Genomic DNA, 72,089 nt, shown 5'->3' with positions numbered 1-72,089 from the left:
CACCCAGCTTCATAAAACAGTCCATAATGCAATGTGGACTTCACATACCGCAGTATGCGCCTAGCCGCATCCAAATGTGGCTTCCTCGGTGCCTGCATAAACTGACTTACCAGCCCCACAGCATAGCTCAAATCTGGTCTGGTTATAGTCATGTAAATCAAGCTACCTACTATGTGCCTGTACATAGTAATATCTTCAAGAAGCTCACCTATCTCTGCATTGAGCTTCACATTCTGCTCCAATGGAACAGAGATAGGCTTACAGCCTGTCATCCCATATTTGGACAGCATGTCCAAACCGTATTGCCTTTGCAACAGCCATATCCCACTCGGGGATCTAATAACCTCAATGCCCAAGAAGTAACGCAGGTCTCCCAAATCCTTCATCTCAAATTTCTACTTCAACAGCAGCTTCACTTCATTAATGTCTGCATCACTATCACCTGTAATAATCAAGTCATCAACATAGATGACTACAAGCACAATCCCTCTGTTTGTCCTTTTCACATAAAGTGAAAAATCTGAATTGGAAATCTGAAATCCAATAGTGACAAGATATTGCCCTATCTTGTTTGACCATGCCCTCGGCGCCTGTTTTAAGCCATACAAGGCTTTGTGCAACCTGCATACAAAATCGGGGTGTGAATTATCCTCATAACGTTCTGGCTGCATCATATAAACCTCTTCCTGCAAATCACCATGCAAGAAGGCATTTTTCACATCCATCTGATGGAAAGACCATCCCTTTGCAGCAGCCATAGCAATTACTGCTCTCACGGTTGCCATCCTTGCAACTGGGCTGAAAGTTTCCTCATAGTCAATTCCATATGTTTGCGCAAAACCTTTGGCAACCAATCTTGCCTTGTACCTGCTAACAGACCCATCAGCATCGTGCTTTACTTTGTAAACCCACTTGCAGCCAATAGCCTTCTTATCATGAGGCAAAGGCATCAAATCCCAAGTGTGGTTTGCATCCAAGGCAGCCATCTCTTCATCCATAGCTGCTTCCCAATTTTTATGCCCTGCTGCATCCTCAAAACATGTGGGCTCTGGCTCCTCTAAAACCTTGACCATATAAGCATAGTGATGTGCTGTATACCCATCATATCTCAGCCTGTCAACTGGATACTTAATACGAGTGGACCTCCGTACAACTGGATCAGTTGCAGGAGTCTTTAAATCATGCCTGCTTTTCCTTGCACTAGGTGTAACAACAGAAGGAATCCCAAGTTCCTCATCAAGGCTCATTTTAGAGCCGCTTGACTCTCCATCAACATGAGAGCTACCAGCAGACACATCAAACACTGGAGCATGGTCTACTTTTTCTTTTCCCTTATGTGATACCTGCACAACACTATCAGGGCTGCCATGTGACGATTCACTAGATCTCAATCTTCCTGTCCATGCATTAGATCCACTAGTAGAGGGCTCTCTGGGTCCACTCAAGGCTTGAGATTGCTGCTCTGCATTTATTGCAGCATTCCCATTTCCTGCATCTGCATCTCCTACCATAACAGTTGGTCCATACCAGCTGCTCATTTCATCAAAAACAACATCTCTGCTCACTTGCATTTTGCAAGTGGAAGGGTTATAACAGCGATACCCTTTCTGGTGCAGAGCATATCCAATAAAGATGCATTTTTCTGCCTTTGGATCCAGCTTTGTTCTCTTCTCATCAGGAACGTGAACATAAGCTATGCAACCAAATACCTTCAAGTGAGAAATATCTGGTTTTTGGCCTGTATACATTTCTTCAGGCGTCATGCCATGGACAGCTGCAGTGGGGGTTCTGTTCATAATATAAACAGCAGTTGCTACTGCTTCAGCCCAAAAATAATCAGGCATGTTTTTCTCATTTAGGATCGCCCGTCCTACTTCTGCAATATGCCTGTTCTTCCTTTCTGCAACCCCATTCTGCTGAGGGGTAGACCTGCATGAGTACTTCCTTTGAATTCCCTGTTCTTTCAGATATTCACAAAATTCTTCTGAAAAGTACTCTCCCCCTCCATCAGATCTTAGCACTTTAATATGCACACCTTTCTCTTTTTCAACCATGGCCTTAAAAGCCTTGAAATGGCTGAACACTTTACTTTTGTGCTTCATAAAATAAATCCACACCTTCCTAGTGTAGTCATCAATAAACGTCACATAATAATGGCATCCACCAATAGAAGCAGCTTTGGTTGTCCAAACATCTGAATGGATCACTTCCAAAGGTCTTCTACTCACCTTAGCATTTTTGGGAAATGCATGTCTGGCCTGCTTACCCATTTGGCATGCTTCACATACCTTTTGCATTCCCTCAACTCTGAATTTAGGCAAACCTGCAACAATGTTTTTCGTTTGCATAGATTTCAGCCTTTGTATATTCACGTGCCCAATACGCTTGTGCCATATCTCAATATCTGCAATGACAGCTCTCCCATGCGCAAACATAGCAGCTTTCACCTCAGGCATATCAACATCCAAGGTGAACATTCTGCCATTTTTGTTGCCTTTCGCAACCAAGCGGCACTTATTTTTCAAGTCCTCAACAAAGCATCCATCAGGATTAAATCTAACCTGCAGACCTTGCTCAACCATCTGGCCTACTGAAACCAGGTTCTTAGTGATTTTTGGAACATGAAGTACATCTGCCAAGTACTTCGTTTTGCCATCCTGCATAGCCAATGGCACTTTACCAACCTGCGTAATTGGGTGCGCAGTATCATCACCTGTTTCAACATAACCTGGCTTATCCAAATTTCTAACATCATGAAACCACTCACCATGACTGGTCATGTGGTTAGAGGCACCTGAATCAACATACCAAACATCATTGCAAGCTGCAGCATCTCCTGACATGGAGTTAACCATATGCTGCATCACAAAAAGGTGCTCATTTCTGTCGTCACCATGCCCACTTGATGATGCATAGTTGCTTTGCTGCAACTTCCCACTTTTGATGTCATTCTGCTTTTTATAGCATGTATTCTCCTTGTGTCCAGGCTTTCCACAATAATAGCATTCTGTGCTGCTATTTACTTGCTGGTTCCTTTGCCATGAACCACGGCCTCTTTGGCTCCCCCTGCCTCTAGAACTACCACGTCCTCCTCCATAGGACTGGTTTTCCTGTTGTTGCTGTTGGTTCTGATTTCCTGCACGGCCACCAAAACGGCCTCTTCCTCTACCTCTGCCTCTACCTGTATTCAAGTAGAAAGCAGTCTCTTGAGAAGTTGAGGTGGATGAACCACCATTCCTTTGCTCTTCACTCAGCAAGAGAGCAATAAGTTCCTGAAAATCAGGAAATGTTTCACAGACTCCAATGGATGTCCGAAACTGTGCATAATCTTTCCCAAGACCATTCAAGGTCACGGACACTAAGTCCTCATCATCAACAGGTGCTCCAATGGAGGCAAGAGAATCTGCAAGGCCTTTCACCTTCAAGGAATACTCATTTATATTCAGATTTTTCCTTTGCACATTGTGCAACTCCTGCTTTAGCTGCATCTTTCGTGCTTTGGTATTTGTGCTATACAGCTTCACCAATGTATCCCATGCCTCCTTAGGCGTCTCTAGATCCTGTATATGCACAATCATAGAATCTGAAATGCTAATAGATAGCCAATACAGGCATTTTCTGGCTTTTTCATGCCATTCTTTAAAGGCCTTCAATTCAGCAGGAGTGGGAGCAACACCCAAAACTGGTTCTGTAGTTTCACCACTGATGTACTCCCAAACTCCCTTTCCCATAAGGAAGTTTGTCATCGTGAACTTCCATGCTTGGAAGTTGTTCTTGTCAAGCTTCTCACTGACAATGGTAGACAGATTCTCAGACATTTTACAAATCACGAATTGCAACAGCAACCTGTAAACACAGCAAATGCCTCACAAGGGCAAATAGCAAAACTTCTGCAAAAAGCCTCACAGGGACAGATCTGCAACACTGACGAAAGTGGTATTTCACCACACAGTCACTTCCTAGTGACGATTTTGCATCAACAGGCAACAGGCATGAATCTGCAACTCCCAATATCTCTGCACACAGGCATACGATGCAATTTCTGTGGCACCTTTCCACCGACTAGCCGCGCAGTGGTCGCACAGCGAAAAACAGGGCCTTTTTCTGAGTGCCTGCGAAGAACTTCCGCCTTCAAAACGGGCCCCGAAACGGCCTCAAATCAAAAAAATAAAGTCACCAAGGGCTTTGCCTTCTCCCGCAGCATATACTGCGCTCTCGCCACACCGCGAAGGGCCTCTCAATCTGAAACAGTGCACTCCTGCACTTCTGGCTGTGCTACCTGCAGAGGTTTGCTCCCAAACTCGAAATAGGAAAGCAACACTGGTCCTCTTACCAGGATACCACAAACTTGGCTTGCTTTCTTGAGCTCCTTACCACGAACAAGGCTCTGATACCATGTAAAGAATAAGGGAGAGAGATAGGAGACTCAAGTTCAGCTTTCTTCACAACACACAAAAGAGAGAGGACACAAGGTTGGAGGGTGAAGCCTTTCTTCACTTTTGCACACAACAACAATACAATAGAAGAGGGAAATACCCTATATGTCAAAACCTAGAATACGTGGTTCATATGTGAACCCAAACCAAAAACATACGTGGTAGTCTAACTACACCACGAGTACAACTAACATAGGCGGTGACATAAATGATAGTCATCCAGGAGATATATCGGGGGTAGAGCTTGATATCTCAACACCCCCCTCTCTCTCTCTCCCTCCCCTCTCTCTCGCTGTCGCGCCCCCCCCTCCTCTCTCTCCCCCCCCCTCCTCTCTCGCTGCCGCGGCAGCCCCCCCCCTCCTCTCTCTCCCCCCCCCTCCTCTCTCGCTACCGCGGCAGCCCCCCCCCTCCTCTCTCTCCCCCCCCCTCCTCTCTCGCTGCTGTGGCAGCGGCCCCCCCCTCTCTCTTCCCTCTCCCCCCCTCTCTCCGCTGTCGCGACAGTGGCCTCCCCCCCTCTCTCTCTCTCCCCCCCTCTCTCACGTTGCCGTGCCCCCCCTTCTCTCTCTCCCCCCCCTCTCCTCTCTCGCTGCCATGGCAGCGGCCCCCCCTTCTCTCTCTCTCCCCCCCTCCTCTCTCGCTGCCGCGGCAGCTGCCCTCCCCCTCTCTCTCTCTCTCTCCCCCTCTCTCTCGCTGCCGCGCCCCCTTCCCTTCTCTCTCCCCCCCTCCTCTCTCGCTACCGCGGCAGCGGCCCCCCCCTCTCTCTCTCCCCTCCCCTCCCCTCCCTCTCTCCCCCCTCTCTCCGCTGCCGCGGTAGCGGCCTCCCCCCCCTTTCTCTCGCTGCCCCCCCTTCTCTCTCCCCCCCTCCTCCTCTCTCGCTGCCACGGCAGCAGCCCCCCCCCCCTCTCTCTCTCCCTCCCCCTCTCTCTCGTTGCCGTGCCCCCCCTTCTCTCTCTCCCCCCCCTCCTCTCTCGCTGCCGCCTCTCTCTCTCCCCTCCCCTCCCCTCCCTCCCCCCCCCCCTCCCTCTCCCCCCCTCTCTCTCTCTCCCCCCCCTCGCGGCTTCCCCCCTCTCTCCCCTCTCTTCCCCCCCCTCCCCCTTCTCTCCCCCCTCCCTTTCTCTCCCCTCTCTTTCCCCCCCCTTCTCTCCTCTCTCTCCCTCTCTCTTTCTCTCTCTCTCTTTTGCTGCCGAGGCAGCAAGACTCTCTCTCTTATAATCTCTCTCTAAAAATCTTTCCTTCACTTTTCTCTCTCTAAGTTCTCTCTCTATAATAAAATTTCAAAGAATACAAATTTTTAAAAAAGTACTTGGAAAAAAGTTGAAATCTATGCTTGTGCTTGCTTGTGCTTGCTTTTGCTCTTCCTCCTCTTTTTGCTTCTCCTCTTGCTCTTCCTTGTTGAAATGAGAGAAACAATGAGAGAAGGAGAGTATATATAAGAAAAACTAGGGTTTTAAGTGCTTCTCTCTCATTGGTCCTTCTATAACATTATCTCCTCTCCCATTGGCCTCTCTATTAGATTATCTTCTCTCTCTCTCCCACCCACTCCCACTCCCACCCCCATCCTCCCACCCCATTCCCACTCCCACTCCCACCCCCATCCTCCCACCCCACCTCCCCCATTCTCACTCCCACGCCCACGCCCATTCTTTCACCTTCCCCATTCCCACTCCCTCTCCCACTCCCATTCTCCCACCCCACCCCTCCCACTCCCACCCTCACCCCACCCCCACCTCCCCCATTCCCACTCCCACTCCCACTCCCATTCTCCCACCCACTCCCATCCTCCCACCTCCACCTCTCACTCCCACTCCCACTCCCATCCTCCCACCCCCACCCCTCCCCCCCCATTCCCACTCCCATTCCCACTCCCACTCCCATTCTCCCACCCTTATCCTCCCACCTCACCCCTCCCACTCCCATCCTCCCACTCCCTCTCCCACTCCCACTCCCATTTTCCCACCCCCCCACCTCCCCCATTCCCACTCCCTCTCCCACTCCCACTCCCATTTTCCCACCCCCCCCACGTCCCCCATTCCCACTCCCTCCCCCATCCTCCCACCCCACCCCTCCCACTTCCACCCCCACCTTCCCTATTCCCACTCCCATCCTCCCACCTCACCCCTCCCACTTCCACCCCCACCTCCCTCATTCCCACTCCCTCTCCCACTCCCATCCTCCCACTCCCACTCCCCACCCCTCCCACTCCCACTCCCATCCTCCCACCCTCACCCCACCCCCACCTCCCCCATTCCCACTCCCTCTCCCACTCCCACTCCCATTCTCCCACCCCCACCCCCACCTCCCCCATTCCCACTCCCTCTCCCACTCCCACTCCCATCCTCCCACCCCCACCCCCACCCCCACCGCCCCCATTCCCACTCCCTCTCCCACTCTCCCTTTCTCCCACTACCACCCTCCCACACTCCCTTTCTCCACTTTCCCACTCTCCCTTTCTCCCACTACCACCCTCCCAACTATCAATTACACTATTACTTATGAATTCTAATTAAAACTATTACTTAAATAAATGATATTACTTGAAAACACTCATAGGATTTAAGGTTTAGGATTTCGTGGTTTGGGTTTAGGATTTGGGGTTTGGTGAGTTAGGGTTTAGGGTTTGTGAGTTAGGAATTAGGGTTTGTGAGTTAGGGTTAGGGTTTGTGAGTTAGGGTTTAGGGTTTGGTGGTTTGGATTTAGGGTTTGGGGGGTAGGGTTTAGGGTTTAGGGTTTAAGATTTGGGAGTTAGGGTTTAGGGTTCAAGGTTTGAGGGTTAGGGTTTAGAGTTTGGTGGTTTGGGTTTAGGGGGTAGGGTTTAGGGTTTAGGGTTTGGGGGTTAGGGTTTAGGATTTAGGGTTTAGGGTTTAGGGTTTGGGGGTTAGGGTTTAGGGTTTAGGGTTTAGGGTTTAGGGTTTAGGGTTTGGGAGTTAGGGTTTAGGGTTTAGGGTTTAGGGTTTGGGAGTTAGGGTTTAGGGTTTGGGGGTTAGGGTTTAAAGTTTAGGGTTTGGGGGTTAGGGTTAAGGGTTTAGGGTTTAGGGTTTAGGATTTAGGAGTTAGGGTTTAGAGTTTAGGGTTTGGGGGTTAGGGTTAAGGGTTTAGGGTTTAGGGTTTAGGGTTTAGGAGTTAGGGTTTAGGGTTTAGGGTTTAGGGTTTGGGTAGGGTTTGGGGGTTAGGGTTTAGGGTTTAGGGTTTGGGGGTTAGGGTTAAGGGTTTAGGGTTTAGGGTTTAGGGTTTAGGAGTTGGGGTTTAGGGTGTAGGGTTCAGGGTTTGGGAGTTAGGGTTTAGGGTTTGGGAGTTAGGGTTTAGGGTTTGGGGTTTAGGGTTTAGGGTTTAAGGTTTGGGAGTTAGGGTTGGGGGTTTGGGGGTTAGGGTTTAGGGTTTAGGGTTTGGGGGCTAGGGTTTAGGTTTTAGGTCTTAGGGTTTGGGAGTTAGGGATTAGGGTTTAGGGTTTAGGGTTGTTATTGGTTTACGGTTGTTATTGGTTAGTTTCTAATTAAATTTTCAATTAAGTTCTAGATTTTTAAATCATTAATAAAGTAGATTATTGAGAAGAGACTAATGTTCTTTATAATGGTTGTTACAGATTGTTTGCAACTTGTTTGCAAAGGAAACTCACAAAGGAGATGGCTACAAAATTTATTCCGGGGATGGAGGTTATTTTATGTTGCAAAAGAGAAGTAGTTGCATTTGCTACAATCCATGAAAGTGATCCAAATTCTATTTGTCACTTTAGAAGACTTGGCGAAGATAAGGTGGCGGTTATCGTATCAAGGATTCTTAGTGCACATGTTGAGCTAAAGCATAAGTGTGGGGATATGGAAATCCTTGGAGATGTTATGCCCTATAATACTTCCAACAAAGCATTTATTGCATGGGACAGAGATGAGACTTATCCAACACATGTCATCAGGAATACAAAGTGCATATCTTTGGATTTTAGAGTGGGAGATATTTTACAAATGTTATCATTTGCAAATAAGTATGTAGCAGAAGGTCAAGTCTTGGGATTTGAACAAGTTGAACACTGGACATTTGCGCAGATGAGAATTCAAAAAGTTACTGATGATGGTATGGATGATAACTCAATGTCATTGGATGGTCCCTACTATGAGGTAGGTAAGGATTTGAGATGGAGCATGCAATTTTTAAAGATTGGAAAGACTCGGCATGTGGTTTTTAATGATAAACATAATGTATACTACAACATCAAAGAATTGAAAGAATATGCCAATGTACCAAGCTCTATTCCTTCAGAGATGGATGATTCCAATGCACTCAACTATAGCACTGACGTCTTATCAGAAGTCGATGAGTTCATTGGTACCGAGAAAGAAAAATATTTCACAAGTGATGCCTTATCCGGGGTGGATGAGTTCATGCACATTGAGAACTTGGGCAAAGATGTCAAAAGTGTTATATTTTCAAGCATGGATGGCTTCATGGATACTGATAAAGTTCTTGGAGTCAAAGCAGGTAACTATGGAATTATGGAAATCATGCACGATAGTATAATGAGTGACGTTCTCTCTGGAGTAGAGGAGTTTCAAGACTATGGAGTTATGAAATCCATAGAAAGTGCATCAATGAGCGATGTTCTCTCAGGAATAGATGAGTTTGAAGATCATTCTAGACACTCTATCACCACTGACTATGGAGTTATGAAGTCCATAGAAAGTGCATCAATGAGTGATGTTCTCTCAGGAATAGATGAGTTTGAAGATCATTCGGGACACTCTAATGCCATTGTGACAAGTGGTTCTACGATTGTATCAAAAGTAGGGATGAGATCAACAAAGGACTATTCGGTGTTTGACTTTGATTGTGAACTTGTAAATGTTACAAATGGTTTGACGAATGTATCAAAAGCAAGAATGACATCAACAAAGGAATATTCAGTATTTGAGTGTCAGAGTGATAAGATCAAGGATGCAACGTCTCATGAAAACAACGTGACAAATAAATCTTACAAGGAGAACTACACAAATCCAAATAAGAATGTACAGAAGGTCCCAAAACGGACATACAGATGCATGAAAAGACAACGAGTGCAGGCAGATCCAGAAAAGCAACCAAAGAGAATAAGAGTAATGAATGAAGATGTTATGCTAAAAGCAATGTGATCTACATGCTGTAAGCATACATGTATGCGATCCATTAACTTACATGACATCAAGGGTTGTAGAGAACATGTATGGCAAAGGAAAGGAAGCAGAAGAAATGAATACCTACTCACGAGATTGTCTTGCTTTCTTGTAAATGATAAGAGAAGGCGAAGTTCAGGACATCAAATAAGGCCTCTTATAAATGGAAAAAGTATATGCAATAATGCATATCGCATTATTACAGGATTATCACATGGCACATATTGGAATTTGGCTAATAAAGCAAAGTATGGAGTTAAATTTAACATTCATGGAAACATAGGAAGGCCCAAAACAAGAGCCTCAACGGTTGCGGCAACAGCAATTTTGAAAGATTACATTTATGAAAATGCTTTACCGCAACCCCACCTATCAGAAATGCATCTTCCGATAGGTTTGACCAAAAAAGAAGTATTTAACTCTATTGGAGAAACACAAAGGCAAAGAGGGCATGCACCGGCATCTTTTCATACTTTGTATACTCTTTGGAAAAAAAGCTTTGGACATGTTAAAATCCCAAAGAGGCAAAAAATGTCAAAGTGCAACGACTGTGATGATCTAAAGTGAGCACTTGAGAGTGCAACATCTCCAGAACAAAAAGAAGCTTACAAAAGAAAGAGAGAATTTCATCATGGACTTGTTCGACATTCTAGAATAAAATATGCATTTTGGAAGGAGCAAGCTATTTCTCACCCAAATGAGTACATGTGCATTATTGTAGATGGTATGGATCAAAATACAACAACATTACCTCGATTCGTTAACACTCCACCTAAGCTACAAGGCAAATACTTTTTAAAGACACATCTATGTGGAGTGTTAGTGCACGGATTTAAGTTTTTTGCAGACATATGGATTGATTCCTTGCATCTACACGATAGCAATCAAGTTGTAACATCCGTTATGAAGGCAATTCACAATGTACATGCAGAAAAAGGTCGCCTACCAGCAACTTTGAGAGTACAAGCAGACAATTGCGGACGAGAGAATAAGAATGTACTCTTCTTTGCATTTTGCTCAATGCTAATCGCTCATAGAATCTTCAATGAGATTGAAGTTGGGTTTTTGTTGGTTGGGCACACACATGAGGATATCGATCAGGTATTTAGCACAGTTTCAAGAGAACTAAAACACAAGGACATGGAGACAATGGATGACTTGATAAGAAAATGTGGGAGGCAAGTTGGTGGCCGTAAGGAAGGAACAATATGCTCAATGGTTGAGAGGATGTATGATTGGAAGGGCTTTATTCTACCTTTCATACAAAAAGGTGGTGATGCCCTGATTGTGGTCATAGCGCTCCACACTATTTTCGATTTTTCTTAAAGGATGAAAAACTAGTGATGCAATGGCAACACTATTCTCTTGATACAAAATGGGAACCTGAAGAACCTTACTCTCTCTTAACTTCAATCCCGAGCAAAGAAATGCATCCAACATGGGCTCCTATAAAAGAATTCAACGAGAAATCCAAAGGTAAAATAGAAGGCTTAAAAGCTTTTATTGCATACAAAGAGGAAATGCTCCGGAGATTTCCTGATTGGAAGCCCTCTTGGAAGGAACACACTACTGTTGTAATTAGCAAGACCTACCAATTGATAAAGGACCTTGCAAAAATGCGAGAAGATGATATTAAGGCAGAACGGCCTTTATTTTGGCCAAATGTTGGTAATGACTTGCGTGCGTCCAGCATGTGGTCTCTTTGAAAATGAGTTTGAATCGTTCCTCCCACGTCCATATTGTGGACCCAAGAAGAGAGAGTTTATGCCACAAATAGACATAGATGTCCATTGTTTTGTTGCAGTTCGACCATCGGATGATGAACATGAGAACGTGAAGTTTTGGGTTGCGAAAGTAGTTGACATGAGCATGGATGACAGGGGGAGAGCTACAACATTTACAGCGGTATGGTATGAGCCAAGGGGCAGGAAGGAGAACCAAGATAACAGTACATTGTATAGTAGTTGTTTGAAAAAGGAATGGGTCCCAAACCATGAAGCAATTTCAAGACTTTCGACAGAGACAGTCATAGTATCCTGGAAATCAAGGTCAAAGAAAACAAAGAAGCACATGGGGTATGATGTAGAAGACAAAATAAAATTACCGCAACCAATTATTACGCACATTACAGAGTTCACAAAGATGCTCGCCCGAGAGGAAGTAGAAGGAGATAGCGCAAATGAAGAATGCCCATGATAACACCATTCAAATATCGAGAAAGAGTGAAGGTGGTGGTGGTTGTCAGATGAGAGTGAATGAAGATGGCACCCAAGCGACAAGTGACGACAGAAAGGACATTCTGAACAAGCAAATGTTTGGATCGCTCATTTCTGTGATCATGATAGAAAAGGACATTCAAACAAGCAAATGTTTGGATCGCCCATTTGTACTAAACTCATTGTAAAGGAAAAATTAAATTATTGAAAAGGCCACAGGAGATCCTTTGTACAAAGACTCATCCAGAGCAATATTTGTTGTAAAACTTATGACATGATAATGTAAAATTGCAACCATAGCTATTGCTATTTTTTGGAGTACAAAAGAGGCTTCCATCATGTCTCATGTCTATATAAACCTTTTAATTTCTTGAATATTCAAGAGTGTTATAGTTTTCTGCATTGAAAGTAAAAAGAGTCTTACAGGTCTCTTATGTATACATTTTTAAAATGTTGTGAATCCTCAATAGCATGGTTTTTCATAAATTTAAACTAATAACTCAGATTTTTTATTTTAAGAATATGATTATTATAAACAAGAAATACAAATTTAGGATTTAATAGTAGTTTTTGCATTATTTGTACAACATTGTAGAGAGATATTTTGAAATGTCTTATGTGAAAATGATAGTGCCAGAAAGTAAACTTTTGATTCTCGAATGACAGTTTTATAAAGTAAACTTTTCATTTGGGAAGGATTTTAAGGAATAGTCCAAAAGTAGACATATGAGTCCAAAATTAATGAAATAAGTGTTAGAAGTAGACTTACCACGGTTGCCTCGAATGCCAACCGTCCACCTGCACCAAAGTGCGAAGTACCTATGGAGTCCAGATATCTCCTCGTAGCCCTCCTCTAACCCTCAAATAGTTCGAGATGGTCCCTGTACTACTTCTTGAAAAACTTATAGTCAGCTTTGTCTGCCCAGCTGGGTTTAGCCTTCCCCTTTGTGATGGAAGTACGCAAGGTTGACCTACGATGCTTCAGGAGGACCCCCATGTGCTCTTTCATGTAATCCGAATTCAACTCCCAATTTGGGGGGTTAGGATATTGTCTTTTCAATTTATCGATGACAACGTGCTTCTTTTAGTCTTCTTGGTACCGCCAGTCAGTAGCTATGCCGCTCCTGAAGTGGTGGCTCATCAATTGGGTAAGGAGAACTCATGGTAGTGGTAGAGTTAGAGCAAGTGGTGTTACTTCGAGCACTTACGGAGCAAGGAGTAGTAGTGGGAGTAGGAGAGGGCAAGGGACCTGACTGGTACTGGGTCTCAGGACCAAGTGGAGACCTATAGGGATGTGAGTGTGTTGAATCGTCTACATCTCTCGAGTGAGCACAACATAAGCGACCCTTGCTACTCTTCCTTCCCTTACGATGGGCACGCCCAGGTGATGACCCCTCAGTCGCAGGGGCTAGAGGGGACAGCTAGACAGTAGGTCCAACCATCGGTGTAGGAGAGGGATTTGCTGAGGTCCTCTAGGATAGCAGAGAGAAGAATCTCGCTGTCCTCATTGGTCATCTGCGCAACAAACTGGTCAAGACTCTCGACAAAGCCATGCACTGGTAGCAAAGGAGTTCCCCAAGGGGTAGTCATAGTGCTACATCTGAGAGGAGTGGGGCTAGGGATAGTCGCAGGGGTATGCCCCTGAGGTGTCGCCTGAGTGGAAACAAAGTCATCTATAGAGTAGAGATCATGATGTCTCCTCCTACGAGGGTTTTTGAACTCGTCGGACGTGCAAGGTGATCCCATGTCTAACTTGGTGGGATTGGACAAATGTAGACACAAACACGAAGACAAAAAAAAATAATAATAATAAGAGCAGGTAAGAAGAGGATAGACAATTAATTACTTAAGACAATCATGAAATTCAAACTCAAGAAATTATGAAAAGGCAATTAATCACTTGTGAAAATTATGAAATGACATCAACGCATAAAGGATAAATATGAAAGGACAATTATTTACTTAAGACAATTATGAAAAGCGAGTTTTGAAATGACAAATATTTATGAAAGACAAGTGGAATCCAATAAGATTTATATATATATATATAAAATAGAGACCAAAAGTATGTCTCCAAAATTATGTATATAAAAAATATATGTCTCCAAAAGTATGCTTAAGCAAAATTTGTCTCCAAAAGAGACATTCTCCAAAAATACCAAAATGATGGAGGAGGTCTACTGCTCTGTGTTATTGTCTGAGGTACTTTCCTCCTCTGCACCGCTAGGTGGGTCACTGGGGACCTCATCCTCCACCTCTTCTAATATGCGGTCATGCTCTTCAGCGATTATGTACTCGCAATTCACGAGTGCCTCCACACAATCCATTATGTCCTTTACACAATCATATTTGAGGCTCCACCAGTCGTGGCGGTCTCTCCACAACCTACGGAGATCCCGTAGGTTGTGTCATGCGTTCCTCAGTCACCCTTGCTCCACTACCCTTTGGCTTGGACCCCATCGAGAAGCACGCAGCCCCACGTTGTACTTCACCCAATCACTCTCTTGCACAATCTTCTCTTTTACATGAGCTAGCAAAGAAGCTATGTCTATAATCCCTGTGATGTGGGGAACTGGGTTGTGGGGTTTAGGGAGGACACCCGTGGGTGAGGGCATGGTTGTTCCAGTTAGAATCTATTTGAAAAAAAAAGAATCAAATACGGCTAAGGAGCATGTGAAAAAAGAACCGAATATGACTAAGAAGAGGGGGAAAGAAGAGAAGGATAAGCATAAGAGAAGCATAAGAGAAAAGAGAAGCATGAGCATAAACATAAGCATAAGCATAAGAGAAGGAAAAACATATGCATAAGAGAAAAAGAGAGAAAGCATATGCTTATGCTTATGCATGAGCATATGAGCATGTGCTCATGCATAAGCATAAGCATAGGCATAGGCATATGCTTATGAAAAGAGCATAAGCATAAGAGAGGGAAGAGGGGAAAAGAGATTGAAGGAGGGGAAAAAGAAGCTGGAAAAAGAAAAGAAGGAAGAGGGGAAAAGAGATCAAAAGAGGGGAAAAACAAGAGAGGAAAAGAGCATAAGCATAAGAGAAGGAAGAGGGAAAAAGAGCATTAGCATAAGAGAAGCAACAGGGGAAAACAGATTGAAAGAGGGGAAAAAGAGATGGAAAAGAGGGGGAAAAGAAGAGGGGAAAAGAAGAGAAGGAAGAGGAAAAAAGAGATTGAAAGAGGGGAAAAAGAAGAGGGGAAAAGAGCATAAGAGAAAAAGAAAGAAAGCATATTCTTATGCTTATGCATGAGCATATGAGCATAAGAGGAAAAGAGAGAAAGCATATGCTTGTGCTTATGCATGAGCATATGAGCATATGCTCATGCATAAGCATAAGCATAGGCAAATACATATGCTTATGAAAAGAGAAGAAAAAGAGATTGAAGGAGAGGGGAAAAGAAGAGAAAAAAGGAGAATGAGACATATGCTTATGCTTATACATGAGCATATGAGCATATGCTCATGCATAAGCATAAGCATAGGCATAGGCATAGGCATATGCTTATGAAAAGAAGATAAGGAAGAGGGGAAAAGAGATTGAAAGAGGGGAAAAACAAGAGGGGAAAAGAGCACAAGCATAAGAGAAGGAAAAGCATATGCATAAGAGAAAAGAGAGAAAGCATATGCTTATGATTATGCATGAGCATATGAGGGAAAGACTAGGGGAAAGAGGGAGGAAATGAGGAAAAGAGGGCAAGAAGAGGGAATAAGAGAAGAGAGGGAAAGAGAGGGTTCCAATGCCCATCACTGCATCTAGCCCTTAAGGCGTCAGCTGCAGGCCAATACAAATAATGGAAATAACAAAAGGGAAAAAGAGGAAGCACTTTCTTACGTGGAAAAGTCCCGCTCGGTGTTTCGTGGATTGGCCCTACAAAAAAGAGGAAACATACCATTTTTTCAGATAACTAGTTAGAGGAAGGAGGAGTTTGGATTGCAACTTTTCAAAGGGATTAGATTGAGGAGACAAGCATAAAGCCTACAAACAAGGAGAAAGAGGAGGAAGAGAAATACCAAAAAGAGAAGAAGTGAGTTTTCTTTCTTTCACCAAATCTTGTGTTTTGTCCTTAACCTCTGAAAATCAAGCATGAAAATTAGCACATAGGCTTAGCAATACAAGGAGAAACATGCTTCACCACTCACAAAATGAAATCTCACAAAAAATGAACCTACATTGCTTAAAGAGACACACCTTCTTGAGAAACTTCCTTTCATACAAGCAGAGAGGGAGAAGGGTGGAGAGGGAGCACAAGTGTTGGGAGAGGGGCTAGGTAGGGGTGAGGAGTGTGGGGAATAGAGAGGAGGAAAGTGAGGATGCCAAATATAAGGTGGGAGGAGAGATTTTTGCTTTTCCCACAATAGAGATGTGAAAGACAGCATCATGCAGGGTTTTGGGTTTTAGCCCTCCAACGTCGCTATATAGCGACGCTGGTCAGTCGCTACATATAGCGATGGTTCAGGGCAGTTATTGTTAGAAGAGAGGAAAGGAGCTCATGGGTGGCTATTTTTTTGGATCTTAATAGATTTCCTTACAGCTCATGTTGTGATTTTGGAGGTGTGCAGATGGAAGGGACGAGTGGAAGCTCGTTAGATGATGCGTGCTTCCTCAACATTGAACATGATTCTAACATAATATTGCAAGTGTACATTAGTAATAGTGTTCTATATTCTATGAGATGAGCTTAAATAGAAATACTTTGGCTATCAACAACAGGTACTATATAGTTGAAGTGCATTACTTGAGAAAAACATAACCTCACTATATGTATGTACTAATCAGTAATAAAGTTTTATAGTATCACCATAATTTTAAAGATGATTATAACATAAGCTTGTAAGTCTACATTAGTGATAGTGTTATTTATTCTCATGAGATGAGCTTACATAATTCTTTGGCTACCAACAAGTAGTATATTGTTTAAGTGCATCATTCAATAAAAACTTCAACATCGAACATGATCATAACATGTTATTACGAGCGGCCTTGCTCTAAATCTAGTGCAAGAAATTGGCAAAATTTCTATTAGATGCACATTTGGATGCATGAAGTTTTAATAAGTGGTGCAAAAGGTCATGATAATCATCTAAATCATGCCTTGCCATTCGTTTTGATATGTAACATGACCCCATTTGGATTTGTAAATCAAAAGATACAGGACGTCGAAATTCTCCTCCTTTGGGCCAAAAGAGGGAGCACATTAACGCGCTGCCATATTGGCCCAAAAGAGGAGAATTTAAATGCCCTATTTTGGCCCAAAAGAGGGAGCGCGTTAATGCGTTGCCTGTTTTGGCCCCAAGAGAGGAGGATTTAGGATTTATGATTTGGCCCAAGAGAGGAGGATTTAGGATGCCCTATTTAGGATGCCCTAAATCCTATTTAGGGCATCCTAAATAGGGCATCCTAAATCCTCCTCTCTTGGGATGCCCTATTTAGGATGCCCTAAATCCTCCTCTCTTGGGCCAAATCGTAAATCCTAAATCCTCCTCTCTTGGGCCAAAACAAGCAGCGCATTAACGCGCTCCCTCTTTTGACCCAAAGAAGGAGAATTTGGATGTCCTCTCTCTTTTGATTTAAAAATCCAAATGGGGTCATGTTACATATCAAAACAAATGGCAAGACATGATTTAGCGTTGCCTGTTTTGGCCCCAAGAGAGGAGGATTTAGGATTTACGATTTGGCCCAAGAGAGGAGGATTTAGGATGCCCTAAATCCTATTTAGGGCATCCTAAATAGGGCATCCTAAATCCTCCTCTCTTGGGATGCCCTATTTAGGATGCCCTAAATCCTATTTAGGGCATCCTAAATAGGGCATCCTAAATCCTCCTCTCTTGGGCCAAATCGTAAATCGTAAATCCTCCTCTCTTGGGCCAAAACAAGCAGCGCATTAACGCGCTCCCTCTTTTGGCCCAAAGAAGGAGAATTTGGACGTCCTCTCTCTTTTGATTTAAAAATCCAAATGGGGTCATGTTACATATCAAAACGAATGGCAAGACATGATTTAGATGATTATCATGACCTTTTGCACCATTTAGTAAAACTTCATGCATCAAAATGTGAATTTGATAAACAATTAGTCGTTTTCTTGCATCGGATCTAGAGGAAAGTTTACCTAATAGGGACCATGTCAATATGTTATCTATTTTGGCTTCTACCATTGATTTCTATAAGCAAATATTTATTTGTTTTGAAATTGAATTTATTTTAAAAAAATGGATGTACTCTCTTTAGATTTTGTTGGATTGGTGGGATGTAAGAGTAATTCATTAGGGAGGGTCTTTTTGCAAACAGAAAAACATGTGTTTTGTTCCAAGAGTGAATAGAGTTTCAAAAACCAAGCATTTTCACATGCATGTAATGTGGACTATTCCATTCAAGAAGTCCTATGAAACTTTTGACTTGTGTGAAAGATTTCATTGGTGATCTCACTCATGTTGGTAGTGGGGAGAGAGAACTTGATTGTTGAGGATTACAAAAAGTGGAATGAGAAAAAGTGAGTGAAGATAGGGTGCATCTTTACTAATGATGCCTTGGAAATGACATAGCTCCAACTCTCTCATGGACTTTTGAAGAACTTAGACAGTTGCTAAAATAGCGAATTGCAGTCAATGTATTATTGTTTTTCTTGTCTCGCTCACTTTTTCTTGCTCGCTTTTTTTGGTTCGCTCACTTTTCCTCACTCGCTTTTTGGTAATCCTCTCATTGGTCCATTGATGACACATTGAGGATTCCTACAGATTGTGTAGCTTGGAAGCACATAGACAATCAATGGCCGGACTTTAGACGGAGCCACGCAACTTACATCTTGGGCTCGCCATGGATGGTGTGAATCCTTTTGGGTTATGCTTGACATCTTGGTCGACATGGCCTATAGTCTTGGTGAATTACAATATCCCACCATGGCTAACAATAAAGAAGGGACACCTCATGCTTGCTCTACTTGTGCCAGAGAAGTACAAGGCCAAAAATATGGAGGTGTACATGGCACCTTTGATAGAGGAGTTACAGATCTTATGGAGAGGAGTGCAGATCTTTGATATTTCCAAAGCTCCTAGACATACCAATGATATTTTAGGCGGGGGTATCTTGATGTGGACCATGCATGACTACCCAAGATATGGAGAGTGCGTAGGTACGTGGTTGTGTCTTTACATGTATAATATAGGATTATGCTTTTATGACTCTCTTTTGCACGCATGTCTTATACTAACACATTCATGCATGTGTGTAGGACTTGTTACAAATGGGTACTATGTTTGTCTTATGTGTGGACCAGGTGGACCGGGTTTGAAACCGCTTGCACGATACTCCAAACATATGAGGTAAAATGTTTATGAAGGTCATGCTCGATACCTTCCGTTGGACCATCTCGTGCGTGGAGGTCAGCTTGATCCACCACCACCATATTTGAAGGCGTGACTGGATTCAGTGTGGAGGGCGAATGGAGAGGAACCTACTCATGGTATGAAGAGGCTATCCATCTCTCATGAGCTTCCTTATTGGAGTCAGTTACAAATCAATCATCTCTTGGATCCCATGCATATCGTCAAGAATGTGGGGGCTACTATTTGGGCACTCTTGGTTGGTTCCAAAGACTCGAGAGGAGTGCAGAAGACTTGTGTGCTATGAATAGGATGTCTTGTTTGTGGCCCAAGTGCGTGCTTTGGGAAAAGTTGTCCTTCCGAAAGCAACATGGATTCTCTCCAAGAGAGAGGAGGCAGCGGTCAAGGCGGACATTGCCTCTTTTCGAACACCCAAAGGGTATATGCGTTGCTTGAAAGGAGCATTTTCAAAGGACAATAAGCTTAGTGGGCTCAAGTCCCATGATTGGCACAAGGTCTTACAGGTATTCTAAGCTGTAGGATTAGTGTACCGATAATCGTGATGCATTAGTGTAATTATGGTTATGTTATATTATTGACATGAATTCTTTGTTGCTTTGATAGTTCATCCTCCCAATTACAGTCAAAGGGTGCTTACAAGAAGACGTTAGAAATGCTATATTCAAGATCAGTGGTATTGTGAGGTATGCTTACTATCAAATCGCATTGATTATATTTTCTTCAATTTAAGCTGAATAATCTGTAGACTAATTATGAATATATCTTACGTGGGCATGTGAAATAGGTGGATATCTAAAAAAGAGATCTCCATATTGAGCATCGAGAAGGCTAGGGTGGACTCCATTGAAGCCGTATGCTTGCTTGAGAAGCACTTTCCCTCAAGCATTATGACAACTCAAGTGCACTTGCTTGTGTACATAGTTGATGAGGTGGCCATTGCAGGTACTGTTCATAGTCGGTGGATGTTTTTTCTTGAGCGGTTTATGAAAACTTTGAAGGCATTTGTAAGGCAAAGAGCAAGACCAAAACCAAGCATGGCAGAGGGATGGCTTGTGCAAGAGTCATTAGTATATATATCACGGAGTTTCTTGCATCCACGGATCCTGATATACCACAGGCTTGGCATAACAAGGATGATGATCACATCATTGGCGAGGTCCCCCAAGGAAAAGGGATTGAAAGAAAGATGAGCAAAGAGCAAATGGAGAAATTTAATAAGTTTTCTATCCTCAATAGCAAGGAGATGCAAAAGTGGAATGAGAGATATGAAGCGGCCAAAGTAGAAAGAATAGTTGCAAGGAAGAGATTCAAAGTAATTTATAGGTGATCGCAACCATATCCATGGGATCTCGCCCTTCTCCCCACTCACATGTCACTTGATTGGCTACAACTGGCTCTATGTAAAGCCGAATGCGATGGGGAGATAATAAACAAGCACGAGTGAGAGTTATCATCTGGATGTATGATGCATGTAAGTTTCTTACCTCTTGACGTAATTAAGTAATTATCTGTGGCAATATACGCTATAAAATAGGTGAAGATCACAATATGAGCCAAGAGGAATATGCACATAATGACATCGTACGAGAGGAAGATGTGCATAATGACATCATATGGGAGGAAGATGGAGATCACAATATTGAGGAAGAATATGATGATCATCAAGAATCACCACACTTTATTGAAGAAGATGATCAAGTCTTAGGTGAACGTACGATGCTAGAGTACGATGATGATATAGGAGATCAACTGGGTATAGAGTTAGAGATAGACTTATTTGGCGCATTAGACTTAATCCGTTGATGTAAATGCTCTTCATTGATTTTTTTCATCTCAAACTTGGACATGAATATATGAGCTTTAAACTTTATGTACGTGCTCTTGTACTTTTATTCTCTCAAAGGATCAAACATGTATGAAAAGGAAAAAAAATTGTCATTGGGAAAAACTATCTTTTAAGGTCGGTATGGGAAAAAACACTCTTTGTAAAACATTGCTATAGGAAACTGTCTCAGTGTCGCTATATAATGACCATTCATAAGTCTGGTAAGTGTCACTATATAGCGACTCTCTTTAAAGGTCACTGTATAGCGACACTTGTCTAATGTCACTATATAGTGACACTTAACTAATCCCAATTTGATTACCGATGATTAGCGCCTCGCGCATGCTAAACCTTGGTGCTTAAGCATTGGAATAGGGCCCGTGTGTAGTAGTGACATCTATATGTGAAAAACATTTTCATGAAGAAAGGATCGTATGTAGTTGGGCTCATATAGAATAGAGTATAACTTTTAAATAATCGGTGTGATATGAATGCTCTTTAAACCATACTTTTGTCTAGCTCTCCATGAGCTTTCTCTATGTGTAGATATAGCATAAAATTTGTAAAACAATAAGGCTCGTGAGTAAGTTTGATTCTAGCAACTTGGATTGAACAAGTTTCTTGCTCAGTCTCTTAATTCATTGTGAGTAGTCCTTCTAAAATCATGTCTAGAACAATCCATCATATTGTTAGTGGCTCTAGCTGTCTAATATTTCATTTACCAAATGTCCTCTTGTAGCTAGGCATCCTCTCTTGATAACCCTCTATTTTCCCATGAGACCTAAATGCATGCCTATGAAGCATATTGCAATATGCAAGAGTATTCATCTTTTGAATTTAGAACGAGGTAATATAAATTGAGGAAAAAATTTAAAGAAGCATAATTGGTATATGCTTCATAAGGATTGTAAACCGAGTAAGCTTACTCTTATTCTAACATTGTCATTTTTATTGTTAAGATGAAAGTAAGAGTAGTACAAGGTGAAAGCATATGATAGTATAAATGAAATAGAAAGTTGCCGGAGAGTAGGAGGTGATAGTGGGTATGCTAAGAATTTAAAAAATTCACCTATTGGAAGTGCCTCAAGGAACAAAAGTAAATGTTGAAAGAATTTAGATTGAGTAAATATATCTTGTGGAAGGAAAAAAATAAAGTTTCTGACATTTCCTAAGAGCGAACTGTTAAAGATATATCTATAATAATATGTAACATAATATTATAACCACATAGTGTGTGGGCAGAGTGACAGCATGCTTCCTAGTTTCCCAAAGTTATAATCCAAAGGAGCTTGACCTTCCTTGGGTGCCATGTTTTAGAATATTGTGTATATTATGTGAAGAGAGTGGGAGAGAAGAAAGGAGTCTCACTTGCAGCTTTCTCACATACACAATGGGGGAATATATACAAAGGTGGAGGCTGAAAACAGTTTTCCTCTTCTTAGTTGTGAAAGCCAAAAGAACTCTCTCTTAGTAGAAAAGAATAGGTGAACCCTATATGTGGGTCTCAAACAAAACTGAGCTAACTAAGGTGGCATACTAATTGAGCCACTAACTGGAGTACATAAAGATAGCTGTCATCCAGCTATTATTCATGGGTAGTATACCAACCGCATCTGCAGCTAACAAGTCGGTGACATAAATGCACAACGGTCACCCTAGCATATCATGAGTGGAGCTCGATATCTCAACACTCCCCCTCGAGCTCAATCCCAATTCCTGCACACCAAGCAGGTGTGTGAACTTGCACAGCTTCTCTGCACCCAATGCCTTTGTGAATATGTCAGCTACCTGATCCTCTGTGTTGACATAAACTAGATCAATAAAACCTACTAGAACCTTCTCCCGCACATAGTGATAATGCACCTCAATGTGCTTTGTTCTAGCATGATAGACTGGGTTGTTTGCCAAGTGTATACTGCTCATGTTGTCACAATAAATGACAACTGGCCCATCTGTAGACTGATGCATATCATAAAGTAGCTTATGCAACCAAGATACCTCACATGCAGCCATTGTTGCACCCCTGTACTCAGCCTCTGTGCTCGACAAGGCAACTATAGGTTGTTTCTTGCTACTCCAAGTGACTGCAACACTCCCAAAAGAGAACACATATCCACTCGTAGATCATCTATCAGAAATACTACCAACCCAATCAGCATCAGTGTATCCATGCAACTGTATCTAAACCCCAGTCTCATAAAATATTCCATACTACAATGTGGACTTCACATACCTCAGTATGTGTCTAGCCGCATCCAAATGCGGTTTCCTTGGAGCCTGCATAAACTGACTTATCAACCCAATAGCATAGCTCAAATCTGCCCTGGTAATAGTCATACAAATCAAACTTTCTACTATGCATCTGTACATAGTAGGGTCTTCCAGAAGCTCACCTGCATTTGCGCTCAACTTCACATTCTGCTCCAAAGGAACTGAAATAGGCTTATAGCCTATCATCCCATATTTGGACAGCATGTCCAATCCATACTGCCTCTGCAAGAGCCATATCCCACTTGTGGATCTAATCACCTCAATGCCCAAGAAGTAATGCAGCTCTCCCAAGTCCTTCATCTAAATCTTCTGCTTCAATAGCATTTTCACATGAAGGATATCTTCATCACTGTCAAATGTGATGATCAAATCATCAACATAAATGACAAACAGCATAATGCCTTTCTCTGTTTTTCTCACATAAAGTGAGAAATCTGCCTTGGAAATCTAAAAGCGAATAGTGACAAGATACTATCCTATCTTGTCAGACCATGCTCTGGGTGCCTGCTTCAAGCCATACAAGGCTTTCTTCAACCTGCAAACAACAGCATGAACATAACCTAGTGGCTGCTCCATATAGACCTCTTCTTGCAAATCATTATGCAAGAAAGCATTCTTTACATTCATCTGATGTAAAGACCATCCCTTTGATGCAGCCATAGAAATGACTACTCTTACGGTTGCCATCTTTGCAACCAGACTGAATGTTTCTTCATAAACAATGCCATATGTCTGTGCATACCCCTTGACAACTAATCTTGCGTTGTATCTGTTCACAGAACCATCTGCATTGTGCTTCACCTTATAAACCCACTTGCAGCCAATTGCATTCTTGTGTTTAGGCAAAGGCACCAATTCCCATGTAGCATTTGCTTCCAAGGCATCCATTTCTTCATCCATGGCTTTCTCCCATTTTTGTTTTCCCATGGCTTGCTCAAAAGAAGTGGGTTCTGGTTCATGTATCACTTTGACCATATAGGCAAGTAAATGGTTGTAAATCCATCATATTTTAGCCTATCCATAGGATACTTAGCTCTGGTAGACTGCGCAAAATAGGCTCACTACCAGGTTCTCTCAAAACATCCCTTTTCTTCCTCCAGGTGTAAGAATAGAAGGAATACCCAACTCTGCATCAAGGCTCTGTTCTGAGCCACTGGATTCACCATCCACATAAGAGTGACCTGCATTCACATCAGATATACTTTCTCTTTTCCTTTTCGTGATACTTGTATACCACTATCTACATTGCTTTGAGGAGATCCTCCTGATCTCAATCTACCTGTCCATGGTGAAGTATGTGAACCATTGCTAGAGGACACTTCAGGTCCACTAATATTTTGTGATTGCTACTGTGAATTTTATGCAGCATTACCATTTTATGCATCTACATCATCAATCACATTTACTGGTCTATACCAACTGCTCATCTCATCAAAAACATCTCTACTCACTGTAAACTTACGAGTAGAAGGGTTATAGCATCTATACCCTTTCTGCTGTAGAGAATAACCAATAAAGATGCACTTCTCAGCTTTTGGATCCAAACTCATCTGGCACATGAACATAGGCAATGCGACCAAAAACTTTCAAATAAGAAATATCTGGTTTCCTACCAGTATACCTCTCCTCTGGTGTCATGCCATGTATTGCTGCAGTGGGAATCCTGTTCATTATGTAGACTACTGTAGCAACTGCTTCAGCCCAATAATTTTCTGGCAGGTCTTTTTCGTTGAGCATGGCACGAGATACCTCTTCAATATTCCTATTTTTCCTTTCTGCAAGTCTATTTTGCTGTGGGGTATGACTGCATGAATATTGCTGCTTTATGCCATGCTCCTGGAGGAAACTTGCAAACTCATTTGAGAGGTACTCTCCCCCTCCATATGACCTTAGGCATTTTATTTGCAGGCATGTTTCTTTTTCAACCATAGCTTTAAAAGCTTCAAAATGCCCAAACACTTCACTTTTCTTTTTCATAAAATACACCCAAACTTTTCTGCTGTAGTCATCAATAAAAGTGACAAAATAATGAAAGCCTCCAATAGATGCAGCTTTAGTAGTCCACACATCAGAGTGGATTAATTCCAATGGCCTCTTACTCTCTTGAACATGTCTAGGAAATGGTTTCCTTGCCTGTTTTCCAAATTGACAAGCTTCACATACCTTATGCATTTTTGCAACCTTGAACTTAGGCAATCATGCAACAATATTTTGGGCCTGCATTAATTTAAGTCGCTGTACATTAACATGACCAATGCGTTTATGCCAGATATTAATATTTGTAACTACACCGGTCCCATGTGCAAACATTACTGCACTCAATTCAGGCATGTCTGCATCCAACGTAAACATCCTGCCCTTGTTCTTCCCTTTTGCTATCAAGCGACCTTTATTTTTCATATCCTCAATAAAGCATCCATGAGGATTAAATGTGGCCTGCAAGCCCTGCTCAACCATTTGACCAACAGAAACCTGGTTTTTGGTGATATTTGGGACATGAAATACTGCATCACACAGGTATTTCTTTTTTCCATCCTACATAGACAAAGAAATTTTACCAATCTGCACAATAGGATGTGCAGTATCATCACCAGTCTCCACAAATCCTGGTCTTTCCATTTTCCTTGCATCCTGCATCCATTTTGCATGACCTGTCATGTGGTTTGATGCACCTGAGTCAACATACCACACATCATTGCTTTCCTCTGCACTTGTCACATAATTGGTCATGTGCTGCACCATAAGCAGATGCTCATTTCTATCATCACCCTGTCTACTAGAGGATGCATAATTGCCTTGCTGCAATTTTCCAGTCATGATGTCATTCTGCTTTTTATAGCAGTCTTTAACCATATGACCCATTTTACCACAATAGTAGCATTCAACATTGTTGTTTGCATTTTGGCCTCTCTGCCATCCACCACAACCTCTTTGGCTCCCCCTACCTCTAAGGTTACCACGTCCTCCTCCATAGGACTGGTTTTCTTGAATTTGCTACATATTCTGATTTCTGCCATGGCCTCCAAATTGGCCTGCTCTACCTTTGCCTCTACCTCTTCCAGCATTTGAGTAGAAGACAGGTTCTTTTGAAGTTCCTCCTAAAGAAGATGCACCACCATTTCTCTGCTCTTTAGAAATTAGAAGAGCAATCAACTCCTCAAAATCAGGAAAATTCTCACGGACGGCAATGGATGTCCGGAATTATGCATAATCCTTTCCTAGACCATTCAAGGTCACAGAAACTAAATCATCATCTTCCACTGGTGACCCAATAGAAGCAAGTGTATATGCAATCTTCTTCACCTTCATGTGGTAGTCATTGATGCTCATATTTTCTCTCTGCACATTATGCAACTCTTGCTTGAGCTACATTTTCCTGGCTTCCATATTTGTGCTATGCTTTGATACCATGTGAAGAGAGTGGGAGAGAATGAAGGAGTCTCACTTGTAGCTTTCTCACATACACAATGGGGGAATATACACAAAGGTGGAGGCTGAAAATAGTTTTCCTCTTCTTAGCAAGAAGACAAGGAGAAAGGGCCCTCTTTCGTACACACCATGGATCTCGTGTACCATACCCTTAGCATCTAAGAGCACTTCCAAAGGTTATTCATGTGGATTGGCTACTTGACGTAATAGAGAGAGCAGAGAGATGAGGGGATGCATATCACAATGGAAGAATGGAGTATGCTAGAGGATGCATGAGCAAGGTTGGTATATAGAATGTTATGCATAAGTTAGGAGCTTTCAACAATTTAGATTTCTTATTTAATTGATTTTGTCTTGGTGTAGTGTACTATGTTCAATGCTATATGGTGTGAGGGCAAGCATTTTCGGACACAATGGATTGATGATAAGAGAAACACACAAGATTGTGGCATCATTGGTATCTTTGAGGGAGCCAATGGAGCCATGGATGATTATTGTGGCATAATCCAAGATATTATTAGGCTTGACTTTCGATGCTTCTTTGTGTATGTTTTAGATGTCAAGTGGTTTAAGGATGTGGTGGAAAGAGGCCCTAATGCAACAATCAAATGCCATGCGAGTGGATTTATACTATTGACTCCACAAAGCTTTGGTAAAGCAAGAAGGATACACTAGTACTACTGCAACAATGTGAATAGGTACTGTACACACATATAAAAATACTCACTTTTAGATATTTGATACCTTCGATGCAAGGAAAATAACATGATTGTATTTGTGTTTGAATTAGGTTGTCTATCAACCAATGTTGGATAATAATAGGTGGTGGCATGTCATACCTATTATGCCACGTTCCAAAGTGATATATAGTACATTTACTAATATGTAGCGTATGGAGGATGATCATGGCCATGGAGGTGATGATCGGACCGTGATATGAGAGAGGAGGATGATCATGAGATAGGAGATATAGATATTGAGGCCATTACCCATGAGGATGAGCCTACCATTGGCGATGCTGATTTTGATGAGCACATGAGTAGCACACCTAGTAGTGAGCTAAATGTATTTGTCAATTTCAACATTGGTTTGGATTTTGAAGCAGATAGTTTGGCAATGGTTGATCTCATTGGAAGCTTAACTTTCAATTCATCCCACTTACACTATTTTACTTAAGATTGAGGCTTTGAAAAATTCCCATAATATGTATTGTTTTGTTGCAATATTGTTCTACTTATACTCGGACCAATGGTGTGAGAAGTAACTTCATTATTATATTAAAAGTTGATGGTGCATGACAACATATTAAATTGGTATTGCCAATAGGAGTTATATGTCTTTTGTGTGTTGATGTGCCTTGGACATAGGGATCTACTATTATGCATAATGTAAGTCCAAATTTCTCAAAATGTTTGCTTTTTACAATTTGATTAAATCATATGAAATGCACATATGCACTCAAGTTAGCCTCATTCGTTTTTATTGAATGTGTCTAAAAGACACTCAATCACATATTTTGAATCATTTAGTGTACAAGTGAATGGGGATGTTGTCACTACCAAAAATAATTAAAGCAAAGTTTTTAAACTTTATTTCCTCTTTATTAATGTTCAAACCAATGAGGGTTTCAATATGGTAATTGTGAGAACTATTGCCATTGATGGTGGACAATCCATAGAATGGGAGGAATTCTTGGAATTTGGAGATGATTCCAAAAATTTAGAATTACTTTGTTGACTGACATCTAAATGATGCTTAGAATCAAGTCATACATATCATGCTAACCTTTTTTGAGATATAAAATTGTCTCCACCATCTTATTTTGAAATTTGAGTGGCAGCCTAGTTTATTGATCGAAATTTCTTATTGATTTCTTCTCCCCAATTTAGAGAATAGTTATTGAGGAACGTTCAAAGATCTCAAATCCATTATCTTGCATACTAGAGGACTAGACTATTCTAACACTACTACCAAAATTTAATAAAGCTAAAATTGATTGGTCATAGTCATATTGGAAAGAATGTAACAAACACATAAGGGGGTGATTTAGAGAACTTCAAGTGATAGTATGAAATCCCTTTGTTGTCCACCGTAATGTTGTTTTCCAAACCAACATATTCAATCACATAGCCTGAAGCAACAAGAAAGGTGCCTTTGATGTTTTTTTTGTTTATTTTCAAGGGCTTTTGCAATATGTCCAAATTTGAAACATTCAGGCCTTCCATTACTGCCTCATTTAGGCATTTTTTTAATGCGATTAAGTGAGGGAGATAAGGACAAATTCTAGATATCTTGAGTTTTCGTAGCTAATGAAATATCAAGGTCCAATAGCGTAGGAAAAAGCAACAAGCCTTGATGATCAAGAAGAAGACATGGTCTTTGCAATTAAATTTGGGGTTCTGTCCATATCGACTAGTAACTTCATTAACTAGAGAATGTGGACAAAACTTGTTGCATAATATTCATTATATAACCATAGGAGGATCATGAGTGTGAGAAGGTTGGAGGTCCAATCCCTCTTCATGTTAACAAATACATACTAGATTTTATATTCTTTAGAATTTGAAGCCATCATAAGATCACACTTGACAATATTCAAGAGATCAATGTAATGTTCTTTAGGCCTAACAATAGTAGCATTCCACTAGAGGCATGTCCCCTTTTATTGTTTCTTAGACAAGACTAATGCACCAAATAATATTAGAGTAAAAAAGCAGTGGTCGCACATCAAAAACAGGGCCTTTTTCTCAGTGCTTGCGGAGAACTTCCGCCTCCAAAATGGGCCCCGAATCAGAAAAATGGCCTCGAATCTAAAAAACGGGCCCTGAAATGGCCGTAGCATATACTGCCCTCTCGCCACACCGCGAAGGGCGTCTCAATCTGAGACAATGCACTCTTGCACTTTCCGGCTGTGCTACCTGCAGAGATTTGCTCCCAAATTCGAAAAAGGAAAGCAACACTGGTCCTCTTACCAGGACACCGCGAACTTGGTTTGCTTTCTTAAGCTCCTTACCATGAACCAGGCTCTGATACCATGTGAAGATAGTGGGAGACAAGGAAGGAGTCTCACTTGCGGCTTTCTCACATACACAATGGGGGAATACACACAAAGGTGGAGGCTGAAAACAGTTTTCCTCTTCTTAGTTGTGAAAGCCAAAAGAACTCTAGTACAAAGAAATAGAGGAACCCTATATGTGGGTCTCAAACCAAACTCAGCTAACTAAGGTGGCATACTAACTGAGCCACGAACTAGAGTACATAAGGATAGCTATCATCCAGCTATTATTCATGGGCAGTGTACCAACCGCATCTGCAGCTAACAAGTGGGTGACATAAATGCACAACGGTCACCGTGGCATATCACGAGTGGAGCTCGATATCTCAACAAGTGTCACTATATAGCGACGTTTAAAGAGCGTCACTATATAGTGACACTTATTAGACTTGTGAATGGTCGTTATATAATGACACTAAGACAATCTCCTATAGCGACGTTTTACAGAGAGTGTTTTTTTCCATACCGACCTTAAAAGATAGTTTTTCCCAATGACAATTTTTTTTTCCTTTTCATACATGTTTGATCCTTTGAAAGTACAAGAGCATGTACATCAAGTTTGAAGCTCATATATTCATGTCCAAGTTTGAGATGAAAAAAATCAATGAAGAGCATCTACATCAATGGCTGAGACAAGTCTAACGCACCAAAGAAGTCTATCTCTAACTCTATACCAAGTTGATCTCTATATCATCATCGTACTCTAGCATCATACGTTCACCTAAGACTTGATCATCTTCTTCAATAAAGTGTGGTGATTCTTGATTATCGTAATCTTCTTCCTCAATATCGTGATCTCCATCTTCCTCCCATATGATGTCATTATGCGTATCATTGGTATGTCTAGAAGCTCTGGAAATATCAAAGACCCGCTCTCCTCTCCATAAGATCTATAGCTCCTCTATCAAAGGTACCATGTACACGTCCATATTTTTGGCCTTGTACTTCCTTGGCACAAGTAGTGCAAGCATGAGGTGTCCCTTCTTTATTGTTAGCCATGGTGGGATATTGTAATTCACCAAGACTATGGGCCATGTCGACCAAAATGTCGAGCGTAACCCAAAAGGATTCACGCCGCCCATGGCGAGCCCAAGATGTAAGTTACGTGGCTCCCTCGCAAAGTCCGGCCACTCATTAGGGGAGAATTGGGGTCTCAAAAGGGCCTCATAAGGAATGGATTAGTCCTAATGAAAGGGCCAAGGTAGGTCCCAAAGAGTCCTAACCCCCCCTCACCTAGGTGGGTTAAGCCCACAAGTGACCCCACCTCTTACACCTCTTACACAACTCTTACTCCTAGGTGGGAACCAAAAAATTCAAAATTCAAAAATTCAAATTTTGAATTCCCTCTCTCCTTCTCTCTCCTCCCTCCCTCCCTCCCCCTCCTCCCTCCCCCTCCCTCCCTCCCCCTCCTCACTCCCTCCTCCTACCCCTCCCTCCCTCCCTCCTCCCCCTCCCCTCTCCTCCCCTCCCCCTCCTCACTCCCTCCTCCCCCTTCCTCCTCCTCCCCCTCCCTCCCTCCGTCCTCCACGCCTGCTCCTTTTGCCCTCCCCCTCCCTCCCTCCCCCATGCCTGCTCCTCCTACCCTCCCCCTCCCTCTTCCTCCACTGTTGTTCCTCCTCCCCCTCCCTCTTGCTCCTCCCTCCTCCCTCCTTCCTCCTCCATGCCTACTCCTCCTCACCCTCCACACCTGCTGGTCTGCCCCCCTTTCCTCCTCTTCAGCTACTGGTCCTCCTTCCCCCATCCCTCCTCCTCCTCGCCCTCCCTATTCTTGCATGCTGCTCCTTCAAGCCTGCATCTCCACACCTTCTCCTTCTCTACACTCCTTTAGTCATGGCACCATTCGAGGACGTCTCCAACAAGTACCAGGTTCACTTAGAGTTGGAGGTTGAATATGCAAGCACACGTTGTCTAGGATTGAGGGGAGCCTCCAAAATCCATAGTCTTCGTTCGCAAGAAAAGAAGCATCTTGACCTTTGGGTAGAAGGATCCTTGTATCCTTTAGATCCTGCCAACCAAAAGAGCCCTTCTTTCCATACAATGCATGAGCTAGTTCAGTTTGTTGGAAATGGACATGCGGGGTTGCTTGGTTATTGCAATCGATTAAACAATGCTTAGTCAATGAGAGATGCTAGCACATTTAGGAAATAGCACCATTCTTGCAATACATAACTCTATGCAGGATCTTCAAAGGGAGAATCAAGATCTTTATGATAAAGCCAAAGCATTGGACTTGGAGCAACTTGGAGCAACATAAATTAGAAGAGTCACTTTGTAAGCTAGCTGAGTCTAAAAAAGGCTTGGAAAGATCTATATACAATCAAGTACGATGAGCCATAGAGAAGGAACAAGAGAAGGCAGATGAACGAGTGCAAAAGATGAAAGAAACACCTTTGGGATTGAAGGAGAGGAAAAGAAGGTACTTACATAACATGGATGCATTGGCACCCACTGGTGGTGTTAGAAAGAGGAGAGTCCGGGCTACAAGGTTGGTTATCATGTTTGTGACTAATTTTTTATTGTGTTCTTCTTTAGGAACTTCATGGAAGATGTGATGGGATCATATGCTCTAGCTAGTTTATTGAAGTCAAGCAATGTCATTGGGATACTAAGGGACCCAAGACACAAGCGCCTACGTGTGCAAGTTGCTAACGAGGTGATGAAGGACTTCAAGGATATTGTGGATGCAAAGGAGATGCTTGCAGCTTGTGATACTTCCGATGTAAGTCATGAAGCTTACACATCTGTTTTCAAAATTTTCAAGTTTGCTATTTGGGGAAAGTATAAGAAGTCTACAGTGCCCCTACCCACACCTTGGTCTGTGAGATTGCACGACGAGAAACAAACCAATGTGTAAGAGAAATGCTTGGAGGGTACCATTGCATAAGGGGCACAATGACTTGGAAGAGTAAAAAGAAATCTGGCTCGCAAACCTTTGAGATGAATGCTTTCAACAACGTCTAGTTAGATGATCCACTTCTGCATCTCCTTGCTATTGAGGATACAAAACTTATTGAATTTCTCCATTTGCTCTTTACTCATCTTTCTTTCCATCCCTTTTCCTTGGGGAACCTCATCAACAATGCGATCATCATCCTTGTTATGCCAAGCCTGCGGCATATTGGGATCCATGGATGCAAGAAACTCCGTGATATATACTAATGACTCTTGCACAAGCCATCTCTCTTCCATGCATGCTTCTGGTATTGCTCTTTGTCTTACAAATCCCTTCAAATTTTTCATAAACTGCTCGAGAAAAAACATCCACCAACTACGAATGGTACGTGCAATGGCCACCTCATCAACTATGTGCACAAGCAAGTGCACTTGAGTTGTCATAATGCTCGAGGGAAAGTGCTTCTCAAGAAGGCATACGGCTTCAATGGAATCCACTCTAGCCTTCTCGATGCTCAATATGGAGATCTCTTTTTGAGATATCCACCTATTTCACATGCCCATGTAAGATATATTCATAATCAATCTACAGATTATTCAGCTTAAATTGAAGAAAATGCAATCAATGCGATTTGATAGTAAGGATACCTCACAATACCACTGATCTTGAATATAGCATTTCTAACATCTTCTTGTAAGCGCCCTTTGACTCTAATTGGAAGGATGAACTATCAAAGCAACAAAGAAGTCATGTCAATAATATAACATAATCATAATTACACTAACACATCACGATTATCGGTACACTAATCCTACAACTTAGAATACCTATAAGAGCTTGTGCCAATGATGGGACTTGAGCCCACTAATCTTATTATTCTTTGAAAATTCTCCTTTCAAGCAATGCATGTACCCTGTGGGTGTTTGAAAAGAGGCAAGGTCTCCCTTGACCGCTGCCTCCTCTCTCATGGAGAGGATCCATGTTGCTTTTGGGAGGATAACTTTTCCCGAAGCATGCACTTGGGGCCACAAATGAGACATCCTATTCATAGCACGCAAGTCTTCTCACACTCCTCTCGAGTCTTTGGAACCAACCAAGTGCGCCCAAATAGTAGCCCCCACATTCTTGAAGATAGGCATGGGATCCAAGAGATTATTGATTTGTAACTGACCCCAATAAGGAAGCTCATGAAAGATCGATAGCCTCTTCATACCACAAGGAGGTTCCTTTCCATTCACCCTCCAAGCTTGAGTCCAGTCACTTGCCTTCAAATATGGTGATGGTGGATCAAAGCTGACCTCCACGTGTGACCTCCACGTGTGAGATGGTCCAGCGAAAGGTATCGTGCATGACCTTCATAAACATTTTTCCTCATATGTTTGGAGTATTGTGCAAGCAATTTTAAACTCGGTCCACAAACATGACAAGCATGGTACCCACTTGTAACAAGTCCTGCATGCATGCATGAATGTGTTAGTATAAGACATGCGTGCAAAAGAGAGTCATAAAAGCATAATCCTATATTATACATGTAATGACACAACCAAGTACCTGCGCACTCTCCATATCCTAGGTAGTCATGCATGGTTCACATCAAGATACCCCTGACCCATCTTCAGTTAACAGTGAAACGATAGCATCAACACACCCAGTGTCAGCATAATCTATAGAAAAGACTTCAACTTGGAGGAACCGTTCACTTTCGCACTGGAGTCTGGAACTTCAGACGTGAGAGGCTTGCCCTACTCGACTAATACCTCTGTCAGAAGCTGACCTTCCAACAACACAAGAGGTTTCCAAAACTATATATAAGGTGGATGGACTACCATACAGAGGAATGCTCAAGCAACCACAAAGAAGCAAAAAGATAATGGCCCCAAGTGCTACCTCCACATCTCAACCATTTCAAGAGGACACCCAGCCATCCTTTCTGAGGTCTTCGATGGAAGAAATAGCGGGGGATTTCCCTTTAGATGATACTCCTGCGTACCAAGTAGTGGGAGTGAAGGAACCGGACAACTCTACATCAACAAGCATACCCCAGGTTGACCATGCCCAAGATTGGTGGTATCTCAACATTGGTATATACTATAGAGGACCAATCGTGACATCTCAAGGTAGCCAGTTGAGTCTCGGAGCATGATTATCTCCTTGCTGCATTGTCAAATTTCTTTCAAGAGTACGTCGATGTCTTTTCTTGGTCATATAAGGATTTAAAGGGAGTACCTCTACTGAGTTCATGAAGCATCGCATCAATCTGTATCCGGAAGCAGACTGTTGGAAAGGTCACCTCCCCATCCGTAAGCCCACTTTAGAAAATAGTGAATGAATTACCTAGAACACTCATTTTTTACTCACTTTGGCTTCATATTCCAACACCCCCCCATGAAGGCAAGGTGGGAGACTACTGGAATGGAACCAAGCTCCAAATCGCGACAAGAAGGATCCAAAGTGGGATCCCATCTTGCCCATCCCACTTGAGAGAGTACACATATGTACTTTACACGTAGAACTATGCGTACTTGATAAGTTGTTGTATTTGCATCTTGTTTATTCTTGGAATTTAATTCCACAAGAAGTATCCGCACGGTGCATTGTAGAAGCTGAGAAGTTGTTGTCAGAGATGGGATTCCATGGAGGACATGTCAAACTTAAGGAGGATAAGAAAATGTCTGGGGCAACATAGAATCTTTCTGCAAAAGTGTCCATGGGTGGAGGGAAGGCAAGGAGATTCCTATCGAACCAGAATCTTGACAAAGGCAAACCTACATTGTCTCAAAGTAGTTTGGGTTGGGAATACTGGAAAGCATTGTGTGAATGCACGACCAATAAGGCTTCTCATCCTCAAGTAGCAACTTTGAGAGCTAAAGTATGGACAAAGGTAGATGCATTGATAAAATTGCTTCACCAGGTTCAAATCGATGAGATGTATTATGAAAGGTTCAAGATGGATGTGAAAGAGTTTATGCAGTTAATGGTGAAAGCATGGGGGGAGTCGCACATTACGCATTACATGGTAATCTTAGCACCATCGTAATATTTAGCACTTGCTTTATAAACAGTTTTTGTTGCTGATTTGATTCTCATCCTATTTGTAGCATATTCTCTATGCACATGGACCATGGTTTGTATAAAATTGGGGTACTTTGTCAATTTGGAATATACAAGGCATGGAGAAGTCGCACTATAGAGCCAAGGCAGCCTACTTCAAGAACTCAAGGCATGGTGGTGGTGTCACTCGTAGCAATGCATTGCATGAGATGTTCGACTGGTTTTTTAGATGTTTACTAGGAAGGACTTTGAAGTCTGAAAAGGCAAAGGCATCAGAACTTGCAAAAGCAATTCAAATTGTATCAAAGAATAGAAGGCATAGTGCTTGTTGGAAAGCATCCATAGGGAGTCAAGGAGTCACACAAGCTAGAGTGAGAGAAGGGAGCAGATGGGTCCAACCACCAACAGAAGCTATGGTGTAATTGTATACAAATATGAAATAAATATATTGCTTATTTTGACCACAATTTGTGTACTCACTCTTTAATATATTGCTTATTTTGTACTCACACGATGTTGGGAAAGTGGGGACATGGTGAAGGAGGGGGGAGAGAAGGGAGGGGCATGGGGCGGGGTGGAGTGGTAGCAAGGGTGGGGGGAGGGGGGGATGGTGGTATGGGGGAGGGCGACGGGTGTGGGCGGGGCAAGTAGGGGGAGGGCAAGGGGGGGGAGGGCGACGAGGGTGGGGGGGGTGGAGGGGCTAGGGCAAGGGCAGGGGGCATGATGAAACCCTAAATGTAATTAAAAGGGATGTCAAAACATGATGGGCCCTTATAAAAAGATAAAAAAAACTCTAACTCTCATTATTCAATGGCAAGAGTGAAGAGCACTACTAGACCCACTGGACGCCGCCTCCACCCTTCCTCCTCTAGCTCCACCACCTCCATGGCATCCATGCACATGAACCTATCTGGGTCCAGTGGTGCCTCCCTCGACTCTCGTGAGCCCTCCCCCAACTCCCCCAAGTCCTGTGAGCCCACTCCCCAGTCTCCTGATCCTTCTTCTCCTCCCAAGTCTCATGAGCCCACTCCCCAGCCCCAAGAGCATGAGCCTTCCCCTCAGCCTTCTGTCCAGCCTTCCCCTCAGCCTTCCCCTCAGCCTCAGCCTCAGCATGACCCTCAAACTTCCCCTCAGCCTTCCCCGCAGCCTTAGCCTCAGCTTGACCCTCAGCCTTCCCCTCAACCTTCCCCTCAACCTTCCCCTCAGCCTTCCCCTCCCCATGAGATCCCTCTCCTCATCGAACAAAATGTGTTCGATAACCTCTCGAATATAGAGAGGCTTCCTGAGGGTCAATAGACTGCTAGGAAGAGCACCATCTTCCCTCTCCCAGAGATATAGCCCATGGCAGAGATGACCCCTGTGCCCATGAGGAGGGCAAAGTAGACTCCGAGGAAGCCCCATCCCAAAGAAGGCCTAAGCTCCAAACGTCAGCAAGAGGAGGACTCAGAGGAGGACCAATGCAGACAGGAGCAGCGGAAGAAGTTCAAGGCAGACAGGAGGCTGTGGGAAGGTGTTCGAGTACCTGTAAGGCCCCCACCAAGAGTTAGGAAGCCGTACCGAGCAAAACTAGGAGCGTGGGCCCTGAGGGAGATCAGGCAAATGCAGAAGACCACCGACAACTTGATCTCACATGCTCCCTTCCAATGTGTGGTATGAGAGATCGCATAGGGATACAAGAATGGCGTGCGCTTCAGCACGGGAGCTATGGGGATGCTCCAAGAGGCTGCAGAGCAAGTGACCACTGCTCTGTTTGAGGATGCCAACTTGTGTGCCATCCATGCAAAGCACGTCACGGTCATGGACAAGGACATGGCTCTGGTGAAGCGGCTACAAAGTGACCCAAGTTTGAAGCCCTAGATTCTCTTGTAGCCCACTCTTAGGACTTAGACCACCCCCTTCCCTTGAAGGCACTATCTTGTATCTAAGGTCCAAGGGTCGATTTTTTTAAATAAAATATATCGACATTCTCTACACTCTCGCATTGTTGTATATTTTCCATTTCAATGCTTTCAGTAAATGATCATTTTAAGTTAAGTTTTGAATTCTGTCAAATCCTGAAGGAATTTCACTGTTGCGCAAAAAGGAAAAGTGTCCGGCATGTCGCCAGGACCCCAGAAAGCCCAAAACCCGCCATGGTATGAATTTGGGCATTCTGCAACAGAGTGCCCAAATTTGTGCCGTGGCGGGTTTTGGGCTTAGAATGCCCAAATTCGTGCCATGGTGGGTTTTGGGCTTTCTGGGGTCCTGGCGACATGCCGGACACTTTTCCCTTCTGCGCGACGGTGAAATTCCTTCAGGATTTGACAGAAATGAACTCTTGATACCCAAAATTGGTGAAAATGATACTAAATTGGCTAGAAATTTATTAAATTAACACAATTAAAATGATGGAGAAAATATATCATCAACGACTTAAACAAAATACAATGGAATTCATGACAAGCAATGATAACTTAAAACAAATAATAAAGACATGTAGTCATGTATCCATTGAAATATCCATTTCAATATATGTTTATATATACAAAAGGCCTCACAGGCTATCTTTCTTCTTGGCTAGTTCGAGTACATCGAGAATAGGGGTCTTTGAATCCCTTAGTGGATTCCTAGATATAAATCTAGCCGCAATAGCACTAACATCCTCCTATCCTGCTGCCAAAGACATAGCCATTGCCGTCAATGCCTTGCCATGAATGTTCAATCCAAAGGCATTGATAGTAGCCAGGCGGTGTACCAAAATGACTTTGTCGGCATTTCGAGTAATGTTGGAGTATCTGATAGCGCGCGGCAATGCCTTGCACTTCAGTAGCTCCGAAGGACCTCGAGGAGAAAATTTGCTATGAAAGACCACGATATGCTCTGTGACTTTGCCAAGGTAATGGGCCAAAGAATGATCTCGCCCAAATGTGCTGTGAACATTACCCCGTCGAGATGAGAATTCATCAAGCTCGAACGCATCCTGCAACAATTCAACAAACATTAGAAGATTGACAAAACAAATTATACTGAAAGAACAACAAAAATAAATAAATTGTTCGAACTTACCAATACAGCGTCGTCGGCTTCTATCCCTTCCTCATTTGCAATGTTGATGGAACCAGGTGATGTGTGATGTTCCATTTGGGAGGTGGACGCTTTCTCCTAACCTGTGTTGGAGGTGGAAGCTTCTACATGAGAGGGTTGTGCATCGTATACGGACATGTCTGCATCCCTCATTGAAACCAACATTGTCAAGAGAAAGTCTTCCATTGTCTGGTCTTCACTACCTAAAACCCTGGGATCTTTGACACTTGTGTCAACATCGAATCCCGATAGGACTCTAAGTGCCTCATCCTCTTGTAGTCCAAAAGAATCTCTATGTCATGGAGGAATACGTACTCTTCTCCATCGATGATGAGGGGGGACAAGTCTAGGGACGACCAGATCAACAGTTCTAATAGAGGGGGTGCTAGACGATGAGGCTTCTTCCTCTAAATTTCCTTCTTGGAGAAGGAAGATGAATGTCATCTCCCATGAAAGGAATTTGGTGCGTGTATTTCCTGTGATCCCTGTATCTAGGATGTCTTGAACTTCGACTGTCCTAAACCCTTCATCTGTAAGGTTGTCACAAAAGCGGGCCAAGCGCTTTACAAACTTGGGTCTTTATGTAATTTATGGGAACCCATCTCTTTGAAGTGTGGTCAAGTGTATAGGCAAAATTTGAGAAATTATCTTGCATGTAAAGGATGAGATCTGAGAAGTCATCCTTGGCTCGCATACATGTGCCTAGGACATCTAAAGTCCTATCAAACACTAAAAATAGCTCTTCCTCACGATCTGCAAATGCAGTTCATGAGATGAAGTCATGGAACGTAGTTCTAGCTGAATCCATGGCAAATATAAGTTGATGCAGGGAGTAACTTCTGAGGACAGGAGTTTCTATGGTTCTCTAAATGTGAAAGTGAGAATGTGATGTAAAAAGGGCTCTTACCCCTTAATATATATCAAAACCCTAAAAATTAAAATTAATCATAAAATCCCCAAATTTTTTGAAAAACATTTACCTAATGAACTGAAAGGAGAAAACATTAAAAGAAATAACATTTTAATTTAATTTTCCATCATCTTTTGAAGTAATAACTAGGATTTGACAGACAAAAAATTAAATGCTACACTAGTCAAACACATTGTTAGCAATCTTCAAAGTTGCAAGAGGAATGAAATTGGCACAATGCATGCACTTCTCCACACGGTGGCTGATCTTACCACCATTTAAGGTAAAGTAGAAGGACTCTGACATGCCATCCTCCATGACCAATAGGTGTTCTCGCACATCCCTTGATGTGACATTCACATTCTTGACATCTCCCTCTTCAACATCAATAGACAAAATTACCCCCATGTTGTCTTCATCATTAGAGTCTAGGGGAAGCCACCGGCCATTTGTTTTCTTCCAGCGCCTGTACTGAAAAGCTAAATACAACATTTGGCATGACAAATGGTATCTAATAACCACATTGTCTTTACATGCGTGACATTGAAACACATCACCCTTTTGGTCACCTGACCTGGTTCCCCAATTCATCCCAAGTAAATCTTCAAGAGCATTTTCATCTACACGCTTGCAGGACCACATAGTTTTTGTTCTATGCATATGTATTTTCTAAAATAAAGAAGCAAAAATGTGCAGAGGCATAAACCAAGATAACCTTGCTTATTTGGATCCAAATGTAAACTTCATGGCCATGCCCACATCCTTTGCAATCTTGTCCTTGTACGATTGCAATGTCCTCGAGTCCACATTTCTGCAATCCATGTCTTGAAGTTGTTGTGGTGCAATGGTTTGAAGATGGCCATAACTTGATGATGTCGTTGGAGTGATGTATGTTGCATTATACCAATACACATTCTTCATTCGCAAGGAGGCCAACTTCTCCCCGGCATGCATTTGCTTACCTAAATCCTCATGAATCACGGTGAACTTGCCTATGAATGATTCAACTGGTTCCCACTCCTCAAGGTCCGAAGGGAAGACATCTGCCACCATGAATAAGAGCTCTTAGAAACCAAACACAAAATTTCCAAATGGACTCATTACACTTACAGGTGAAAAAGGTACATAGATAGAAAGGCTCATAGTGTGATGGTATCCTAGATTGATTGAATGATGGAGGAAGCCGCATATCTTTTCCCATGTAAACATGTTGCACTTTTGCGAGCCATCCTTTCTTCCCAAACTTGAACTTCAAGATGCACCCCTTCCACTCATGCAAGATGTCACCTCTCTTGCTCTTGGGAAGCTTATGTGGACCTTTGGCTGACCCTTTCATCACTCTCCAGTCATTTAAGCTATAGGTGCAAGGGATCCACTCATCCAATGCATTTCCGGTGTTGTGGAAGACACAAGAGGTCACAGCATTGCATGGTCTTGTAGCCTTTCTCCTCACCATGCTTGCAGAGGTTGCAATAGCAAGAATGGGACTCCTACACAAGGCAATGTAGCTCCAACAGAGGCACAAAAGAGGGAGAAGGAGAGGGACAAAGTAGCAGCAATAGAGGCACAGGAGAGGGAGAAGGAGAGGGACAGAGCAGCAGCAATAGAGGCACAGGAGAGGGACAAAGCAACAGTAACAGAGGCACAGGAGAGGGAGAAGAAGAGGGACAAAGCAGCTCCAATAGAGGCACAGGAGAGGGAGAGGGGAGAGAGGGGAGAGAGAGGAGCTGCAGTAAGCAGAGCTAGAGGGAGCAAAGAAAGAGGGGGGAGAGGGAAAATGCGTGGGATTTGGTTCAAATCTGAGTGATTTGGCAGGCTAGACCAGAACAGTGGGGGGCAAAGGTCCTAGAAAGAGGGAGGGGAGAAGAGAAATTCGCCACAAGGGCCCTACCATCCCATTGAAGGTAGTTTTAAGCTCATGTGGGGGAGGTGCACCTGGTAGGAGGGTCAAACATGGGTTAAGAGGGGGGGGGATGGTTCAATGGGTGGTCCCTAGTGTAAGGGGAGAAACTAATAGGGGCTCTCTGCAGGCCTGCCCACCCTCCACCTCAACATACCATTGCCCCACACCTTCTAACACTCTCATTGGTACACCTCAAATCACTCTCTAATCCCTTGAAATTAGGAAACACTAATTGGAGGCCCTTTTGAGACCCCAATTCTCCCCTAATGGATTGTCTATGTGCTTCCAAGCTGTACAATCTGTGGGAATCCTCAATGTGTCATCAATGGACCGATGAGATGCATGACAAATCATCAACTCCGCTGTGGATTTGCATCAGAACATGTGCTATATTCTTGCAATGATGGGAAAGTGTCTCAAGACCTTTAGCGGTATCTGCTTATCCTACAAGTCATCTCTATATTGTTGTTCCCCACACTTCGGACAACTAGCCAAATCTCCATGCTCACGACAAAAGAGAATACAATCATTACGGCAAGCATGGATGGTATCATAATCCATACCCACTGTTGTTAGCATCTTCTTCACTTCATCTCTTGATGCGGGCATGGTATTTGGTGCAAGCAACATCTTCTGGAGCAACCTATCACAATTCAAACTTACATAGGCTTTGAATAATGATGATTCTCAAACATACAAGATGCTTCTCAAAATAAACAATATCCAAATAATGAGTCAAATTAATGCGAGAGCTAACCTCATTAAGGCTGAGACACTTGTATCCGACCACCCATACTTTGCTTGTAGATTCAAGATTGAGAGACAAGCCCACAGTTTAGACATCCTAGGACCCTCGTACAACTGTGTTGATTGCAATTCTTGCATATTGACCCCAGACTCTGACATCACGTGTACATGTGATGTAGTGCCCCTAAAAATAGAATCCATCATGTCCACGATACCCTCGTCATCATCTGGCACATTTGGGAGACTATAGTCTTGCTCAAAGTGTGAAGGTAAATGTGCACCCTCACCACCCTCCTCATCCTTTCTCAAGATTTTGTGTAAATATAAGATCTTGTCTCAAAGTTTCGTGTCATAATGGTATCCAATATTAATCACGAACTCAAATAGCATTGACTTACCGATGATCCATCACCACATGCAACACCAACAGTGGGTACAAGTTCGGGCTTCCCCATACATCCACAAGTGGCGCATGACAAAACGGCGTTGATGTCGTACTTCTCGCTTGCAATGAGTGCAATGACAATACAACCTCTTTGTAATCCACTCTGCGCTCCCGGGCGTTGGCACATCATCTGACAAGCTTCCACTCATCCCTTCCATCTGCACACTTCCAAAATCACAACATGAGCTGCAAGGAAATCTATTAAGATCCAATAAATAGCCACCCATGAGCTCCTTTTCTCTTTTTTAACAGAAAGTGCCCTCAACCGTCGCTATTACGCGACACTTTTCCCTATTTCGTTGCTATATAGTGACGCTTTTAGGATATAAACGTCCCTATATAGCGACTGTGGCCAGTGTCGCTATATAGCGATGCTAGGGGCTAAAACTCGAAACCTCGCGCGACGCCGTCTTTCACATCTCTATTGCGAGAAAAGAAAAAATCGCTCCTCCCACCTTATATTCGACGACCTTGCTTTCCTCCTCTTTATTCCCCACTCCTCACCTCTACCCAGTCCCTCTCCCAACACTTGTGCTCGCGCTCTCCACCCTTCTCCCTCTCTGCTTGTGTGAAAGGAAGTTTTTCAAGAAGGTGTGTCTCTTTAAGTTATGTAGGTTCATTTTTTGTGAGATTTCGTTTTGTCAATCCATGCAAACACTGTGGCAAAAACAATCATCATGAGAAGTTTTGCAGAGCCAAAGCAAAGAAAGAAAATGCCAATCTACTTTCAGTTGATGTGTCTCCACAAGATAAGGCATCCTTTGAAGATTATGCATTTTAAATCATCTCTATGTATGCTCCAGAACTCTCTTTTTTATGTTGAGTCAAGGTACTCAGCCTGGATAGTCCTCTAAAATGAATGAAATAAACTATTGTGTTTTGTAAACACCTCTGGTCACCTTATGATGTAGGCTATGTGTATGTGTTTTGCTCCATGGTACCTCCTGCAGACATTGTGTACATGTACATGCAGGGGAGATAGCCATTGGAAGGTCTTTTTGTATCCCTTTTGTTTACCTTACACCCATGGGAACCCTTGCTAGCTTGAGATCCTAGCCATTGATAGATCCATGACCACCATGAGATGTCATGAGACACCTTGTGCTAGCTGTATCCTTGACATAGCCTGAGGCATTCCCTTGAGGGGGGGTTTGTTGGGATATCTCAAGGTGTATGCCTCAGGCACAACTTGGTTTCTATGTGTGAGTGCTAGAGGCACAGTTAGGTGCCCATAAGCACAGTTAGGTGGTGGAAAGCCACATAGGATGATTGAGAGAATCTAGGAGCAGATTGAGGAGATGATTGTGGAGCTCTGAAGTCATCAGTGATGTCAGTGAGCATGTAAGAGGTGCCTACATAAGGACCTCACTCTTCTTCATTCTATATGCAAGTATTTTGAATTTGTGTCCACTCTACTCTTTCCTTTCAGTTTACCAACGTTTTTCCCCTCTTTCAATCTCTTTTCCCCTCTTTCAAACATATGCTTTCTCTCTTTTTCTCTTATGCATATGTTTTTTCTTCTCTTATGCTTATGCTTATGCATGAGCATATGTCTCCTTCTCCTTCTCCTTCTCCTTTCCTTCTCTTATTTTTCCCTCTCTTTCCTTCTCCTTTCCTTCTCTTCTTTTTCTCTTCTTTTCATAAGCATATGCCTATGCCTATACTTATGCTTATGCATGAGCATATGCTCATATGCTCATGCATAAGGATAAGCATATGCTTTCTCTCTTTTTCTCTTATGCATATGCTTTCTCTCTTTTTTCTCTTATGCATATTTGGTTCTTTTCCCCTCTTTCAATCTCTTTTCCCCTCTTCTTTCTCTGCTTTTCCCCTCTCCTTCTCCTATGCTTCTCCTTCTCTTTTCCTTCTCTTATGCTTCTCTTATGCTTCTCCTTCTCTTATGCATATGCTTTCCCTCATATGCTTTCCGTCTTATGCATATGCTTATTTCCTTGTCCTTAGTCATGTTCGGTTCTTTTTTCACATGCTCCTTAGCCTTATTTGGTTCTTTTTTTCCAAACAGATTCTAAATGGAACAACCACGCCCTCACCCACGGGTGTCCTCCCTAAACCCCATGGCAACTCGGTTCCCCACATCATAGGGATTATAGACATAGCTTCTCTACTAGCTCATGTATAAGAGAAGATTGCGCAAGAGAGTGACTGGGTGAAGTACAACATGGGGGCGCGTGCTTCTGGGTGGGGTCCAAGCCGAAGGGTAGTGGAGCAAGGGTGACTGAGGAACGCACGACACAACCTACGGGATCTCCATAGGTTGTGGAGAGACCGCCACAACCAGTGGAGCCTCAAATATGATTGTGTAAAGGACATAATGGATTGTGTGGAGGCATTCATGGAATACGAGTACTTAATCGCTGAAGAGAACGCATATTAGAAGAGGTGAAGGATGAGGTCCCTAGTGACCTACCTAGCTATGTAGAGAAGGAAGTACCTCAGACAGTAATGCAGAGCAGTAGACCTCCTCCACCATTTTGGCATTTTTGGAGAATGTCTCTTTTGGAGACAAATTTTTCTTAAGCATACTTTTGGAGGCATATATTTTTTATATACATAATTTTGGAGACATACTTTTGGTCTTTATTTTTTATATATATGTGAAAATCTTATTGGATTCCACTTGTCTTTCATAAATATTTGTCTTTTCAAAACTGGCTTTTCATAATTGTCTTATTAAGTAAATAATTGTCCTTTCATATTTATCCTTTATGCTTTGATGTCATTTCATAATTTTCATAAGTGATTAATTGCTTGCCTGTAATTTCTCGAGTTTGAATTTCATAATTGTCTCAAGTAATTAATTGTCTTTCTGCTTCTTACCCACTCTTGTTTTTTGTTTTTTATTTTCGTGTTTATGTCTACATTTGTCCAATCCCCCCAAATTAGAGATGGGATCAAATTGCATGTCCGATGAGTATAGAAACCCTCGTAGGAGGAGACATCATGATTGTGGGGGTTAAAGGTCACTGTGCCTTTACCCCGGTTATGTACAATACTAAAATGCATATATAAATGAATGAAAAAGAAGGTTAGGGTGTTCTGCACCCACCAAAACTTGTGTGGCTCTCTGTTTCTCTCTCTCCCTCTTCCGTTCTTGCTTCTGTTGAGAGCACTCTCAACTGGTATCAGAGCCCAGGTGATCTAGCTGAGCATGTGTGAATGCCTAGAAGCTCAGCAGCTCTGTGGGAAGCTTTGTGGGTGACTTTACTTGCATCCGAGTGTGCAGAGACCTTGGAGGAACCTTTGAAAAAGTCACTTTGGCTTTGCAAAGTGGTTTTGAGAGCCTGTTAAGTGTTTTCAAAGACAAAGTCGTTTTTTGAGCTTTTCCCTGTTCCGTTCGATGACAGAGACTCCGTATTGACTTGTAGAGGCAACTATTGCTTGCTTTTGGTGTCCACTTCACTTCAGGAGCTTGGAAACACCTTCATTCTTGAATCTGGGATCATTTCATTGGATTTCTGACTCACTGTGTCAGTTTCTGCGTTTTTTGGCCCGGGTGTTGGAACTCAAGTTTGGAGCAACCATTTGGAGATCTGTCAGTACCGGTGGACTCAGGAGGTCCTAAAACTTCTATGTTGCTCATCATTCACACTCCGGTGGAGTTTACAAATAGCTCTGTTTCAAAAAACGTTTTTCAGTCCGTGTGTTGGACCTAGTGATTGAGACCACGGTTTCCAAAACCGTCTATCCCATTGCGTTCCGGATGCCCAAAAACCCCTACCTGTCAGTTCTTGCATGATTCGGTGGAGTATTTTCAGAGTTATAGATCTCTATGCATTCGATTTCGTCTCTCTGTTATGCATTCTTCATTCTAAGGTTTTAAAACCTTAGATTTATGCCACATGGCAATGGATAAGTGTTGACTCCCATTTCTCACTCATCGGTTGGGATTTTGGAGTTCCGGAAGAAGAGAGATATTTGTAGATTTTCTTGCTGAGTCCGATTATGCAATGGCACCCATGTTTTGAGGCATCTCAGGTTCTATTTTCAGTAGTAGCGGTCTTTTCCGTGGGACCATGATTTCTTGAGCATACCTTATACAGATCACTCTGGAGGTAGCACTGTGACTACCCCTCGGGGAACTCCTTTGCTAACAGCCCATGGCTTTGTCGGTAGTCCCGATGAGTTTGTCACACAGATGACTGATGCAGAGGTAGCGAGATTCTTCTCTCTACTATCCCAGGGGACCTCAACAAATCCCTTTCCTACACCGACGGCTGGACCTACTGTCTAGGTGTCCCCTCTAGCCCCTTCGATTGAGGGGTCATCACCTGGGTATGCCCATCATAAGGGAAGGAAGAGTAGGAAGGGTCACTTATGTTATGCTGACTCAGGAGATGTAGACGAGTCAGCACACTCACATCCCTACAGGTCTCCACTTTACCGAGTACCAGTCAGATCCCTTACCCTCTCCTACTCCCACTGCTACTCCTCACTCCATAAGTGCTTGTAATAACACCACTTGCTCTGACTCTGCTAGTACCATGAGTCCTCCTTACCCCATCGAGGACCTGTCCTATGAAATCACGGTTGTTGGAGAGATAATAGAAAATAAAAAGATCTCATCAGTGATGGCCATCATGAGGCAGTTGATGAGCCACCACTTCAGGAGCAACATAGCTACTGACTGGCTGTACCCAGATGAGGGAAAGAAGCAGGCAGTCATCGATGAATTGAAAAGACAATATCCAAATTGGGAGTTCAATTTTCGGATTACATGAAAGAGCGCATGGGATCCTCTTGAAGCATCGTAGGTCAACCTTGCGTACTTCCATCGCAAAGGGGAAGGCTTGGGCAGACAAAGCTGACTGGAAGTACTTTGCACTTTGGTGTAGGCAGACGGTTGGCATTTGAGGCAATCGTGGTAAGTCTACTTCTTCTCATTTAATGTATTTTTCTATTTGTTTTACTACATATTGCATGCACTTTATCTAACTCTCGTAAATTGGGCCCACAGTAAGCTACGATTGGCGCCTTCCTACAGACACAGGAAGCCATGGTTTATTGAGCAAGAGGCACAGGAAGCGACAGTCAATTGGGCTGAGGTGGCTACTCGCACAGTATAAGTCTAATACTTGTAATCTCACTTTTTAAACTAATATTTTATTCTTTAAGTTCCAATCTAATTTCCAATTAATATGGTCTCACTCTTAGAATCAAAGCTCGAATGTCTCATCAACAGAGGTGAGCGGTGATGATGAGGGATTAGGCTTACACGGCTTTGACGAGGGCCAGGGACAGGCATAGATCATGAGGGCCACGGATCAAGCCAGCACAACGAGGACGAGGATGACAATTTGGATGAGCAACTAGTTGTAGTAGTAGTTTGCATATACTTTGCCATGTATATGCTTTTGTATGTCGGCTCCTTTGAGCGATTTTGTATCACCCTTTTTGAAAGGGTAATTTTGTAACAAAAAATGTTGTATATCTTCGACATGTATATGCTTCTATCGCTCAGCTCATTTGAGAGATTTTGTATCACCCTACTCATAAGGGAAATTTTGTAACAAAAAACTTTCTTTTGTAATTACTAATAATAAACATTAGTGGGCAAAAATAGGGCTTGATGTGGCCCTGTTCAGCCCCACTAATGTTTTTTTTATAGCTTCTGTTAATCGTTGCTATATAATGACGTTTACCAGTGTTTCTATATAGCGACATTTATTAGTGTCGCTATATAGCGATGTTTACCAGTGTCGCTATATAGCGATGCTTATATAGCGACCATTCTTTTCTGATGCTAATAGCCACGTAAATATCGACCTTTGTGCTCATCAAAAAAAATATTTTTGGTGTAAAAAAGGTTGGTATTTCCATCGAAAAACAGCCTGTGCCTTGTAGTGGTTGAGGTAGATTCTTCAAAGGGCCTGTGCCTTGTAGTGGTTGAGGCATGCTCTTTAAAAGCACTACCATAGCATCATCCTCAGTGACAGGGGAATTAATTGAAGCTAGTTGTGTCATAATACTTCCCATAGTGTTGGCATGGGCAACAACATTATCTCCCTCCATTCTAAGTTCAAAGAACTTAATTTTTAGATTTAATTTGGAAGTATGAGAGCTAGCACCAAACAATATATCTAACTTGTGCCATGCTTCAAAAGGGGATTCCAAATATGAGATGTGGTGTACATAGTCATCACCTAAAAATAATGCAATGATGGCATAGGCTTTCTCAATTCTCTTTGCATTTGTAGGTGTAGAAGTAGAGTCAGTGGCTTTTCCTTTACCTTTTGTTGTAGTTGATTCACCTTCCTGAGAGGTTTGAGTTCCTTCTTTAACTAAGTCCCAAACATTCTCCTTCATAAGCATAAACTTTATCTTCATCTGCCAAGTATGGAATCCTTGGCCATTGAACTTGTTAATTTTATAAGTAGCCATGAGAGGGTCTTACCTTTATCAGGCAGTGTCTACTCTCTTACAAAATGACTAATCTTGTGGAACAAAGAAATCTCCCTCACCATACAAATGTAGATTGCTAGAGATAAATTCAAAGAATCCTAATTGTTTAGCATACTCATACCCTGTTGGCTTCTCCCAGAGTTTCTTGGCTGGGGTCTTTTTCACTTTGAATTTTGTGCTTCTCGTAGTCTTCTTCAAGTGTTTATCATTTGAAGATCCCTCAGAGCTTGGAATTTTGACACAAGATCAGTTCTAACTGAATTTCAAACTGCAAATACATTCTTTGAACTGAACTTTGGCATTACTTCAATCCTCAAGCATCAACATAGCATTTACTCGCATCAAATTTTCAAAAAACTATCAAAAATTCAGGACACTGCTCCAAAGGTGAAGCTGGAAAATGCTTTAGATCACTTCAAATGACAAAGCATCCAAAAGCCCAAAGATTACTCACATAATAATGAAACTTTCTAGCACTTAACCATGTTCAATAGTTCACATTAGAAGTAGATATCATTGTTACCCCCAAATTGAGCAGTCTGAAATTGGAGGGTGCAATTGAAGCTGAAGAGAAAAGATTTGAGAGGGCTTTCAAAGGCAAATGGAAGCTCTTACTGAGAACTACTTCCAGCAGAGAGGATTGTCAAAAAAATGTGCAACATTGCTCATGACAGTAGTGCCTTCTCTGACTGGTCTTTTGCTTGTTTCTCTTTATTCCCACAAGCAAATTTTGAGCTCAAAATTCATGAGAAGCAAGCTCATAGTGTCACCCACCTGTGGCTAAGAGGAATTGGTGAAATATTGCGTCAATAGGTGGAATTTCTTGAAAGTTTATCGAGCAGAGATCGTGTCGGCATGGGCTGTAGAGGGCATTTCTCCCTAATTTCTTGGTGTCAAAGGTGTGCCCTAAGTAGGGGAAACTTCAAATCAGAGGGCTCTGGGAATGGTCACTTAATGGAGGAGAACGGAGCTAAGCAAAATTTGGAGAGAAAGAGGGCAGAAATGAAGAAGAAGATGGAGGGTGGAGAAGAAGATGATGAGGTGGCATATTGAAGCTACAATGGGCTAGGGACTCAAGGAGGCTTTGATACCAAATGTAGAGGAGTGTGGGCTAGGGACTCAAGGAGGCTCTGATACCAAATGTAGAGGAGTGTGGGGTAGACGAGATGCATCATGGCACAAAGAGTGAGAGCACAAGTGAGGCAAAATCCATTGCTTTTATAATGAAGGAATGACCTCCATTTTATAGAAAGAGAGGATGGTGTAGGCACTTCCCCTATATCAGTGGCAATCAGCCCCTACATTAGTGGGACTAGCCTAAATCAAAGGAACCTCCCATGTGGGAGCCTTTTGCTTACATCATCACTTACATCACACACTAGACACATCATAGCACTTGATGTGCCTCTACAACACACACACACACACACACACACACACACATGTGACTCCCCTAGATGCACACATGCACCATAGAGCAAGCCCTTGATCACACTTATCCCAACAGCAACCTTGCACACGTGGCATGTCAACACATGGAAACAAAGCTTGGACAATAGGAAATGCGTGAAGCAGTCTGATGCATGTAGTGGCTTAGAAGAAGTGTGAGTGCAATGTGCGGAAGCACAAAAGCCACGTGGACAAAGGAGAAATTGTTCAAAAAGCCATAAAAATAGTAGAATACATACATAGTTTTGTGATCCATATATAGTTTTAAATAATCATTTTTTAACTACTGTTTATTTAATGTTATTTCTTTTTGGAGGACAAAGAGAGAGAGAGAGAGAGGGAGAGAGGGAGAGAGAGAGAGAGAGAGAGAGAGAGGGAGAGAGAGAGAGAGAGAGAGAGAGAGAGATGAGATGGCACATGGAATTCAAAGGTCAATGCAACATGGAACCCCTCATTGAGGGATGGATGTGGTGGCTCTATTTGACCTCACTTTGCTGGATTAGAGTGGAATGGGCAAGAACAAGATGCAAATTCATTTTTTTAATTCATTCAAGAGTGAACCTTACACCTTAAAGATCATGGAAGCATGTGATATTTGATCCATGTTGCCTTTTGTTTTGCTCCATAGCATTTCATTGTGACTAGAAAGTGTGTCCCCCGCTTAGTCAAACAACCCATGCCTTAAGGCTAGAAATGCTAAATGACAACACCTACCAAGATGTAATCATCTCCTCTCTAGATCTCTGTCTCTATATTTATTATTTGTGAGGTTATATCAAAAGGGCAGTGCCATGTGCTACCCCTATCTCTTATGAAGCTAAAGGGTAACACCTACCAATTTATAATCATCTCTTTGCTTTATCTGTATCTCTATATTTTGTATTTCCGAGGTTGCATGCAAAGCATAGTGCCATGTAGCACCCCTCCTTCTCTTAGAAAGGTAAAGGGTGAGAATTGAAATAGAGGCAATAGATCCTCATGGGAAAGGATGAGTGTGGTAATAGTTGGACACTTTTGTCTTTCACCTATTTAAGGATGCCCCCGCTAAAACAAATTGAAGGTGAGTTGACATGCCTCTAGAAAAACATCAATCATGAGAGAGATGATTAGATTTCTAAAGCAAAGGAGGACACTCACTAGATAAAATTGAAGGTGAACCCAAAGCTGCCACAAAACCTGTGGCTCAAAACATCGATCATGGGGGGCATGAGAAAATGTGTGACGAGGTGAAGCAGTACAACTTTTGAATAATGGGTCTGATATGCATGGTCTTCAAACCATACTTTTGTCTAGCTCTCCATGAGCTTTCTCTATGTGTAGATATAGCATGAAATTTGTAAAACAATAAGGCTCGCGAGTAAGTTTGATTCTAACAACTTTTATTGAACAAGTTTCTTGCTCAATCTCTTAATTCATTGTGAGTAGTCCTTCTAAAATCATGTCTAGAACAATCCATCATATTGTTAATGGCTCTAGCTGTCTAATATTTCATTTACCAAACGTCCTCTTGTAGCTAGGCATCCTCTCTCAATAACCCTCTATTTCCCCATGAGTTCTAAAGGTATGCGTATGAAGCATATCGCAATATGCAAGAGTAATCATCTTTTGAATTTAGAACGAGGTAATATAAATTGAGGAAAAAAATTAAACAAGCATAACAGGTATATGCTTCATTAGGATTGTAAACCGAGTAAGCTTACTCTTATTCTAACATTGTCATTTTTATTGTTAAGATGAAAGTAATAGTAGTACAAGGTGAAAGCATATGATAGTAGCAAAATAGCAAGTTGGAGAGTAGGAGGTGATAGTGGGTATGCTAAGAATTAAAATAATACACCTATTGGAAGTGCCTCAAGGAAAAAAAGTAAATGTTAAAAGAATTTAGATTGAGTAAATATATCTTGGGGAAGGAAAAAAACAAAGTTTCTGACATTACCTAAGAGCAAACTGTTAAAGATATTTCTATCATAATATGTAACATCAATGCTTTCCAAACATCAATAGTTCTCACATTTGCATTGGAATTCAAGAAATGATTATCCTACATACACTAGCCATGTAGATTTCTTTTGATTTTTGTATGCAAAAATAAAAGGTATGAAAAATTTATCTACCATGCAACCTTTGATTCTTATCCGAGTCATTAGCTAGCCACTATAGCTCTTTGACTTGGATGAGAGTAGGAGGTCCATTAGAGCCCATACATCATTTACAAATTTAATTTGTAGCTCCATCCTGTCCCAATGTCTTCCCAATGGAAAGCTCAAACCACTTGTTAACTTGACTCTAACTGGCACATGGTTGAGGACTAATTTTGAGGATTAAATTTTCTATAACACGTCTAGATGCATTTCTTACTATAATTTGGATTTGCACAACTGCTAATTCTATGAGTAAATCATTGTATGCCACCTGCGATTCAATAGCATTGAATCATTTGCTAGCGACTCAAGACTTTTTTACTCTAATATTATTTGGTGCATTGGACTAGTCTAAGAAACAATAAAAGGGGGCATGCCTCTAGTGGAATGCTACTATTATTAGGCTAGAAAAACATCATATTGTTCTCTTGAATATTGTCAAGTGTGATCTTATGATGGCTTCAAATTTTAAATAATATAAAATCTAGTATGTATTTGTCAACATGAAGAGAGATTGGACCTCCAACCTTTTCACATTCATGATCCTCCTGTGGTTATATATTCAATATTATGCAACAAGCTTTGTCCACATTCTCTAGTTAATGCTTTACTAGTTGGTCCAAGGATCGATATGGACAAAACCCCAAATTCAATTGCAAAGACCATGTCTTCTTCTTCATCATCAAGGCTTGTTGCTTTTTCCTATGCTAATGGACCTTGACATTTCATCAACTACAAAAACTCAAGATATCTAGAATTTGTCCTTATCTCCCTCACTTAATCACATTGAAAAATGCCTAAATGAGGCAGTAATGGAAGGCCTTAATGTTTCAAATTTGGACATATTGCAAAAGCCCTTGAAAATAAACAAAAAAAACATCAAAGGCACCTTTCTTGTTGCTTCAGGCTATGTGATTGAATACGTTGGTTTGGAAAATAACATTAGGGTGGACAACAAAGGGATTTCATATTATCACTTGAAGTTTTCTAAATCACCCCCTTATGTGTTTGTTACATTCTTTCCAATATGACTATGACCAATCAATTTTAGCTTTATTAAATTTTGGTAGCAGTGTTAGAATAGTCTAGCCCTCTAGTATGCAAGATAATGGATTTGAGATCTTTGAACGTTCCTCAATAACTATTCTCTAAATTGGGGAGAAGCAATCAATAAGAAATTTCGATCAATAAACTAGGCTGCCACTCAAATTTCAAAATAAGATGGTGGAGACAATCTTATATCTCAAAAAAGGTTAGCATGACATGTATGACTTGATTCTAAGCATCAACAAATTTTTGGAATCATCTCCAAATTCCAAGAATTCCTCCCAGTCTATGGATTGTCCACCATCAATGGCAACAATTTTCACAATTACCATATTGAAACCCTCATTGGTTTGGACATCAATAAAGAGGAAATAAAGTTTAAAAACTTTGCTTTAATTATTTTTTAGTTAATTTGCACAAGGTAATGACAACATCCCCATTCACTTGTGGACTAAATGATTCAAAATATGTGATTGAGTGTCTTTCAGACACATTCAATAAAAACGAATGAGGCTAACTTGAGTGCATATGTGCATTTCATATGATTTAATAAATTGATAAAAAGCAAACATTTTGAGAAATTTGGACTTACATTATGCATAATAGTAGATCCCTATGTCCAAGGCACATCAACACACAAAAGACATATAACTCCTATTGGCAATACTAATTTAATATGTTGTCATGCAACATCAACTTTTAATATAAAAATGAAGTTACATCTCACACCATTGGTCCGAGTCGAAAAGGTATATCAATCTCAATGAATACTTATCATTTCAAAATATAAGTAGAACAATATTGCAACAAAACAATACATATTATGGGAATTTTTCAAATCCTCAATGTTAAGTAAAATAGTGTAAGTGGGATGAATTGAAAGTTAAGCTTCTATATGTACCTAAATTTGTTGGACTAATTAGTCTTCTCTACTAAAACTTCATCCACAATTATGCTCAGACTACAACCCCCCTCTGGAAATTATTTGAAAAAGGATGCAACCTATAAATGGGATACTCATTGTCAATTAGTAGTTTTTAAAAAGCTCAAAGTAGCCTTTACAAGTCAATTAGTAGCTTTCAAAAAGTTCAAAGTAGCCTTGACAAGCACTTCAGTGCTAGCATTATTAGACTTCAAAGAAGAGTCTTGTGGTTCACATTGATGCATCAAATTTGCAAGTTGGAGCACTAAAGATACATTTTGATAAAGAATAAGAAGCATGATATCCACTGCAATATTTTACAAAGTCTCTTTTCAGTCCTAAAAGTAGATATCCCATGACAAATAAGGATCCATTAGAAATAGTGTTGCAGTAGTATGGACATTTAAAAATCTTCATGTTTCTCGAATCTCTTCATCATTCTCAGGTTGTCATTAAACATATCTTGCAACATCAAAACACTTGTTTCATTAAAAAACTTTAATATATGGTCATCAATTTAGATCTTGCTTTATGAAAATATGCATTCATAGTATTACACGGCCTACTTACTCAAAACTAGGAAGTGAATGCACTTTCAAGGACACTAGATATAATGATAACTTCGAGTGCATTTTCAATTTCCCCCAATGCCTTAGCATGACTAGAAGAGGTGACTTTTTAAATTTGAAATATCCTTTCAAAGAAATAGCATGGCTTGCTCATCACAACAAGACAAAGCAACTATAGACGCACTTGATAGGTGCACAAAATAGTGGGCGTGTCTGTAGGCATTGCTAGAATAGTGAAAATATAGGCACGTCTACACTATGAATTAGACGCAGATTTAGACGCAAAATAGAGAATAGAGAAAGTGAGATTTTGGTGTAGGCTAATAAATGTACATCAATGCTTTCCAAACATTGCCCATGATTACCAAAGCACATAATTTTAACAAAAATATCAATGCTTTTTAGCAAACCCACATATACAAATATGTAAAATAGTTTTGCCAATATCAATGATGGAATCTCATCCTCAATGAGATCAACCCTTGCCAAACTATCTACTTCAAAATCCAAACCAGTGTTGAGATCTACAAATACATTCAGCCCACTACTACTTGTGCTACTCGTGCTCATCGAAATCAGCATCACCAATGGTAGGCTTGTCCTCGCAGGTAATGGCCTCAATATCTATATCTCCTATCTCATGGTCATCCTCCTCTCTCATATCACGGTCATAATCACCTCCATGGCCATGATCATCCTCCATACGCTCCATATTAGTAAATGCACTATACATCACTTTGGAATGTGGCGTAATAGGAATGACATGCCACCATCTATTATTATCCACCATTGGTTGATAGACAACCTAATTCAAACACAAATACAATCATGTTATTTTCCTTGCATCGAAGGTATCAAATATTTAGAAGTGAGTATTTTAATATGTGTGTACAATACCTATTCACATTATTGCGGTAGTACTAGTGTGTCCTTCTTACTTTGCCAAAACTTTGTGGAGTCAATAGTTACAAAGCCACTTGCATGGCTTTTGATTGTTTCATTAGGGCCTCTTTCCACCACGTCCTTCAACCACTTTACATCCAAAACATACACAAAGAAGCGTCAAAATTCAAGCTTAATAATATCTTGGATTATGCCACATAATCATCCATGGCTCCATTGGCTCCCTTAAAGCTAGTAATGATGCCACAATCTTGTGTGTTTCTCTTATCATCAATCTGTTGTGTTCAAAAATGCTTGCCCTCACACCATATAGCATTCAACATAGTACACTATACCAAGACAAAATCAATTAAATAAGCAATCTAAATTGTTGAAAGCTCCTAACTTATGCATAACATTCTATATAGCGACTTTGCTCATGCATCCCCTAGCCTTCCATTGTGATATGCATCCCCTCGTCTCTTTCTGCTCTCTTCATTTCGTCAAGTAGCCAATCCACATGAATATCCTTTGGAAGTGCTCTTAGATGCTGAGGTTATGGCATACGAGATCCATGGTGTGTACAAAAGAGGGCCCTTTCTCCTTGTCTTCTTGCCTTTGCATCCTCGTATCTTGTCACCCATCTTTTCATCACATCACTATTCAGCATGCAATAAAGGTTGATATTATTAAGCAACTCCGTGTCTATTTCTTTGCTCCGTCCTTTTCCTTGAGGCACAATAGAGGTCATCCTTAGGTCTTCATCATCTCTCCATAGTCGTGGGAGAGAGCTATCCACATCAACAAGAAAGTCAGAAATATATACAAGTAACCCTTGTATATATTTCTTGTACCAACCAACCCTCGGCCATGCTACCTTCGGGTCTTGCATTATGTCTCACGATGGTAATTCTCATAGATGACCTTATTCAATGCATCTGCCCATGAGGCAACTAGTGAAGGACCACAAACATTACATGCATGGTAACGCGATGTAGTGAGACCTTTAAACAATAGATGCAATTAAGAGTTGAAGGTGGGTTTAGGGTGCCACATTGATTGCCTACTCATAATTAAAAGTGCAATGCTTACCTGAACGCTCGCCATAGCCTAGGAAGTCATGCATCGTACACATCAAGACTGCTTTGCAGTTGAGGTCTCATGACGAGGGAGGCCTACTCACATCATGCACCTCGATACTTCTCCAAAGTATCTCTAGCTCATCAATCAAAGGCTCCAAATAAACATCATGACATAACATGTCCTTTCTTAATCGCCATAAAGGGTGGAAGATTATAATTCACCAATATCACTGGCCATACACTATAAGAGGTGCTTTTGAGACCAAATGGGTTCACATCGTCCATACCCAATCCAAGTATCAAGCTCCTAGGTTCTTCCTTGAAGCTTGGCCATGTGTCTTCAATATGCTTCCACGCAGGAGTGTCTGTGGGAGTTCTCCACTTGCCATCAGTTGATTGATGGGAGGAATGCCATGACATGAGCTCTGCAATGGATTTGCACTTGAACATATGTTGGATGCAAGGGATTATGGGAAAATGTCACAGAACCTTACGAGGCACATCCAAAGTTTTGAGATCTGCTCTATATCTTGCCTCTCCACAAGTAGGACACTCTCTTGCATCCTTATGTGGTCCATGAAACAGAACGCAATCATTGACGCATGGATGGATGCGGTTGTAATCTAATCCTCCAAGAGAGATCACATGTTGCCTTGCCATATCTCTTGAGGTTGGTAATTTATTCTCCCTTGGAAGCATTTTACACAATAGCCTAAATGTGAAGACCATAAATGAGAAAAAGCATTCGAGTAATTGACCCACTAGCATAATTCCCCATGTTTGCAAAATAGACTTTAAAGCTTACTTGAGTAATGCATTCAAACTTGCATTGCTCCATCCATAGATGGTCACCAAGTTTAGTAACTCAAGGGAGGCACGATGCTGCGGTAAAAAGATCATCTTGGTCCATGCCATCATCCCTATCTGAGGACTGATGAACATATAAATCCCACACCATATCATCAAACACCTCCTCCTCCATGGCCTCATGAGTTAATGGTGGAGGGCTACTATCAATATCACTCCATGCATCCGTAATGGTCCCTCCTAAAGATCCCACCTCATATCACCGATGCTTCGCCTCCTCATGATGAGCATAGGACAACATATGCAGGTGTGGCATTGCATCCTGTATCATAACTCAAACACATGAACACCCATAGGTATCTCAATCAACCTTAACTCTTTAACACTTACCATGTTTATGTTTGCATTCCATTCTCCATAGTTTGAGATGTGATTGAGTGTAATTTTGCGTACATTTGATTTTTTGCTCCAACCACATTTCACGATGGTGGATATGGAGGGATTCATCCTCATTGGAGATACTTGTTGAAGATGAAGACATCCTACAAATAAACAACCCAAAAAATTTATTATTGCATGAGTTGTAAATGTCAAAACTCTATGGAGCCTCTAAAAGCGCGTCTAACACCACGTCTGTACTATGGAACATGCTTTTAGATGCGTTGATGGATGCTCGTTTAGACGCGCAGATTGTAAGCTGATTTTTGAACCTACTTTTAGCGCGCTTGCTTTCCTTCACATACTTTTAGCATCGCGCGGCTTGCTTTCCTATTAACACACATAGCTCCAGGCATCCACACTCATCTCCAAGCACTCACACTCATCTCCAGGCTTACATAATCACCCCCAAGCACACAAGAGAAGAGGGTGAACAAGGAAGAGAAGAAAGAGAAGCAGCTTTGAAGAAGAACAAGAAGCTTTCATACCTCTATCCAAGGTAAGTCTCTTGGAGGTTGATCTTCTTTGGAAGTTGCTCTCTTTGGATTTGTCCTTTGTCGTATGCAAGGAAGAAATATTTTTGGTACTAGTATTGTTCTTTTTGGGGTCGGACGCATGTACCTTTCAGTTTCTTTGAAAAAGGTGTCTGTCAGAGCGCATCTATAGATGCGTCTAACAGTGCGTCTATAGATGCGTCTAACAGTGCATCTAACAGCGCATCTAACTTTTGGAAAAACACACAGCCGTGCCTATAGACGCGCTGTTAGACGTGTCTATAGATGTGCTATGATAGTCTTTCTTATGTATTCTTCCCTTTCCCCTTCCCCTTCCCCTTCCTTTTCCTTCCCTTCCCCTTCCCCTTCTAAGAAAGGGATTGCATGAATGATGGAAGTGATTGCATGAATGATGGAAAGGGATTGCATGAATGAAGAAAGGGATTGCATGAATGATGGAAAGGGATTGCATGAATGAAGAAAGGGATTGCATGAATGAGGAAATAAGGGATTGCATTCTCTTTTTCTCTCCTTTCTCCTCTCTTTTTTTCTCTTTTCTCCTCTCTTTTTCTCTCTTATCTCCTTTCTTTTTTCTCCTCTCTTTTCCTCTCTTTTCTCATCTCTTTCCTTCTCTCTTTTTCTCTCTTTTTCTCCTCTCTTTCCTTCCCTCTTTTTCTCTCTTTTATCCTCACCTTTTCTCTCTTTTTCCTTCTCTCTTTTATCCTCTCTTTTTCTCTCTTATCTCCTCTCTTTTTCTCTCGTTTTTCTCCTCTCTTTTCCTCTATTTTCCTCTCTTTTCTCCTCTCTTTCCTTCTCTCTTTTTCTCTCTTTAATCCCCACTTTTTCTCTTTTCACTTTCTCTCTTTTTCTCTCTTATCTCCTCTCTTTTTCTCTCTTATCTCCTCTCTTTTTCTCTATTTTTTCTCCTCTCTTTTCTCCTTTTTCTCCTCTCTTTTTCTCTCTTTTTCTCCTCTCTTTTCCTCTCCTTTCTCCTCTCTTTCCTTCTCTTTTCTCCTCTCTTTTTCTCTCTTATCTCCTTTCTTTTTTCTCCTCTCTTTTCCTCTCTCTTCGTCTCTTTCCTTCTCTCTTTTTTCCCACATGAAGCTTCAATAGCCTGACATTGAGCAAGCAGCTACATTCTTCTATCACTCTAATTCAAAGAATGCAGGAGTTTGTAAATGCTTGCTCAATGTCAAGCTGTCACTCTATTTTTTCTTTTGCATCTCGTGATGAGGGATGCTCGATGGTCATCTTGTTCTTTTCTTTTCTTTAGTTCATCATGTGGCCAGGAAGTTCTTCAGCCTCACCTGATCTTTGGGATGCCATCTTTCGGGAGTTATATAACATTTTGGGGCACCCTCCCACTCCTGGGGAGTTATACACATACATGACAGGTACTACAAACACCCCCAAGGAGTCGGGAGCCAATCACATGGTTTGGCATATGCACATCATCATATCTCTTTCTCATTTTTATTGTGGTAATTTTTGGTTTGATGCTACATAATGGCACAAGCTAGGCTTTATCACAAAATGGATGTGGAAGTAGCACTTCCAATTCCATTCCAAAGTGTGGAGTTCGGCACACTTGTTACCAAATTATGGCCAAGAACCTGGTTTCTGTTGGTCAAATGGTTGAGCAGGGCTTGCAGGTCAGATTTAATCCTCATGGATGCTTTGTTGAGGATATGAAAAATAACAGTCGCTTGATAGCAAAAGGAAAGAAGAAGGGCAGGATGTTTACGTTGGATGCGGACATGCCTGAATTGAGTGCAGCAATGTTTGCACATGGGACCGGTGTAGTTGCAGATATTGATATCTGGCATAAACGCATTGGTCATGTTAATGTATAGTGACTTAAGTCAATGTAGGCCCAAAATATCGTTGCAGGATTGCCTAAATTCAAGGTTGCAGAAATGCATAAGGTATGTGAGGCCTGTCAATTTGGAAAACAGGCAAGGAAACCATTTCCCAGACATGTTCAAGAGAGTAAGAAGCCATTGGAATTAATCCACTATGATGTGTGGACTACTAAAGCTGCATCTATTGGAGGCTGTCATTATTTTGTCACTTTTATTGATGACTACAGCATAAAAGTTTGGGTGTATTTTATGAAAAAGAAAAGTGAAGTGTTTGGGCATTTCAAAGCTTTTAAAGCTATGGTTGAAAAAGAAACAAGCCTGCAAATAAAATGCCTAAGGTCAAATGGAGGGGGAGAGTACCTCTCAAATGAGTTTGCAAGGTTTCTGCAGGAGCATGGCATAAAGCAACAATATTCATGCAGTCATACCCCACAGCAAAATGGACTTGCAAAAAGGAAAAACAGGCATATTGGAGAGGTATCTTGAGCCATGCTAAATGAAAAAGACCTACCAGATTATTATTGGGCTGAAGTAGTTGCTACAGTAGTTTACATAATGAACAGGACTCCCACTGCAGCAATTATACATGGCATGATGCCAAAGGAGATGTATACTGGTAGGAAACCAGATATTTCTCATTTGAAAATTTTTGGTTGCATTGCCTATGTTCATGTGCCAGATGAGTTGAGGTCCAAGTTGGATCCAAAAGCTGAGAAGTGCATCTTTATTGGTTATTCTCTCAGTAGAAAGGGTATAGATGCTATAACCTTTCTACTCGTAAGTTTACAGTGAGTAGAGATGTTGTTTTTGATGAGATGAGCAGCTGGTATAAACCAGTAGATGTGATTGATGATGTAGATGCACAAAATGGTAATGCTGCATAGAATTCACAGCAGCAATCACAAAATATTAGTGGACCTGTAGTGTCCTCTAGCAGTGGTTCACATACTTCGCCATGGACAGGTAGATTGAGATCAGAAGAATCTCCTCAAAGCAATGCAGATAGTGGTATGCAAGTATCATGAAAAGGAAAAGAGAAGGTAGATCAGCCCATGTTTGATGTGAATGCAAGTCACTCTTATGTGGATGGTGAATCCAGTGGCTCAGAACAGAGCATTGATGATGAGTTGGGTATTCCTTCTATTGTTACACCTGGAGTAAGGAAGACCAGGGATGTTTTGAGAGCACCTGGAAGTGAGCCTATTTTGTGCAGGTCCAGAGCTATAGGTATCATGTGGATAGGCTGAAATATGATGGATTTACAGCCATTCACTATGCCTATATGGTCAAAGTGATACAGGAACCAGAACCCACTTCTTTTGAGCAAGCCATGGGAAAAGAAAAATGGGAGAAAGCCATGGATGAAGAAATGGATGCCTTGGAAGCAAATGCTACATGGGAATTGGTGCCTTTGCCTAAAGACAAGAATTCAATTGGCTGTAAGTGGGTTTATAAGGTGAAGCACAATGCAGATGGTTCTGTGAACAGATACAAGGCAAGATTAGTTGTCAAGGGGTATGCACAGACATATGGCATTGATTATGAAGAAACATTCAGTCTGGTTGCAAGGATGGCAACTGTAAGAGCAGTCATTGCTATGGATGCATCAAAGGGATGGTCTTTACATCAGATGGATGTAAAGAATGCCTTCTTGCATGGTGATTTGCAAGAAGAGGTCTTTATGGAGCAGCCACTAGGTTATGTTCATGGTGTTCATCCTGAGTTTGTTTGCAGGTTGAATAAAGCCTTGTATGGCTTGAAGCAAGCACCTAGGGCATGGTCTGACAAGATAGGACAGTATCTTGTCACTATTGGCTTTCAGATTTCCAAGGCAGATTTCTCACTTTATGTGAGAAAAACAGAGAAAGGTATTATGCTGCTTGTCATTTATGTTGATGATTTGATCATCACAGGGGATAGCTATTGAAGCAGAAGTTTGAGATGAAGGATTTGGGAGAGCTGCGTTATTTCTTGGGCATTGAGGTGATTAGATCACCAAGTGGGATACGGCTCTTGGAGAGGCAGTATGGATTGGACATGCTGTCCAAATATGGGATGATAGGCTGTAAGCCTATTTCAGTTCCTTTGGAGCAGAATGTGAAGCTGAGCGCAGATGCAGGTGAGCTTCTGGAAGACCCTTCTATGTACAGACACATAGTAGGAAGTTTGATTTATATGACTATTACCAAGCCAGATTTGAGCTATGCTATTGGATTGGTAAGTTAGTTTAGGCAGGCTCCAAGGAAACCGCATTTGGATGCGGCTAGATGCATACTCAGGTATGTGAAGTCCACATTGCAGTATGGACTATTTTATGAGACTGGGGTTCAGATACAGCTACATGGATACACTGATGCTGATTGGGCTGGTAGTATTTCTGATAGACGATCTACCAGTGGATATGTGTTCTCTTTTGGGAGTGCTACAGTCACTTGGAGCAGCAAGAAACAGCCTACAGTTGCCTTGTCGAGCATAGAGGCTGAGTACAGGGGTGCAACAATGGCTGCATGTGAGGTAGCTTGGTTGCATAAGCTACTTTATGATATGCATCAGATGGGCCAATTGTCATTTATTGTGACAACATGAGCAGTATACACTTGGCAAATAACCCAGTCTATCATGCTAGAACAAAGCACATTGAGGTGCATTATCACTATGTGCGGGAGAAGGTTTTACTAGGTCTTATTGATCTAGTTTATGTCAGCACAGAGGATCAGGTAGTTGACATATTCACGAAGGCATTGGGCGCAGAGAAGCTGTGCAAGTTCAGAGACCTGCTTGGTGTGCAGGAATTGGGATTGAGCTCAAGGGGGAGTGTTGAGATATCAAGCTCCACTCATGATATGCTAGGGTGACCATTGTGCATTTATGTCACCGACTTGTTAGTTGTAGATGCGGTTGGTACACCACCCATGAATAATAGCTGGATGACAGCTATCCTTATGTACTCTAGTTCATGGCTCAATTAATATGCCACCTTAGTTAGCTGAGTTTGGTTTGAGACCCACGTATAGGGTTCTTCTATTTCTTTGTACTAGAGCTCTTTTGGCTTTCACAACTAAGAAGAGGAAAACTGTTTTCAGCCTCCACCTTTGTGTGTATTCCCCCATTGTGTATGTGAAAAAGCCGCAAGTGAGACTCCTTCCTTCTCTCCCACTATCTTCACAACACGTCTAAAGTCACTATATAGCAATACTTAACGAATCACACTTTGATTACCGATGATTAGCGCCCTAGGCATGCTAAACGTCAGTGCTTAAGCATCGGAATAGGACCTGTGTATAGTAGTGAACCCTCATTAAAAGGCATCATTAGTGCCTTAATCAGAAGAGGAAAGGAAGAACAATTCAAAAGTGGGCAAAATGCATACAAAGGCACTTGCAGGGAGGTTTTCAAAGAGCAAGTACAAGGCTTGTAAACACTATGGGAAAAGTAATCACCTTGAGAAGGATTGTTATAGAATCAACCCTTGCTCATATTGTGGAAAGAATACCAGAGCCAGGGTTGCTTGGCAGATAGTCATTCTTCCGCAGGCTGAGGGTGGCCTGGGGGTTATCGATCCAGAGCTTCAGAGTCAGGCCTTGTTAGGCAATCTTGTCATCCGCGGTCTGACCCCGGGGGGGCAGACGTGGAAGATGTTACTTCAGCAGGGAGTCAGCTCTTGTGTCCCGCGCCGAGGTGGAGAGAGACGTATGGACTATTTTATGAGACTGGGGTTCAGATACAGCTGCATGGATACACTGATGCTGATTGGGCTGGTAGTATTTCTGATAGACGATCTACCAGTGGATATGTGTTCTCTTTTGGGAGTGCTACAGTCACTTGGAGCAGCAAGAAACAGCCTACAGTTTCCTTGTCGAGCATAGAGGCTGAGTACAGGGGTGCAACAATGGCTGCATGTGAGGTAGCTTAGTTGCATAAGCTACTTTATGATATGCATCAGATGGGCCAATTGTCATTTATTGTGACAACATGAGCAGTATACACTTGGCAAATAACCCAGTCTATCATGCTAGAACAAAGCACATTGAGGTGCATTATCACTATGTGCGGGAGAAGGTTTTACTAGGTCTTATTGATCTAGTTTATGTCAGCACAGAGGATCAGGTAGTTGACATATTCATGAAGGCATTGGGCGCAGAGAAGCTGCGCAAGTTCAGAGACCTGCTTGGTGTGCAGGAATTGGGATTGAGCTCGAGGGAGAGTGTTGAGATATCAAGCTCCACTCGTGATATGCTAGGGTGACCATTGTGCATTTATGTCACCGACTTGTTAGCTGTAGATGCGGTTGGTACACCGCCCATGAATAATAGCTGGATGACAGCTATCCTTATGTACTCTAGTTCATGGCTCAATTAATATGCCACCTTAGTTAGCTGAGTTTGGTTTGAGACCCACGTATAGGGTTCTTCTATTTCTTTGTACTAGAGCTCTTTTGGCTTTCACAACTAAGAAGAGGAAAACTGTTTTCAGCCTCCACCTTTGTGTGTATTCCCCCATTGTGTATGTGAAAAAGCCGCAAGTGAGACTCCTTCCTTCTCTCCCACTATCTTCACAACACTTGTCTAAAGTCACTATATAGCGATACTTAACGAATCACACTTTGATTACCGATGATTAGCGCCCTAGGCATGCTAAACGTCAGTGCTTAAGCATCGGAATAGGACCTGTGTATAGTAGTGAACCCTCATTAAAAGGCATCATTAGTGCCTTAATCAGAAGAGGAAAGGAAGAACAATTCAAAAGTGGGCAAAATGCATACAAAGGCACTTGCAGTGAGGTTTTCAAAGAGTAAGTACAAGGCTTGTAAACACTATGGGAAAAGTAATCACCTTGAGAAGGATTGTTATAGAATCAACCCTTGCTCATATTGTGGAAAGAATAATCATTCTCAAAAGTTTTGCAATGAGAAAAAGAGGACTATGTCAAATATGGTTGAAGAGAACTCCATCAGCAAAAGAAGCATCCAACTTTGTGGTAGAAGACAAGGACTTTGCCTTTTAAGCAACTTGTCTTTGAATTTTTTTTAATCATCATTCGGTCAAATTTTGAGGTTCTCTGCCTGGAGTAGTACTCCAAAAAGAATCTCATATGTTTTGTCTTTTGTAAATCACCTCTGATCACCATATGATGTAGGCCATGTGATATGTGTTTGGTCTATTCCATTTTTTTGAACCTTGACCCTTGGGCACCTTTGCTAGCATGAGATCCTAGACATAGATTTATCCTTGACCACCATGACATGGCCAAGTGTGACCACCATGAGACGGCATGAGAAACTATGAGACTAGATGTATCCTTGACATTGCAAGAGGCAGACCCTTGAGGGGGGGATGTTGGGATAAGTGTGATCAAGGGCTTGCTCTATGGTGCATGTGTGCATCTAGGGGAGTCACATGTGTGTGTGTGTGTTGTAGAGGCACATCAAGTGCTATGATGTGTCTAGTGTGTGACCTAAGTGATGATGTAAGCCAAAGGCCCCCACATGGGAGGTTCCTTTGATTTAGGGCAGTCCCACTGATGTAGGGGCTGATTGCCACCACTGATATAGGGGAGGTGCCTACACCATCCTCTCTTTATATAAAATGGAGGTCATTTCTTCATTCTAAAAACAATGGATTTTGCCTCACTTGTGCTCTCACTCTTTGTGCCATGATGCATCTCTTCTACCCCACACTCCTCTACATTTGCTTCTGTTCCTTGCTCTACAAAAGGCTGCTCCTTAGTTTTTGCACGTCCGTCCAGCTATTAGGTGCTCTGTTGGCATTTACACATACTTCTTCGCATAGTCCTTTGTGGACTGGCCATGCCAGTCCAGCATTTCTATCAACCTTTGCACAGTTCTATCGGTGCTTCTATTGGCTACTATTGTAACTCTCTTGTGTGGCTCCTACCAACTAGTTTAATAAAGTGTTAGTGTTCCTCTCTTGGACTAAATAGCATCTATAAGCTTTTACTGTAGGCTTTGACAACTCCTTGTCCATGTTTCAAATCATAGATATTTGTCTATGCAGTACCTTGATGTGTTGCACAACCTTTATCCAACTCTCTTGTGTGGCTGCTACCCAACTAGTTTAATAAAGTTTCAGTCTTCATCTCTTGGACTATGCACCATCTATAGAGCTTTTAATGTAGGCTTTGACAACTGCTTGTCCATGTTTCAAATCATAGATATTTGTCTATGCAGTACCTTGATGTGTCGCACTGCCTTTATCCAAGTGCTTGCCCCATGTCAACAGAGTTCAATGATGTAGCCCTCTTGCTGCAGTCTACCACCAGGGCATGGTTTTTTTGCAAGCCCTTAGATCTGCACCATGAATGTCATGTGAAGGTTCTATGCTGATTTTGGAGGAGGGAGGTGCATTAGGCACCTATTTGAACCATTATCTATCATCATCTGCATCTTGTTAGAAATGATCCTAGTAGAGGGTATCGCACAACAGAAGATTGATAGAGCATCCCAATAATCACACGTGGAAGTGTTTAATTTTAGACCCAAAAAACCTTCTTTACTTGTGTGTACTTCAAACCCATATGCGTGCAAGCCAGTAAAAATATTATAATAGTAATCCAAAAGAGATATAGCACCAACAATAGATATATTTCCATCCTCAAATATGGGCACAATAAAAAAAGTGATCTAGAGCCCCCCCCAAACTATTGTCCTCTGATCTTACCAAAAGTTGTCATACTATCTCCTTGGCACCTCTAGATCCCTGAGTCCACGTGCTCCTCAATAGCTTATATATACCCAAGGGTACAACCCCTTTTTGAGCTAATTCTATAGCCCTTCCTCCTCCTACAAACCTCTAGATGTAGGCTCTACTCTTGCTTATCTACTGTCAGTCCACCTCCCATTTGCTTTCCTCATCTAGGGGATTACAGATGGAGAGTTGACCAATCCTCTTCCAACACATCTAAGGGCAAGCATGTCACTGATGTTCAACCATTAGACCACTGTTTGCATCTAAGGATGTCCATTTTTTTTCAATTTTCAACCATTGGATCAAGATTGTACACCTAAGGGCTTGCATGAGGCGATTAGTATCAACCATAGATCTCAATGTCCATTTAATGGTACATTTAGGCACCTTTTCTGAGCAATCGACCTAGATCTTGAAGTGGGGAGGCCACCAGATGCACTTAATGATGGGGCAGTGAGCTGTTCTCAAAGTGAAAGGTCGTCATGGACATTGGTTTTTGGCCATTGGTTCAAAATGGATCAATGGTCTCGATACACCCCCTTCAAGATCAAAAGATAATAACACATGGAGGAGAAAGAAACTCCCTGTTATTCTAACTTGGAGGGGTTGAGAGTGCAGGGAAGGCTCTTCCTTTTCTCTCCACATTGCACCTCACCTAGTGTCCCCTCCACTCCAACTCCTCCTGCCACATGGCAACTCTTCCTTCAAAAATAGAATAGAGAAAGTTTGATTCTCAATCCAATGCCACATAACCCATGTTGCCCTAGTGTTCAACAAGAGCTCTAGGCTTCTCTCATCAAAAGTCAATAGTCGATACTTGGAATTTCTCAATGCTTGAATTGGTGGAACTATCTCTAACTAGTTTGTGATCTTGGATAGATATTTTTTAAATCAATTTTTGCTTTTTGCACGAAGTGAATATTGAGACTATGCTTTTATAGGCATTTGTGCTACCGAATTTGTACTCCCTCACCTCCGCTCTCCTAGTGGTTGCTTTCACAAGCCCTCACATTTGTTCACCACCCCTCCTTGTGAGGTTTCTCTTTCAGCTCCCCTCACCTCAGGACCACCTTGACCTCTCCTCTCCTTAAGGGTTGCCTCCCCTCACATTTTCTCCATCTCCCCCTCCTCTCTCCTTGCAACTTCTCTCTCACCTTTGCCCCACTTCCCCCTCCCCTCTCTTCGTAGTGCAATAGCTCCCTCAACCCCTCACCTCTACTAACCACCCCCTTCCTCATTTTTGCTCCCTTAGCCCCCTCACCTTCGCTCACCACCCTTTCCTTATAGCCCTATAAATCACAATCAAGAAATGTAGAATACGTGAGACAATCTATTTCCATCGTTCATGACGATCTAGTCAGTTCTTACAAACAAATATGCTATGAGGCCCAACATCTGCTCCTCAAAGAGTCATTTGCCTTTGCTGGCCCTTTCATGCATATCTACCTCCTCTACAATCTAGGTCCTCCTCTTGGTGGGAAGAGGAAACCCACCACCGTAGCTGATAAAATAGCCAAAAAAAACATTCAGATGTTGCTAAAGCAGGGTTTCCCTATGAACCGCGTCTCTGATGCCGATATTTGGCCACCCACTTGTTGGAGGTCTGACAAAGGGCTTTGATGGCATCACTGAGGGAAGGATCGGCCTTGTTGAGAAAGAGCTAGTGCAAAGGTGTCCGAAGAGAACAGGGAGAGAGGGCCAGCAATGCCAAAGAGGGAGGTGATGGAACGTCTCATGAAGAAAACAGGGGGAGGGAGAAAGAAGCAGAGATAAGGGTAGTGGAGGAAGAAAAGGAGAAGAGCCAGGAATCCAAGAGGCATTGGAGGTAGGAAGAGAAGAAGCCAAGCAATCTGAGCTTGGGAATAAAACTCAAAGGCTGGAGGCAGTGGCTGAGCAATATTCTATCATCAAGATTGTCTGATGATGCTCACCTCCCAAGTAGGAGAAGAGCTTGATAGAGTGGTAGGGAGTTGAAACTTGGAAGGCTATGGCTAGCGATGGAGGAAATTTGGATGTGGGCAGCAGGTTGCATGTGAGTCAGACCGAAATGCCCGTCTCTTGCATGAGAGTTAAGCTACATTCGAATTGGAAGCATTCAATGCTGATCTGGGATCTATAGCCTCTCTACGTCACAATCTCTCCACTCCAGCCCCAACCTTCCACGTGGAAGCCTCTAGCTCCCTAGGAACTCCCTTTGTGTGACACATGGGCTTGCTAGAGCCTCCCTCCCTCCTTAATATACAGTAAGACCCTAGGAACTCCCTTTGTGTGACACATGGGCTTGCTAGAGCCTCCCTCCCTCCTTAATATATAGTAAGATGAAGGAGGTTACGTTATAATGCTAAGAGCATGGGCACACATAATTTGTTGACCCTACTAAGGGTCTATAGAGGGATGGAGAAGTTTTTTGCTAATCAGGTTCATTGTTCAGAAGTTAGTTCATGTAGTGAAGTTGAACATGTTAATGGAATGTTAATGGGTGTTTAGTGTTAAGATTAGTGGTAGTTTAGGCCATTGTAATGAGTTTTGGGTTTAGGCTTTTGTTTTTTTTTTAGTCACTTTGTGTGGATTAAGCTTTTAGCCTTACATGAGAGGTAGTGAATTATTTTGTCATTTAACTTCTATGACACCACCTTTGTTAAGAGCATGTGAAATGAGGGTCTCTTTCTAGAATGGCCACGTCCCCAAGTCTCATATTTAATGGTGTATTGCCTCATTCATATCGTTTCTCTCGTCTCTTTTCACTCATCTACCTTTTCCCAAATTCATTTATCTTTACTGGCATTTTTCTCTTTCCCTTTCATACACCTTTCGTTTCCCTTTAATAAGTTATTGAAAAATTTAATTGTAACATTTATCCGAGCTACTTTACATTTTCTCTAAATGGGGACTTAGTGATTGTGCCACCTTGTTGAAAGCAAGGTCATAGTCATGACTTTAGCATAGATACCTCTTAAAAACCACTAGATCTTGTCATTACCTTGTGCAAATATACTCAACAATAATTAAAGCAAAGTTTTTAAACTTTATTTCCTCTTTATTGATGTTCAAACCAATGAGGGTTTCAATATGGTAATTGTGAGAATTGTTACCATTGATGGTGGACAATCCATAGACTAGGAGGAATTCTTGGAATTTGAAGATGATTCCAAAAATTTAGAATTACTTTGTTGACTGACATCGAATTGATGCCTAGAATCAAGTCATACATGTCATGCTAACCTTTTTTGAGATATAAGATTGTCTCCACCATCTTATTTTGAAATTTGAGTGGCAGCCTAGTTTATTGATTGAAATTTCTTATTGAATTCTTCTCCCCAATTAAGAGAATAGTTATTGAGGAACATTCAAAGATCTCAAATCCATTATCTTGCATACTAGAGGACTAGACTATCCTAACACTACTACCAAAATTCAATAAAGCTAAAATTGATTGGTCATAGTCATATTGGAAAGAATGTAACAAACACATAAGGGGGTGATTTAGAGAACTTCAAGTGATAGTATGAAATCCCTTTGTTGTCCACCCTAATGTTATTTTCCAAACCAATGTATTCAATCAAATAACCTGAAGCAACAAGAAAGGCGCCTTTGATGTTTTTTTTGTTTATTTTCAAGGGCTTTTGCAATACATCAAAATTTGAAACATTAGGGCCTTCCATTAATGCCTCATTTAGGCATTTTTTTAATGCAATTAAGTGAGGGAGATAAGGTCAAATTCTAGATATCTTGAGTTTTTGTAGCTGATGAAATATCAAGGTCCATTAGCATAGGAAAAAGTAACAAGCCTTGATGATGAAGAAGAAGACATGGTGTTTGCAATTAAATTTGGGGTTCTATCCATCCTTAGACCAACTAGTAACTTCACTAACTAGAGAATGTGGACAAATCTTGTTGCATAATATTCAATATATAACCACAAGAGGATCATGAGTGTGAGAAGGTTGGAGGTCCAATCCCTCTTCATGTTGACAAATACATACTAGATTTTATATTCTTTAGAATTTGAAGCCATCATAAGATCACACTTGACAATACTCAAGAGATCAATGTGATGTTCTTCAGGCCTAACAATAGTAGCATTCCACTAGAGGCATGTCCCCTTTTATTGTTTCTTAGACTAGTCCAATGCACCAAATAATATTAGAGTAAAAAATTCTTGACTGGATAGCAAATGATTCAATGCTATCAAATTGTAGGTGGCATAAAATGATTTACTCATAGAATTAGCGGTTGTGCAAATCCAAATTATAATAAAAAATACGTCTAGACATATTATAGAAAATTTAATCCTCAAAATCAGTCCTCAACCATGTGCCAGTTAGAGGCAAGTTAACAGGTGGTTTGAGCTTTCCATTGGGAAGAAATTGGGACAAGATGGAGCTACAAATTTGTAAATGATGTATGAGCTCTAATGGACCTCCTACTCTCATCCAAGTCAAAGAGCTATAGGGGCTAGCTAACGACTTGGATAAAAATCAAATGTCGCATGGTAGATAAATTTTTCATACCTTTTATGTTTGCATCAACATCTATGTATTTCA

The 72,089-nt window shown here is 41.8% G+C and overlaps 1 protein-coding gene across 1 annotated transcript; it reads right to left on the bottom strand.

The window, feature by feature from the left end:
- Positions 1–37,103: 37,103 nt before the first annotated feature.
- On the bottom strand, positions 37,104–38,839 carry LOC147895893 (uncharacterized). The gene is made up of 3 exons (XM_087382182.1): positions 38,706–38,839; positions 38,462–38,619; positions 37,104–37,182 (listed from the first exon to the last, which is right to left on the bottom strand). Exons 1-3 carry the CDS (start codon positions 38,778–38,780, stop codon positions 37,104–37,106), a joined length of 312 nt encoding a protein of 103 aa, XP_087238308.1. The 5' UTR covers positions 38,781–38,839.
- Positions 38,840–72,089: the final 33,250 nt, after the last annotated feature.

The sequence above is a fragment of the Dipteris shenzhenensis genome, chromosome 12, assembly GCF_047967505.1.
Source record: "Dipteris shenzhenensis isolate YYH24624 ecotype China chromosome 12, Dip_SZ_1.0, whole genome shotgun sequence".
NCBI classification, from domain to species: domain Eukaryota; kingdom Viridiplantae; phylum Streptophyta; class Polypodiopsida; order Gleicheniales; family Dipteridaceae; genus Dipteris; species Dipteris shenzhenensis.
The sequence above is the reverse complement of the archived record's forward strand: the minus strand, read 5'-3'. Positions and strand labels throughout refer to the sequence as shown.

Bases quoted from the DNA above. Each gene is read 5' to 3' on its own strand.
- LOC147895893 (XM_087382182.1), bottom strand. From the start codon at position 38,780: ATGGAACATCACACATCACCTGGTTCCATCAACATTGCAAATGAGGAA. The intron at 38,620-38,705 runs GTAAGTTCGAAC...GAATTGTTGCAG, and splicing joins AAGCCGACGACGCTGTATTG to GATGCGTTCGAGCTTGATGA. The intron at 37,183-38,461 runs GTGCAAGGCATT...GGGGCCTTACAG, and splicing joins GGTCCTTCGGAGCTACTGAA to GTACTCGAACACCTTCCCAC.